Source organism: Magnolia sinica, chromosome 5 (assembly GCF_029962835.1).
Source record: "Magnolia sinica isolate HGM2019 chromosome 5, MsV1, whole genome shotgun sequence".
Classification (NCBI taxonomy): domain Eukaryota; kingdom Viridiplantae; phylum Streptophyta; class Magnoliopsida; order Magnoliales; family Magnoliaceae; genus Magnolia; species Magnolia sinica.
In genome coordinates this window covers 39,666,837-39,738,925 of record NC_080577.1, presented here as the reverse complement: position 1 = coordinate 39,738,925, position 72,089 = coordinate 39,666,837, and the positions used below count along the sequence as shown (strand labels likewise).

Sequence of the window (72,089 nt, the reverse complement as noted above, 5' to 3'; positions counted from 1 at the left end):
ATGTTGGAAAATTGAAAAATTAAAAATTAAAAATTAAAAATTATTTCTTTTTAGCACTAGGCTGAATCACGTATAAATACGTTGTCCTTAAAGCTTGATTCGCCCCCTTATCAATTGTTGATGTATTACAGGCGAATTGCTTTCAGGATAAGACAAGCCTTTTATGTAGATCCTGCATGCAGCAATCACGAAGGGTCTACTTAGGAACTCTTTTCAAAGCAGCTAATCGTATGGCAGACTAGATTAGTGGTCGTCTAGCAATATTCATAGAAGGAGAAGGTTTTTGGTGAGATCTGATGGATTCGGATGATATCTGATGGAATTAATTAGTTTTTTACCAGAATGGTCCAATTTATATAGGCACCAGATGAGTGGACCGTTGCTAGGTGGTCATCAATGGTTCAGAACATTTATAAAACATTTCTAACCATTGACATTAAAATTGGGGTGTTTCAGATCGTTGGATCAAACGATCTAATTGTTGGATCATCAAAGCCCATCCGTGTTCAGACCTTTGTGGCTTTTAAGGCTATTAGCACAAAGTGCAATGTGCGTCATCTAGTGCCATTACAGCCACATTGCCCATGCCTGACCCTGAGCGCACATGTGCGTGCATGTATACACACTAGAATATGCAACCCATGCATCTTAACCTCCAATACTCCAAGTAAGAATACTACACACAAATCCACATATAAACCATGAAATTTCTTTCATCCTTTCCAATGTGGGACTAAAGAAAAACCATAAGAAAAACCATACTTTTTCATTTGAAAATTTCAACATCGTTGTAATAGGAAAACGAAAATTTTAAATATTCTAATTTTTTAAAACTAAAATTTTAACAATCCCCCACTTGGTTTTTAAAAATAAACAGTAAAATTTTACTAGAGATAAAAGACAACTATTATGCATAGAGAAAGATATCTCACGATTTGAATCTTTCCTTAGTGTAAGTATTTTAAAGTTTTATCAAAATTCTTGGTTGCCACAGCTTTGAACCAATTATTCATGAATGACATAATTGAAGGTACTACACACATAATAGCTTCTGCATTATGTGAGTTCCTTTACATTACTCACTTAGCACTTGTAATGGCCATGTGCTCATCCTGTTTCATGAACGATCCCGAGAGAACTTTAACTCTCATGAGAAGCGACACTACTTCTACGTTTATATAGGTGAAATCCTTCCAGTGTTTTCGTTACTTAAAACTCTTGTCCTATTGACCGGATTTTATTAAAAGTTTCAAAACTCAACCCTCTAATTATAACAGCTGGCACTTTTTATCTTGGATGAAGTTATTTATAAATTTAGTATTGAAACTTTTCACATATCAGTGATTTATTTTTTACCCATTAAACCCAATCTTTAGAGATTTTCTAACTTTGAGTTGGGTTTCTATCACTGGTGGAACTTTGATTAAAGAGTTTCAACCACATCTCTTTAGATGTTGTCCTTATTGCCTATCTTGTTAGAAATTTAATAAAGGGATCAACCAAATTATTACTTGACCTCAAAAATGATATCACAATGATTCCATCTTGAATCAACTGCCTTATATAGTCATATCTGAAACATATGTGTCTGGACTTCCCATTATACATACCGTTGTAGGCTCTTGATAAAGTGGCTTCATTGTCACAATAAAGTGAAACAACTCGTATAGGCTTTACATAAAATGAGATTTCTAATAGAAGATCCCTCAACCACTCAACCTATTTGTCAGTTGCAGTCATTGTTATGAACTCATATTCCATTGTTGAGTGCATTATGCAAGTTTGCTTCTGAGATCCCCAAGATATTTTTGCACTTCCTAAGGTGAATATCTACCCTGTTGTGGACTTGTTGTCTCCCACACTCAATATCTAACTTGCATCAGTATATCCTTTCAACACGGCTGAAAATTCTGAGTAAAATAGCCTAGTTCTTTGGTTTCTTTTAGATATCCTAAAATTCTACTTATAGCTTTTTAATGTTCTACACTTGTATTACTAGTAAATCAACTTAGTTTACTCACAGTGTATGCTATATTCGGTCTTATGCATTACATAGCATAAATAAAACTGCATATATAACTAGCATACTCTAGTTGTGCAACTGTTCTTTCATTGTTTTTTTTTTAAATTGATTCTTTGATTAAATGGAGTTTTTGCTTTTTTGACTTTCAAGTGGTTAATATGTTCAATATCTTCTCAATATAATGAAATTGACACAATAGATAACCCCCACTATGCTTTTTAATTTTGATACCTAATATAGTATCCACGTTTCCAATGTCCTTCATTTTAAAACCAGATGAGAGAAACCTCTTTGGTTCAGTTACACCTTGAAATGGAGAGCTAGTGATGTCCTAGAGGGAGGGTGAATAGGATAATGCCAAATAATCAAAATAAATACAGAATATGTAAAATTACAAGAATCTCAATCGCTTGAGTATTGAAACCTTGATTCTAAATAATTCGTAGGACAGCCTTCACCTAAAATATTAGGCAGGACAACCTTATTTCATGAATATCTTTAAAATCAATCTTTCAAACTAGCAAGAGAATATAAAAATATTATAACATTCACCACAAGAATGAAATAATAAATAACATCAAATCACCAAAAAGAATAAAGCATTCACCACACGACACAAGGAGTTATAGTGGTTCAGTGCTTAAAACAACTACACCTACTCCACTTCCAAAATTACCACCCTTGTAATTTTGGCTTTCACTATAATAAGGTTCTCACATGTTCACCTTAACAACTTAATAGTACAATTCTTTGTGATTTTCACTGGCTATCACAATAAAAACCCCTTTTGTGATTTTCACGGGCTATTACAAATAGAAACCCCTCTGAGATTTCATAAGCTGTCTCAGACAAACCTCACTGAGATTTTCACAGGCTACCTCAGAAAATAAAAAAATATAAAATGAAATATAGTAAATGTACTTATCTTCAAATGGAGATTCGAAGATGTGGCAGAAGCTTGTATCTAAAGAACTTATTTCTTGAACGAAGATGGCGCAGTGTTCAATCAGACAGAAAGAGTTTAAGGTTTTATAGATTTTATAATTGAAAAATCTAAATGCTACTTGATTTAATTCTCCTAGATTTCAAAGAAGAGTATAGATTAATCTCTTAGAATAAGACTTAAACGATCTTGAGAAAAAGGGAATTGAATAAGTTATAAATTAAATTTTATAAATACTAATAGATGGCTTGCCGAGGACTTGAGCTTATCTCTCTCTTGCAGAAGGATTATAGTATTTTTTTTCGTTATTGTTTAAAATGAGAGAAAGATTCAATTTATAGGCAAAGAGGTTGGAACTTCGACTAGCCTAAGACTAACTTCAGCTGACTAGAGTCCACCGGATTTGTTCCAATGACTCTCGAATTGCGTGAGATAAGATTTATCCAAAATTCAGTTGGCCCGAGAACAAATTCAGCTTGCCGAATTTGCCACTCGGTTGGCTGAATTCTCACAAATTTCAAAGATTTGCATTGCTAGAATTTTACCTAAACTTTCTCGGGCTAGTCGATTTTCAAGCTTAGGCGAGTTAAACCAAAACTTAGGCTAGCCAAATTTTAAACAAAATTTATAATTTTGCTCGGGCTTAAAATTAGGCTAATAAAACTAGAAGATAGGTTGGCTGAATTCCAAGAAAAAAACACTTATAAAAATCTAATTTAACGAAATTTTAAAAGTACTTAAACCTAAGGTCTTTCTAGGGTTATACCACTTGTGTTTTAGCAAATATATAAGACACTGTCTCTTAAACTTTGGCTTAATCTTAAATTGAATACAGGCCTTGAATTCTTGAGAAGATGTGTCAATCTTGAAGATGTGTCAATCTTGAGCTGTTATAAGCTAATCTTGAGCTGATCTTCAGGCATGTAGAGTAGTTGTGATTCCATACTTGTGATATGACCTTGAAGCACTTTTGTCTTAAGAAATTTGACAATCTATGTGTATTTAACATAATAGCACTTACACACCTTCTATTTTATTGTTGATTATTAACATATCATCTACATATAAACATATGATTACAATATAATCATTACAAACTTTTGAATATATGCATTTATCAGCAATGTTATGTACAAAAATACAAGACAATACTTTAGAATCAAACTTATCATGTCATTATTTTGGTGCTTATTTTGATCTATACAAAGACATAACAAGTCTACACACTTTTCTTTCATTTTCTGGTAAAGTAAACCCATCCGGTTGCTCTATATATACCTCCTCATCGAGGTCACCATTCGGGAATGTTATTTTCACGTTCATTTGATGGATATGAAAATGATATATGAATGTTAAAATGAATAAAATCCTAATTGATGTTATTCTGGCCACTAGTGCATATGTGTCAAAATAATCATTTCATTCTTTCTGTCAGAAATCGTTAACAACTAATCTTACCTTAAAGGTTTATATTGTACTATCAATACGATATTTTTTCTTAAATACCTACTTACACCCTATAAGTTCAGAACCTGAAGGTAGATCTACTAGTTCCCATATTTGATTTGATATAATCGAATCCATTTCATCATTAATGGTCTCTTTCTAAAAAGTGAAGTCTCTTAAAAACATAGCTTCACTAAGGTTTTAGGTTCATCTTATATAGTTAAAATCATATGTATTTTCCTAATGACATTCTCTCTATCACCCTCTATAAGATAAAAAGAGAAATGTTGAAAATCTATTTGATCAGGATCAAGACTCTTCTTTACTCCTGTTCTTTGACTCCTACGAGGTTTACTAAGAGTTTCAACTTCTTGTTGAGTTCCTTCTATATTTTTATTAGGAGATTAAATCTCGGTATTCTTTTTCTCCATGAATAAAGAATCCTCAAAGAACTCTACATCCCTATATTATATGATTACATTGGAATCTAAGTCTGAAAGTCTATAAGCCTTATTATTTTATGAATATCGTACAAAGATACACTTGATAGTTCTTAGTCCTAACTTAGTTCTTTTGGGTTCAGGAGTTTTGCAATACACGAGACACCACTATACTCTAATATACCCTATGTTAGGTTTCCTCTCTTTCTATAGTTCGTATGGAAAGGCCTTAGTTTCTTATATGAGATTCTATACAGAACATGGGATGCAACTAACAGTGCTTTTCCCCAAAGGCTTAATGACAACTTTGCTTGTATTAGCATTGAGTTGACCATTTCAACTAAAGTCCTATCTTCCTCTTAACTACACCATTTTGTTGTGGTGTATAGGGTGTTGCGCACTGGTGTATTATGTCATGTACTTCATAATAGGTAGAAAATTTATTAGAAAAATATTTTCCTCCTCTATCACTATGAATGATTTTAATCTTTTTTTACCTAATTGATTTTCTACTTCGGATTTATAAACACTGAATGCATTAAATGTCTCATCTTTAGATTTTAGTAGATATATATACACATATCTTGAGCAATCATCTATGAACGTTATGAAGTACCTCTCACCTCCTTAGGTAAGAACGTCATTTAGTTCACATATATCAGTATGCACTGGGTCTAATATATAAGACGATCTTTCAACACCGAGCAATGGTTTCTTAATTATTTTAGACTGTATACATACTTCACATTTATCATTCTTACTATCATTGTATGATATTAAGTCATTCTTAGCCATGAGTTTTATAATACTATAACCAATATGTGCTAACCTACCATGCCACAATGTTACAAACTCAATCATATAAGAAGAAGAATTCTTTTTATTCAAAGAAATTTTAATCATCTCATTACAAGTAGAACCCTTTTCAATAAAGTTTTCATTCTTTGACAAGATCAACTTGCCAAATTCAAACACAACCCTTATTCCGTGTTTGCTCCAAAAATCCCCTCAGAATAAGTTTCTCCTCATGTCTGGGACTGTAATGTTTCGGAAAAATCCGTACAAGGACCCGAGTACCACCTCTGGCAGAAATCACTAAGGACTGCATTATATGAAAATTAGATAAAATTAATTAAGTACTAAACTAAATTAATCAGTGGATTAGATTAAACCACTATCTATACAAACTGCAGGACTCAAAACCATCAAAATCACTAACTCAACATTACTTAAAAACCTAAGAGAAATCCCAAAAGCCAGTCGCTCTTTGGAGCACATTGAAACTCCGTATCGGACCTCGACCACATGTCGAAAGTCTGATGACCACGAAACTATAAGGTTGTGACTGCCTTATTGGGCTTGACAACCATTGTGGAAATCGAGCCCAGATGGTGTCCTGAAACACACAACTTAAGCCCTGACCGAAATGTGTGAGAAACACGAATTCCTTAGAAAAAGTATTGAAACTTAAGTAAATTGGACCATTGGCTTATGGGTGAAATTGAAGACTTCGGACCATCAGATTATGACCAAACTTCACCCATGGATCAGAAAAATTTCCCTGCACATATCTATATACTTGTAGCCCTGATCGAGTGACAACGACCGTTGATCTGATATGGGTCTGTCACGGTTGATCGGCCTATCCAAACGCGTCGAAACCATATCCTAGTATAGATCCATCGTGAGGGAACTTACCCTACACCGCAGGTGAGCAACGGACCCCCGGATGAGCCCCATTCGTCAGAAACAGTCGCCATTTGGCTATAACCTAAGTATATCATAGCCCTGGGGCCATTTACACCAATTCTGGGCCCATATAATGCCCCTAAACCACCTCATTTTTGTTCCATACGAATTCCTCTAACCCTAGGAGAGAGAAGAGAGAAAAGAAGAGAAAATAGTGAGGAGAAGAGAGAGAGTTCGGGAGATCATTGCCGGGATTCACTCCCACTACTCCTCAAGCTAATTCGCCTTTCCACATCGTTACATGACTCGTTTCAACTACGATTTGGGTAAGAAATCATAACCCTAATCTTGATTTAGGAATCCAAATAGAGTAATCAACGAAATAGCTAACTTATTTCAATGTTTAGGTAACCGTTGTTCTGTATATGAGAGCGTAGGATTCGAACCGAGTTTGAAATGAGCAATTCGATGAAAGGTGCGGACTATAAATGTTTAGGTTATGGTTTTCAAGGCTTTCAATGTCAGCTAATGATTTATGTCTGACTTGACTGATGTCATATCGTCTTAGACATGTCGATTTCGATATATTACATATGTATGAACTATGTTGTATGAAAGTACATTCCATGTGTTTATTGAAATGTTTGAATGAATGTGAAATCTTGATTTGTGCTTGTCATGATTATTAATCTAAGATCCATGTGTGTTATATGCTTTATAACCGATGTTGTGAAATGAATTGCTATAGTGAATGTCGTAACTAATTTAGTCTATGTATTTAATAAGGTGTAGTTTAAGTTTGATAAAATGTCTGAATGAAAAAAAAAATGTTGATGGTTGGTATTTACTAAGTGTAATAAGATAGGATTCTTAATTTCCTTAATCATATGTATGCTTCTTTCATGAAATCATATCGCTACTACGCGACTTATGGATTTAATGCAAGTGTTTGGCAACATGTTCCATGTGTTTAATAAAATGCTTAAATAAGTGTTGTATTTGGATTATTCGTTAAATGCTTATATGATTATCACATGTATCCACATGCTATATCTGAGTAAGATTGAGACTACAACGTAGTCTAGGCAGTCGGTAACAATTCCCATTTGAGTAGACAAATTCGTTTCGCCACATTTGATACCTTCAGTGAATCCGGGTCGTACGATAATTGTCGACAGTGGTTAGGCCATGGGGAGTGCTTACGCGCTCCATGTTGATTAATTCGTCGTGCACTTGTACCAATCGAACTTGTCTAATAAATCGATGGGCCTATTGTGTGTTTACCATATATGGACATCACTGCTTGAATCTAAGGTACCACTTACCAATGTAAAGACCCGTTTCAACTATGGTACTATGATCCATTAAGACTCATGAGTCGGGCATGATGGTATGGGACACCATGGTCAAGTTGTCGGCCTACGTTGGGGTGACGAGCCTCCCCGTAGTGACCAGTGAGCAACTCAAACTCGTGAGTCGAATACGGTGGTATGGGACACTATATTCGAGCTGTCAGCCTACGTTGAGGTGACAAGCCTCCCTGTAATGACCTCGAGTATAAACTCTTGAATTTGCCTATCCACTGCTTTCATTAGGGGTGATGCCCTACAACTTGCCTATCGTATGTGATTAACTAGGATTGACGACCCTAAATGGATCCCCGTTTGGGTTAATGATGTAAAGAGAGGTACCTTAGCTTCCCGAATCTGCTGTATGGATAAGCCTAATTAAGTACTCGGCTAACACGACCATGCACCGCATTGCATGTGCTTTGGCGAAAAAGTGCATGTTTAGGGAGTTTGTTATGCGTGACTGGTTGATGAAGTCGTTAAGGGAGCTTTGTGCGAGGGCATGCATCATTACTGCACACCATCCTTGCATTAACAAGAGTAGCTAGGAAGTGATTGTTGTATTGCTTTATCATTACTGCTTAATTGAATAGATAACATGTTAACATTTGCCTTATAGTACCACTGAATTGATCAGTCACTCCTACTCTTGGACGGTGTTTTAAAACACCAACCAGACTTTGTTATAGATGCAGGTGATGAGGATGTATATGCAGCGGAGTTGAATTTCGTAGACGGGAAGGAATAGTTCTCTTATGTTCAGCTCTCTGGCAGGTCTATGTAGACCTCGTGCTACTTCGATGGGATTACAGGGATACGCGGATTAGCTGGATACTCCACATTTTGACATTTTGTTTAGTTTGAACCAATATATATATAAATTTCAGTCCAGTTATATGATCATACTCCAGAGGTTGTTTAATCCTTGCTTGTGCATATATATATATATATATATATATATATATATATTTCAGTCTTCCGCTTACTTGAGTAAATTATATCTGGAGTATGATATGTTGTTTTAGTATAATCCCCCTCATGTTTAATGCACTAATACGGATAACATTTAAACATCATTATCTATATTGCATAATTAATGCGTTGGATCTCGGGAGTCGAGCTTTGCTCGACCCTTAGAATTCGGGGCTTTACAGGGACATGTAGTACGTTGGTCAGGATTACCTTTTTTCTAGAGGTAAAGAGTAATTCCATGGTTCATTTGCCAACAACCGTAGATCAACCTTCATTTCTCATTTGAACCTCTTGATCATTGGTTACATCATCATAAGTTTTGAAGATAAATATGTCGTTACATACATGGACTGTGGCACATCTATCATACCACCAACCCAAGACTTTCTCTTGAATTATGTTCACTTCCATGACCATTGCTACGATATCATCGTTTGCTGCATAGGCTATTTCTTAGGCTTTTTTTGGTCCCTACAGATTTGGGCGAAATGCCTGATCTTTCCGTAGACATAACAAGGACCATTGGATTTGATGTTTTTCCTCTTTTGAGTTTTCTTGAATTTTCATTAATCTTTGTTGGGTTTTATGGAATTATTTTTCTCAAAGTTATTATTTTGGGATGCTTTTTCTACTGCATTCACCTTGGATTAAGATACACTATTTGCTTCGTCCTCCTTGCCTCGATTACGAGATTTTTCCTCAATACAAAGATGCTTTTGAATTTATTTCCTGGTAAACTATTCAAATTTATATAGTAACTTCTTCATGTAGTCTTTCCAGGTCAAAGGCAATTTAGTTATAATAGTCCCAACTTGAAAAGATTCAGGTAAGTCGATTTTCAAAGCCTTTATTTTGTTTACAATCAATTGTAATTCATGAATTTTGGCCAGTAGGGGCTTATTGTCTACCATCATGAAATTGAAGTACCTGGTGATTAGGAATTTCTATGTTTTTTCTTCTTCAGCCTTGTACTTGTATTCCAGTGCACTCCAGATTTCTTTTTCTAAGGTGGTTATTGTATATGGATTGTACAGCCGATCAGAAAACGCGTTGAGAATATGGCCACGACACGACAGTTTGTTTTCTTATTGCTTAATTCTGGCGGCAATCTGTTCTGGAGTGTTGTCGTCAATTACTTCTGGTAGAGGATGGAGATTCGGGTCTAAGATGTAGAATATCTTCAACGCAATGAGAAGAAATTTTAGTTTGTTTTGCCACCTGGTGAAAATTCGTATCATCGAATCGGTCTAATCAGATTAGATCTTGGTTCATCAGTTTGACTGATGCAACACTTTCACTATACATTATCAAGCTTTAAGATTGTTGAAAAATTGAAAAATTAAAAATTAAAAATTATATCTTTTTGGCACCAGGTTGAATCATGTATAAATACGTCGTCCTTAAAGTTTGATTTGCCCCATTATCAATTGTTGATGGGTTACAAGCGAATTGCTTTTAAGAAAAGACAAGCCTTCTATCTAGATCTTGTGTGCAATAATCATGAATGGTCTACTTAGGAACTCTTTTCAACATAGCCGATCGTCTAGCATTCTAGATTAGTGGTCATCTAGCAATATTCTTACAATGAGAAAGTTTTTGGTGAGATCTTATGGATTCGGATGAGATCTGTTGGAGTTGATTAGTTTTAGGTCGGAATGGTCCAGTTTATATAGGCACGAGAGGAGTGAATCGTTGCTAGGTGATCATCAATGGTTCAGAATGTTTGTAAAATGTTTCGGACCATTTATATTAAATTTGGGGTGTTTGAGATTGTTGAATCAAACGATCTGACCATTGGATCATCAAAGCCCATCTGTTTTCGGACTGTTGTGGCTTTCAAGGCTGTTAGCCATTCTCAAAATGGTTGACCATCATAGATCCAACTATTCTCTGTAGCCTATATAAAACTCAGGCTTATTTCACACCCCTCACATTGTGATTGCACCATGCGCGAAATGCATAGTGTGCCATCTAGCACCACTACAGCCGTATTGCCCAGGCCCGAGCGTACGTGTGTTCCAGTGCATATGCAACCCGAGCATCTCAACCTTAAAGACTTCAAGTAAGAATACTACACACACTTACATATAAGCTATCAAATTTCTTTCATCCTTTTTGATGTAGGAATAAAGAAAAACTATACATTTTCATTTGAAAATTTCAACATCATCTTAACTGAAATTTGAAAAGTTTAAATATTTTAATTTTTTAAAACTAAAATTTTAATATATGTTCTCCTACCATGGCTTACTTGAAGAGATTGTTTCGTGATGAGATCGTCTCCCTGGTATATATTTCCAAATGCACGTGATTCGTAATGACGTTGGAAGGATGATCTGGACCGCATAACAAAATGTTCTGTGTGATCCATGGTACTGTGTACTCCGTCCTTCATTTGTGGCAGCTAGTTTTAGGACCCGAGCCCAACAAAATTCAATGCTCCAGTGGGCCACACCACAAGGAATAGTGCAAATGTCCACACCAACCATTGAAATCCTATGCTTATCCTAATCCAAAACTTACGTGGCCCCTAAGAGGATGTCATTAGTGGGCATGCTGATCCCCACTTCTCCCTCTAGTTGTGGCCCACGTGAGTTTTGAAACATCTTATTTTTGGGTTGACGATCTTACATGTGCTGGTACAAATGATGTATGAGTGGAATTCAACCACGTCACTTGGGTCCCGCGAAAGCTCTGTACTGCACTGGCTCCTAGCATCCTCTTGTAGGAAATTCATGCCTACTTGAAACACTCCTTTTCAACGGTCCAAATTCAATTATCCTAATTGATGTTCAGAACATGCATATCGTGGCCCATCTAGAGAAACACCTATCTGGTCATCTCTATGCGTAGGTCTAATGGAACAGTACACGGCTGGTAATCTGTTTCATGCCTTGGGTAAAACAAAGTACTAGCTAAGCAATCCTGATCTTCTAATCTTGACCACCCCCACGTGATGATCACCAATTGGACGGTTATGATCTTTCAATCAGTCTATCCACAATGGGTGGTGCAGATTGGATGATCTGGATGGGTGTGACTATTTGGATGGTTTTTCAAGCACAATAGATGGATTGCAGCAGGGGAACAAAGTTCAGTTTGTATTAATTTCAACTCTTTTTCTTTCCGTTCGATCACCGAAACCATCTACCAAGCGCAGGCAAACAATCCGAACCATGTTAACTATAAGAAGCAAAATCAGATGGATTAGGTAATAGTAGCCTTACATCAACCAACCTTTTTTTTTTTTCTTTCTTTTCAATTTTATCATTCATGGAAAAAGCAAGATAGGTTCCCGTACACACCATGACAGATACATTCGGTATGGATTGCGCGCTGAGTAAACTATGTGGGGCCCACCATGACATATGTGTCTTAACCATGTTGTCCATCTGCTATTTCTAGCTCATTTTAGGGCATGAACTATGCATATCTAAATCTCAAATGGACCACGGCATGCGAAACAGTGGAGATAATATCATCTATTTTTGAAACCTTCTTAGGTCCCACAATAATGTTTATTTGTGGTCCATTCTGGTCATAAGATCACTAAGATATTTATGAAGAGAAAACACAAATATTAGCATGATCCAAAACTTCTTATTCTGTGGCTCCTAAGAAGCTTTCAAAAGTAGTGGTTCAATTCCAACTGGCTCATTAGCATTCAATTCTCACTTTTTTGTGTGGTGTGGTTCACTTGAGCTTTTGATATGTTTCAAATCTTGGCTCATGCCTTGAAATGAGCTTTAAAAAAATAAATAGACAGCATGGATAAGACACATACATTGTCTTGGGCCCCATGGAGTCTACAGGTGTGCTGCGTCGCTCAATGCTCAATCCCCATTCAGATCACGCAATGTTTACAACCTCCAAAAATAATATTGGATAAATACCTACACATTCATCATAGTCAAATTGCCCGGACTTGGCTAAAATAACCGTGGTACCATCTGCTATACAGTAGTTGAGATTCACCAATAATTTGCTAAGCGCTCATTGCTTAACAATGTCCAGGACCTGTATGGGAGCTTTGTTTGATGAATAATGAAAATTCTGTGGATCGAAAAGGATAAATCACCTTTCATTGATATCTAGTATTTATAGATGTGTATGCATGACTAAAATAACAAAAAATCAGAAACAAAATGAAAACCTGTCTTTTTTTTTTTTTTGGGTTAGCTTGTTAGTACACACCCATGTCAGTACACACACTCCATGTTAGCCACCCCTGATAGAGATCGATACCAAGACCTCATCAAGTGTTGAAACAAGGTATCTCCACTCAGTCTACCAGTTGAGCTATGGACCTGACGAAACACAGTCAATGTAATTACAACACATCATATCTCAGTAAATAAGAGATTGAATGTTGGTGCATAATCACCCTCAATTTCATTTTGAATGATGTTTGGCTAGGTCTCCGGATGTTGGCCTAGTAGAAGTCCCGTTGCTTCAATCATGTTGATGGAGCACATAGTGGTTTAGCCCTGAAATCCGCTACAATAATACCATTGTTTCATCTGATTACACCACCAACTCCATAGTATCCGTGGATTTAGAGATGGAGCCATCAAAGCTAAGCTTTGAAACACTTAGCTTTGGAGGACTCTCTACTGTGCTTGCCTTTGGTGTGGAATAAGACAGGACTTTTGGCTCCATTATTGCAAAATGCTGGTTTCGTGGACATTAAAAAAAAGACAACTTTCTGGTTTAGAGCTTCACAATGTCCTAAGACCAAGGAATTTTCTTTTCTTATTTGTAATCAATACAAATGATAGTGATGTTGATTTGTTTGGTGTATAAAAAATACATCTATTTCTCTAAGCCTAAACCCTCACGGTCATTTGGCACCATGGATTTGCAGGGGTTTATGGGAATTTCAAATTCCTCGGTGGCATGTTTAGCACTACAAAGGAACTATGGGTTTCAAATTCAGAGGGTTTCAAATCCTTTCAAAGAGAAGATTTGAAATCTAAAATGAAAGTTTGGATTACATCTAAAATCATTTCAATAGTTGCATGTGTAACATGTGTCACTAGGCTAATAATCTATTAGGCACATGACATACTGGTGATATCCCAAAACACTCTGTATTATCAATTGCATCACTATAATTAATTTAATATAGTGATATGTGCCATTTAAATATTGTCAGTAAATCAATGGCTAAAAATTGTTAGTTAGTCACTCGAATGTGATTTTATGATTGTGGCCTCTGTGAGACTAGGAATTTCATCATTGTTAGGCAAAGTATATATTTCAATGGGCTTATCATAACCGTTGTGTCAAACATTGCATGGGTACGCTAAGTAAAGATACTAAAATTGATTTAATGATTAAATTCAAACCCTTATAAATATACTATGCATAGTTGGATTATCGGTGATTTTGAATCCAGGGTGTCAAACACAACAAGAGGATTTCAATCCAGGATTCCAAATCCAGGCTCCCAAACAATCCCTAATGCACACTACATCACAGGAATGATTTGCCTATAACCAAGGGTTGTAAGGGCCTTTTAACTTCTTAATTGTCCCAAATCAAAGAAAAAATGTATTATCAACATTGCAGGTATGATAATCTTCAATTTTCATTATAAATTCTGAAATGACACATACACGACGCTTTTTTATTTTATTATATTAATAATTGCAAAGCACTTGTATCCATCCAGCCGTTGTAAACCGTTCTTGTCTTAAATTGTGCATAGGAAAATTGCTTTCCCACTGGGAGTGATGACCAGCGAGAAAATAGGCGCATGCGGTTTTATCTGCAGAATAGATGTATTAAAGGTCTGTCTTTAGTCAAAGCTCGGGTGTTTAAAACAATTCATGTGGAGAATTTGATTTTTGTGACGGAAGTGAGGTGCGGTGTTGCAATTCTCACTCTGTCAATCAAATGATCAAGGGTCAGTGACTTAGAACATCATTTCAGTGCAGTCTTTTTATTCGTGAACCATCTAAATCAAGGCCCACGAGTTGGACGGTTCTGATCCTGTTTCATGAACCCTAGGGTACGATTTTGGAGTACAAGCGTACGGAACCATTGTACTCCATCAGAGGATCGAAGTCTTTTCACGATCAGATCATCGGCCCAAAACCACCCTTCCGGATCTATGTGGCGACGAAGCATCCGGCGTGTGTCTCCGCTCTCTGGGACCCACATGCTGAGTGGTCCAGGGATCGGATCCATCCATGTTGTGTAATCTATACGATTTGGGCCACCACTAAAAAAAGGCTTTTGTAGATGTATTCAGAACATGAAAAGAACATTTTCAATGACTGGTATTCAACTCTAAATGTCAGAAGTTAGGATAATCACTGAAGGATGATCATGGGAGAATAGGTTAGTTACGATAGTAACGAAAACATAGACGGCTGAAATCATCGGACCATTTACAGCACGTGCATACGGATTCACGACAAATGCAAAACGAACTAGCCATTACTGTCTTACAGCGGAGTAAGAAGATCCGAAGGCGCAACGCGACAGAACTGGGCACGGCGAAAATTCTTAGAAAACCGGGGGGCACTTTTGAACTCGAGTGGGCGCATTTTAATCCCGACCACCCTGCCGTGTACTTTAGCCAAACCCTATTTCTTCCTCACACCTTGGCATTTGTCGTGAATTCCGACCCTCTTTTGTACTTTTGCAACCTCCTTCAGCATCGCCTTCGTTGCAGGAGCAGCAGCAGCAGCAGCAGCAGCCAGCGATTCCGGAGAGGAGCTTTCGTTCTCATATCTCTCTATCGATCTTCGAAGAAATCTGGGGCTTTTCTTCTCTCACACTATCTGCTGCTGCTGTTAGGGTTTCTCCGCTTTTTCTAGGGCAGATTCTCTGGGATTTTAGCTCCGAGGAGCTGCCTTGAGCTTCCGTTCCTGCTAAAATACGCCTGCCAAGATGTTCTGGCGCTTGCCTGCTCTCTCTGCTTCTTCGCCTGTAAGTTAAAGGCTTTCTCGAGTATTCCGTCCCTTGTTTCTAGCTTTTCTTGAATTAGGGTTTCCGCTCACGACTGAGAATTGCATGTATGTATGTACGTCTCTCTCTCTCTCTACATGTGTAATTTTGACTGGTATTGTTGTGGTTTGTTATTCACGCTTTTATAGTCGAGGCCAGCTATCGCCCAACCCTGTTGTGTTCATTGGTAGATGTGGTGTACAGTTGGTGATCCTGGACTGCTCATCTGCTGGGCCCGATCGTGGATGAGTCCCAGTAGAAAGGAAAAAAAGGAAAAACACCAGATATGCACTATCAGCTCTTAGCCTTTTGCCTTGAAAGGGATATGTCTATCAACAATCTCTTTTATAATTGTTCAATTGGAGTATTTTTGTACCACGGGCCATCCATGGTAGGGTCCACCAGCTCAATTGTGGATCATTGACCTTAGAACCACATTATGAATGCATGCTTGCCTGGGCATTACACAACTCACAAAAAAACTGTTTTCTCGGGTTATTTCTGCATTTTCATTTGTTACTGATTGTGGTTTTTCTTTTTTTTGAATGGGCTTTCTGGGTTTCAATTCAGATGTGTTTCCTCACCAGAGTCAACTGTTTTTCCTTCTTTGTTTGTGCATTCTTAGGAAAATGGTTTGTTTTCTGGGTTTATTGGTAATATTTATTCTACTTGATCTTGGTATTATGTTAAATTGTTGTAACTTTTGAGGTTTTGGAGCATTTTAGTTTGTTATTCGTATGCCTAAAATTGAATATCCTTTTAAGATGGATTTGTTTTGGGATTTCAACGTCTTCATGTATTTGTATTTGGTGTGGAATAATGATTTTGTTCGTCAACAAGAATAATTGTTTTGTTTGAGTTTTCTTTCTAGAATGCAGTGGTTTTTCTTCAGAATCTTTGTTTTTTCATCAACATCACTTTTGAGCGTTTGATTAACAACCTTTCAAAATTACAATGATTCATTATTGCATGCATGGTTTTGTGATAGTTTAACTTGGAAGACAACATATTACTGTAGCTAGTTATTGTTTCAAGTGATGCATTTGTTCTTATTCAATTCATCATATCTCCATTTAATTGTAAGCATAACTTTTTGTAGGTGGAATCAATTTTGGACAAGGAGAACTTCACTTTGGAAGAGCTGCTTGATGAGGAGGAAATAATCCAAGAATGCAAAGCTCTTAATAGTCGCCTTATTAACTTGTAATATAACTTTCTGGTTTACTTCTATATGTATTTTAAACTTAAGTTACATTGAAACACTCAATCTCAAGTTGTGGGCGTTTGATTTGTAAGCTTGACCCTATTGGGCCAATGGATGCAGCCATTGATTTTGTGAAGTCAGAGTTGGGTTTGTATCCCAACTAAACTATGCTGGCTCAAATCAGCTCCAACTTGGTTTCCTGGTTTTAGTTGAGTTACCATTTTATCATCCATACCCTCGTATGAGTGGGAGTTCTTATACATCTCTTCTCAACAATTTACTCCCTTTTAAAAAAAAAAACCTCCTTTCCAGATGCAATTGTATTACATTAGCAATTTTGTCATAGCAGTTAGTATATGCATTTTTAACCTGCTTGACCTGAAAGGCTCAAATATTATTATTATTTAAGGGCGTGTTTGGGCGGTGGGATTAGAAGGGATCAGGTGGGATGGGATTAAAAAAACATAATTATTACCCATGGCAGGGATTGTCCCCTGTTGCCATGGGATAAGATTAATTGCATGCTTTGTTTGTAATACGGTGGTACATTGAATGGATATACCCACCATCATTTGAAATTAATAAGAATAACACACATGTGTTATATCTAAACTGTTCATTTGTTTTGTAACCTCATTTTGTGGCATGGGCTTAAAAATGAGGTAGATCCAAAACTTATGTGGCCCCAAAGAAGTTTTCAATGGTAAGTATTCAATCCCCGTTGCTTTTTATGGTGGGGTCCACTTGAGCTTTAGATTTACCTGATTTTTTGGCCCATGCTCTAAAATAATCTCAAAAAAATGGGTGGACGGTGTGGATATAGCCCACACATCATGGTGGGACCTACACAACTTGCTAAAATTAAGTGAAATTGGCACGAGACCCAATGCAATTCCATCTAATCTAATCCCAAACATGGAGTGGAATTGGCACAGGACCAGATGAATCCCATCCCACCTAATCCCTTCTAATCCCACTGCCCAAACACGCCCTAAGGATTTCAATATGTTTCTTTGAGTGATATGGGTTGACTGATGATGCTTCTTGGTGAATAAGCTGAATTTCTGGCCAGATTTATTCAAACTATAATCTTTGAAAGAAAAACATGGGTAGAAGGTTAATAGAAACATCAAAGGAATATCTGAGAGGTACTTGAACTTTAGTGGGTTCCAATTTGCCTGGGCTGTGGAGAAAATGGATTATGGAGTGTGTGGGATCAACAAAGTTCTTAGTTTTAATTATTAGGGCTTTTTTATGATCACAAGAGGCTTGAGGTAAGGGGATCTGAAGTTGCACGTGGTGAGCGCACGGGCTATGCATGTGGAAGCTTGGTGGGGCTATAGAATGAATGCTATGTTTGTCCTAAAGGGTGGTAGTTAGGACCAAATAAAATTTTAGCTAATTAAATCCACAATTGCTTAATTAAACTAATTTTCAATTAAACTAAGGCAATTAATTCTAAAGGTTCCAAGCCAATAGATGGTCCAATCACATAGACTACAAATCATATTCCTATGAAGCAATTTGTCTATAAACATGATAGTGTACATGTCTGTATGGGATGTGCTAACTATCAAATCCTAACATTCATCTAATCATGTGTACATATAATTCATTGATTAATCACAGAAGCATAATTAAATAAGTGCTCAAATAACAATCCTAAACACAAGCATGTATAGTGGTTTGATTTTCCTACTCCACTCCCGGCGGATGCACTCAACCCATGAGTGTACCGGATTTCACTATCGGATGTTTTAAATCAGGTTAACCTCTAACCTTTACAACCCTACAGAAGGATCGCGGTGCTACACAAGGACCTATCTAGCGTACACTCCCGCTGGAGGCTCTTGTAAGAGACTTGAGTTGGTTTTTCATTGGCTAATCAACAACCTCTGTCCCAGTCTAAGGACCTATGTTTACTCTCATTGGATGTTCTCATAGAGACTAACATGTACACATTCATGTCCGGTGAATTCAACCTTACACAAGAGCCTAGGTCCTATGCCAGAACCTAGTGAGTTTGGTCCATAAACTCTTATCCCCAATCTTACACAAGGAAAGAGAGTATGGACTCATACATGACACTTGTTGAATTGAGCCCCTTTGAAGTGTCGATCTTAAGTCGCTTCTTTAAAGCTTTCTTGTGCTTAATTCCGCTCCTCAAATGCTTCCTTGATCGTTTCTGCTAATGTGTTGCCAATGCTTCAGCTCCAAGATCATACACGTTGCATGCTATGCTCTATTGCGATGACCAAATCAAAGATGCTCGGTGTGAACATGATGGAAGAAGAGACTACAAACCTTGCCAACAAATTTTGCTGTTTTACGGGATCATTCCCAACTACTTTCGTGGGTCTACCGTTATGTATTGGTAAGCCACCAGTGCACGTGTGGCACAAGGTTATCACCAAATTCGAATCCTATTTTGCTAGATGGAAATGTGGATATCTATCCTTAGGAGGGAGAATCACACTCATAAAGGCAACCCTCTCGAACCTCCCTTTATACTTCATGTCTCTATTTATTTGCCCGACTTTGATCTTGGTCAAGCTGGAAAAGCTAAGGAGAGACTTTTTATGGCACAGTATGTAGGGGCATTTTCACACCGGGCTCGAGTGGGGTCACCTATGGGATGTAGGGGCACACTCGAGGTGGGCGGGGCCCACGGGGGAGGTCTCGTGTTCGAGACTTCTCATCGGGGGTGAATAATGCGCATTTTACACCAGGTTCGAGTGGGGTAGCCTGTGGGATGCGGGGACACACTCGGTGTGGACAGCCCGTGTGAGGCGGTACGCATGTGATTTGGGGCCCACGAAGGAGGTTCGGCCGAGGTCCTAACCCATGAGATGTGGGGCTTGGGCTATGAGAAAAAGGGATTAATTCGCCATACTCTAACAGTTCGAGCTTTTAGAGCAAGTGTTTAATTGGCCTGCATCAAATTGGTATTAGAGCGGGAGGTCTCGTGTTTGAGACTCCTCACCGGGGGTGATTAATGTAGTGACATTTTTACACTGGGCTCGAGTGGGGTCGCCTGTGGGATGCAGAGGCACACTCGGGGTGGGCGGGGACCACGGGAGATGTCTCGTGTTTGAGACTCCTCACCGGGGGTGATTAATGCCCATTTCACACTGGGCTCGAGTGGGGTAGCCTGTAGGATGCGGGGATACTCGGGGTGGGCGGTTCGTGTGAGGCGGTACCCATGTGATTTGGGGCCCACGAGGGGGGTTCGGCCGAGGTCCTAATCCATGAGATATGGGGCCTGGGCTATGAGATAAAATGATTAATTTGCTATGCTCTAACAGTTCGAGCTTTTAGAGCAAGTGGTTAATTGTCCTACATCACACGGTGAGGAAGATAAGAAGAAATTTCATCTTATGGAGTGGAAGGAGGTTTGCAGACATGTTCAAAATGGTGGGGCAGGAATTAAAGATCTTAAAAGGATGAATCGGGTGCTGTTAGCCAAGTGGATATGGAGATTAAGAACGGAGGATGACAATCTTTGGAACTTGCTGATTAAGAGGTAGTATGGGCGTTCAAAAGGGGGTTGGTGGACCAAAGATTCATCCATCTACAAAGCATCGTCAATTTGGAGGGGAATTTTATCCACAAAAGGGAAGGTAATCAAAGGGGTTGGAATTGAAATAGGGAAAGGCGATGGAACCAGATTCTGGTTTGACAAATGGGCCGGAAATGGAGCTTTGAAAACAAAATTTCCGCGCATGTTTTGCATTGCCTCTGATCAGAATATTACAGTTGCTGACAGCTATTCGATGCGTGGGGGAACGATGGTTTGGAATGTTCAGTGTAGAAGGAATCTGTTGGATCACGAGGTTGAAGAATTTCTTGCCTTGCTGAACCGCATTCAAGATGTCAAGTTAGATCAGAAAAATTGGGGACAAATTAGTGCGGAACTACCATAAATCAAAGGAATTCTCGGTTAAAACATTCTACAAGTGTACAGACATTGTATCTGAAAAGGGAAGAGAGATCTTCACCAACAAGGTTTAGAAGTACCAAGCCCATCCTAAGATTGTGGGGTTCGGTTGGCTGGTGGGCAAGAGAAGAGTTCTCATGGTAGATAATTTGAGAAAAAGAGGGATGGTCATCACTAATGTCTGCTTGTGTTGTGTGTCCAGCGAGGAATCGGTGGATCACTTATTCATCCATTGCCCATTCACCTACCACATCTGGTCTCATATTCTATGTCGTTTTGGTATGGCTTGGTCCACCCCTAACTTGACGGGAAACTTCCTAAAGGCTTGGCATGGTATAACATTAGGGAAGAAAAGGACTAAACTATGGAGAATGAGTCTTCTTGTTGTTTGTTGGGTCGTGTAGGAGGAAAGAAATGGCAGATGCTTCAAGGGGACTTCAAATTTGTCAGATTCCGTTGCTTCTAGAACTAGGTTTTTAGTAGTTGAGTGGGCGATCAATGTTGACAAATTAAAGAATTGTAATTTGCTGTTTCTTAGTGTTTAATAGGCTAAGTCGCTGTCTCGGCGGTTCAGCCTCCTATCTTCTGTTCTATTTCTCTCTTTTCCTTTTAATATAATCAGTAACTTTTCCAAAAAAAAAAAGAAGTGGTGGGAGGTTGGATGAATCTCCTACAACTAATGGAAAGTTGAAATCCTAAGGGATTCACCTAGAATGGTCTTTTAGAGAGTTTAGACATGAATTTGACTATAGGCACAATGTCTACTATTTAGAAAGGTGAGATTTCATCAACATCTTTGAATAGGAGTATAGAATGCTCATTATAGTGAATGATCATAAGAAGATTGGCATGAAACTCTTTGGATAGAGGTTTATGATGTGTGGTATGAGTGAGAAAACATTGCACCAAAACCCCTCTAATTTGCCCAAAGATCCGAATCAATATTTATAACAAAAGGCTCTGATGGCTAGGCTCGAGCAATCAAGCCTAGCCCTTGATTGATCGAGTTAGGCCAAAAATGGCCCAGTGAACTTGCTGGACTTTTTTTTTTTTTTTTTGGCCATGTTCGATCGATCGATCTCGATCGCTCGAGAGGAATTGAATATCCCTCGATCAATTGAGCTTGTGCCTCGAGTGCTCGAATTAAGTCGATTTAGGTCAGATGCTTGATGGATGTTTTTGGCCATGTTCGGTCGATCGACTCGATCGATCAAGCTTTGCTTGAGCACACCTCTGGGTCTATTGGTTTGGGCAATATGTTTTCCAACAGTTTGGGACCTCATATAGCCTATCTTATCATGTTTCAACATGGCTCCTAAGGCTAAGGGATGATCAACAAGGTATGCCTATTAAGGTTAGGATCTTCTAGAGATTTTTGGGATGTTTTGGGTCAAGGGTTAGGGTTACCAAGGCACCTCATTTATCTGTTGTTCTGTTCATTGATGCTCCGGTCTTCATGTTTCTTCGGTCTTTAGCTTCCAAGGGTTCAACTGATGACATGACACACAGACTCATGTGATTGACAAACAAGGTGCGTAAATCAGTGCATTAATAGGATCCTCTTTCCCCTTATGTTTTCGTTGTAGAGGCTGAGGCTCTGAGCAAGATGTCGGAGAAATGTTCTTCCATGGGCTTACATGGTGGTTTCAAAGTAGATAATATTGACTTCCAAATCTCTCATTTCCAATTTGCCAACACCATCTTGTTTTCTGATGCGAAAGTGGAAAAGGTAGATAACCTTAGAAAGATTATCAGGTGCTATGAGGTGATTTTTGGTCTCTAGGTTAAATTTTTAGAGAGTGTGATGTTAGGGACTTGCATAACCAAGGCTGAGATTCGTGGGCTTGTGTGGGTGTTTGGTTGTCAGGTGGGGGCACTCCCTCCTATCTTGGGCGTCCTCTGTGTTGGTAAGCCAACTACGCATTTATTTGATGGAGTGATTGAGAAAATGTAGAGGAAGTTGTCAAGTTGGAAAAGTAGGCATATTTTTTTGGAGGGTAGATTGACGCTTATCAAAGCCGTTATGATTCATCTTCTCCTATACTGTCTCTCTTTTGGTTTCCTAGAGCAGTCTTGGACAAGCTTGAGAATGTGAGAAGGGATTTCCTATGGCAGGGTACAAATAGGAATAAATTCCACTTGTTAAGGTGGGATGAGGTGTGTTGTCCGTTTAGGGAAGGTGGGGCAGGTATAAGAAAATTGGAAGACATGAATTCCGCTCTATTTGGCAAGTTGTGGTGGTGATTCAACATAGAGGAAGATAGCCTTTAGAGGGTAGTGATTGGAAGAAAGTATGGTGTAAGCAATGGAGACTGGTGGATGAAAGAATCTTCCTTATATAGGGCATTGGCTGTTTAGAAGGTAATGGCAAAGTGGGGCCGTCTACCTTCATGGAGGTGATTGGTTTTTCAGTGGCGGATGGAGAGAGGATAAGATTTAGGTAGGATGTTTGGATTGGTGAGAGGTTGCTCAAAGAAGATTTCCCGAGTTTAGCTAGGCTTTTCCCTGAAGCGAATATTCCCATATTGCGGTGCTTTTCGTGGTCTCGAATCGGTTTAGACCCTGCCATGTCACAAGAATATGACAAATGAGGAAGTAGGTGATTTCTTGTGGTTGTTGGAGCGCCTCCAAGACGTCATCCTTTGTTGGTAAGAAGGATTACATGTTATGGAAGATGGAGAGCTCGGGTTGCTTTTCCATTTGGTCGTTCTTCAACATGTTACACGGTACGCTTCATGGGAGGTGTGGGGAATTTTCATCGTTTGTTTGGAGATGTGGGGTTCCTCTGAAGGTGGCGGGCCTGGCGGCTTTCCCTTGGTCAGTGGGGAGAAACACAATGCTAACTATAAATATCCTTTAGAAGATGTATGTGGTGCTTCCCAATATCTACATGATGTGCATGAGGAATGCAGTGATGGTTGATTATCTATTCATCCTCCGCTCCTTTGCTGAAGAGCTACGGGATAGGTTCTTTGTTATTTTCAGTCTCATGGGTGTTGCCGGGCTCAATTGATGAGTTCTTTCTAGCGTGGAACGGCCGGGGGAAAAAAGGCAAGGTGCTTTGGGATATTTCTTTGTTGGCAGGTTTTGGTCCATTTGGGGGGGAAAGAAATGATAGATATTTCTTGAACCATAGTGAAGTTTCAGAAGTGGTTAGGTGGGCCGAAGTAGATGTTATGTGTTGCACTTCATGTATTGAATCCTATGATAGCTGTAACCTTTCCTCTATCTATTGGGCGTCTTTATTCTAAATCGTACTTCTCTTCTTCTTATTCTTCTTTTTTAAATATTAACCTTTCAATAAACCATAACTGCCATAATAACTTTGAAAACCTCCAACAACGCCAACATTTTTAAAATCAAAACCATAAAAAGTGAACACTTATTATTAATGATATGGAAATCCAATCCAAATGAAAAAAAACTTCCAAGTTCCTAAAAAAATTGACTTTGTTAAAATTGTCATATAGCCTATAAATTGCAGATATCATTCATATACTACAAGGCATTTATTATCCTTTCAAATGTTTGCAGTCTTCGAGATAGAGCTCAGGTAGAGCAGTTGCTGCGGTATATTGTAGAAGAACCTCCTGAGGATGCTGAAAGCAAACAGGCCTTCAAGTATGGCAATCTGATTCAATTGAAAAGTTTTACTAGGATAGGATCACTTTCTTGGTTCTGTCATTTTGATCGTTGCATTTCTTTGCTCAAAAATCAAGGTTTGGGTTTTCATGGGTTCATTTATTTTCACGATTCAGGTTTCCCTTCATCGCCTGTGAGATATTTACTTGTGAAATTGATGTCATCTTTAAGACCTTAGTAGAAGATGATGAGGTATGTGATTTCTTCATGCTCAATGTGAAGCATCATCTGCAGAAGTATAAATTATTATTATTTTCACAATAACTTAATGCTCTAAGTTCCTAAGCAATCTATTGCAAGTGCAGCTGATGAACATGCTTTTCTCCTTTCTGGAACCGAATCGTCCTCATAGTGCCTTGCTAGCTGGATATTTCAGTAAGGTATTGGGAATTGTGTATCTCAGTGTCTTCCCTTGTGCAGTGATGTTTTTACAGTGTCGCAATTAGTTGTCTTGGTGAGTAAATTGAGTTTGTTAATGTGTTGTTTTCTGCTTTAGGTTGTTGTGTGCCTTATGTTACGGAAGACAGTGCCACTAATGAATTATGTCCAGGTAAGTAGATGACTTCACTCTATTTTTAACATTTTCTGTTATTTGTTTTGTTCCTCGTATAACAATGCTGGAAATGTTTTCGGTTCTGCATATTGGAAAATATTATTTGAACTTTGAACAGTGAGTATTTAGCAAGATACTCTTTCAGGATCTGTGCTATTCTATCCATTGACTTGTTATACCGAGAATCTTGTTTGTGCTGGAACTTTCCATATTGGGGCTATGTTCTCACTTCTCACTCAGGGGAGTCATAGTTCCTCATTATGTATTCCCACTCTCTTTAAGCCGTCATGTTTCGGACCATTCCTCTTCTTTGCAAGGCTGGTCCATGTGATGATTTCTTAACCTCTAAGTCAAAGGTTCGAGGAGTAGGTGCCAACATCTTCAAAAAAGTCATGTTTCGGTTTCATCATTTCCATAGGAAAGTGGAGAGAATGATAAAATTTGATGGCCGTAGCCTATGGTTATGATAAAATAGAGTTCTGCTTATGGTTTTTGGGTTAGTGTATAATTCTATTTGATGGCTGTAGCCTATGGTTGTGATAAAATAGAGTTCTGCTTATGGTTTTTGGGTTGTGTAAAAGGAATTATATCTTCAAGTTATAGTCAAAGTGACATCTTTTTTCTTTGGATAATTAGCATTTTAGAAAGAACTAAAAATTGTTAGATGGATACCAAATTGCAAGAAAGCCTAAGGTACATGGTCCAAAATACAAAGGGACGACATGTCCTCAAGATAAGACTCCACAATATTAATGGACACAATAACCTTAAGATACCACCCTTAGTAAAGATAGGCTAGTCTCTTCTCTTAAAACATTGCAAAAGGAAGTATCAAAGCTCTTTACCAAATTTGAACCATACCCTATCTCTGAGGACCCACTGATTTTTTGTGCATCGGGAAGTGGATTGGCTGGTGTACCACACACCACCAATATAGCTGGTGTGGGTACGTGTCATGCCAAGACGAGCGCTGACACTCCACGAGCTCTGAGTTGTATGAACGGTTGAAAGGAGATCTAGTCACATTGAGTGGTTTTCAAAAGAAAAACCAAATCAAGCTTTCATACAAAGCTCATTTTCCTGCTCCATAGGAATCTTTTATGCCTATCACCTGAGGAAGCCACTCTAATGTCCCATTTTCCATCCCTATTTTAAGGCTAAAGAGCCCTTAGATATAGCTCAAATCTCTTTCTATGGGCCTGCCATAATTGGAGAGAGAGTTAGCAATGATAGAGGCACAGTTTGGATAAATTTTCTGTGCTCGATTGGGATTGGAGATTCTAATTTTGCTGAGGCTGCGGCTCTTCTTCAAGCGATTAAGATTATCTTCAACTTAAATTTATTCCGGCTACAGTGTAGGAGATTTAAGTAATGCATCTCCTGGGCCAACTTAGGTTTAAGTCTGTGGAGGGTGGCTGATCTCATCAATGAAGCGCTGGAGGTGTGTAGAGAAGCAAAACTCTTTTTCCCACGTGCACTGAGAAGCAAATGTGAACGCGGATGACCAGGTTAAAGTAGGGGTGAGTAGAGATTCCTTAGTGATGACAGCAGAGTTATGTCACATCTATGACATTATGGTGGCTCTCCTTCCTCTGTTCCCGAGTATTTTCTATTTTCTGGCCGCAGGCCCCTTGTATTTGTTATGGTTTTGGTCGTGTTTACTGACTATTGAGCCACTCCTTGTAGTTTCTCTTCTGCTTCTTATAATATTTTAGGTTATACTTCAAAAAATATCATCTATATGAATGTAAAGTACGCGTCTTTGGGGAAGCTAATCAATTTTTGATATAGTAGCTGAAGAGGGTACATTTGATCTTCATTGTAGAAGGAAATATCAAAGTGGTTTGACAAATTCTGAACCATAATCTTCAAAGACTTACCATTTCAGTTGAAGTAGATCTACTAAAATCGAGTGAATCAACACATAAATAGGACCATTCAAGTTTGAAAGGAAAAAATCGTCAAGCTCTTCCAAAGAGCTCATGCTCCCACTTTGTTGGGATCTTTTATGCCCATCAGACGTGGAAAGCCTCTCTTTTATCCCATCTGCTATCCTTACATTTAAAGTCCCTAGCTTCAGCTCCTCCAGATATGAATATAATGTACAAGTCTAAAAAGTGTAGCTAATAAGTTCTTGATATAGTAGCTGAGGAGGGTTTGTTTTGATCTTAGTGATATGTAGGACTTTTGGGTCCTCTCACTTGATATAAATTTGCCTTTGTTTTGATTTTCATAAAGGCATGGTGATTCATTAATAATCAAAAGTGGGGTAAAAAAGAATTGTGAAAACAGTTTCTGCTAGATCACTATTGAAGCTTCTCTTTGATGGTGGGTGATGCCGGAGTCCATTGAGGGTTTCTTCATGGCTTGGCACAGAGGTGGGAGTAGGGAAAAAAGGAAGGGTGATTTGGAGGTTATCCATGTTGGTAGGTGGTGCAACCGGCTGATGGGAAGGATAAGCCCAAACGTAGGCACCTGCAAGCTGAGCATAAGAATCACATACAAAGTAGAGACAATAACTAGAACTTTTATTATTTTCAAAGATGCCTTGAGACTACTCATGTAAGGGGCCCTTATATGGGCTTCTTGATGTACAAAGAAGGTAGGTTCATAATGTCATTAACAACTAATGACTTATTACAGAAATGAAAAGTAATAAAAAGATGCTGAAGAATTTAAGATGATTTGGTTGATTGATAGTTGCATGGCTAGCTACCTAAATAGGAGGCTTGGGTCTCTATTGATGGGCTAGCTGTGGGGCTTGGGCTTAGGCTTAATGGGCCTGGGCTTGGCCCATGGATTTTGGGTCCAATTAAGCTTATGTCAGTCCTCCCCATGCGTAAAAAAACTCGGCTTGAGCGAGGTAATGGCTTGATATTGCTCATAGAGGTCAGGATTCAGGTGCTGAAAATCTGTGGCTGTGATCCATGTAGCATGAGAGAGGCCGTCCTTGCCAACGGACGAGAACCTTTTGGTAACCACCTTGGTGTGTGGAAACGATTTGGTTGTTGCGAAGATCAATGATTGTATCTGTAGGTGTCAAAATGATCGGACGTGTGATAGCTTGTTCTTCAATACCATCATCAGTATGGTGCCCATGATAAAGTATGATTGATGGGCAAATCTGGTTGAAGACCTAAAGTATAAGCATTGGTACTAATCTTCCTTATGATTTTGAATGGCCCCGCATTGTGAGGATGGAGCTTCTTTGAGGTATCGGAGGTAACCATTCAGGAAAAATTTGAGCCATAACCATGTCGCCTTCCGTGAATTCAACAAAACTACGTCTTGCTAGTAACTTTTGTCATTTATGGCTATATTACATCGAACTTCATCATAGACTTGTTGCATATGGCGGATGAAGTCATCAACTTCTGCTCTTGGTCTTGACTCTATGGATGGAGAAACTAAATCGACTAGAAGATGCGAACATATTGCAGTTACTGCTTTAGAAGCTGACGTCCTTGTGGGCCCGTTAACTCAGTTATTATAGGCAAATTCAGCCATGGTATTACTAGGTCCCACCTAGCTATATGGTCACGCATAAGGCACTGTTACAACTTGTCCAAGCTGCGATTCACTTCTGTCTGACCATTGGTCTTGGGTGGTAGGCACTAGAGTAATCAAGCTTGGTCTTCGCTGCCGTCCAAAGAGTCATCCAAAATAGCTCATGAACTTGGTATCTTGATCTGATACAATCGTCTTCGGAAGTCCATAAAGACGAACATCATCTCAAAAAAAAAAAAGAGCAATCTTGAGAGCGTTTGTTATATTCGAACATGGTATGAAATGAGCCATCTTTGAAAACTCGATTAACCACCACAAAAACCAAATTAACTTTTCGTGCGATCTTTGGAAACCCAGGATGAAGTCCATGCTAAGATCTTTCTGTAGAGCATGTGGATCGACAAAGGTCGATGCAATCCATTGTTTTTCTTTTGACCCTTAGTGAGCTAGCAAACCTGCATTACTAGTAGATCTTTGAGCTGGCAAACCTTGCATAACTGGTAGATTTTTGCAACATCTGATTTTAAACGAGGCCAAACGTATCTATCTCCAACAAGGGCTAGGGTCTTATCATGACCAAGTGACCACTACGCCCACTGGCGTGTAACTCCAACATACTCGTGGATGGATGCACTGGTGCAACCGGTTGATGGGAAGAATTTGCCCAAGTGTAGGCACTTCCAAGCTAAGCATAAGTATCACACAGAGTAGAAACATTAACTAGAATTTTTATTCATTTCCAAGAAACCTTGAGACCACTCATATGAGGCCCTTATAGGCTCCTTGATGTACAAAGGTAGGTTCATAATGTACTTATTACAAAAATCAAATAGTAATAAAAAGATGCTTAAGAATTTAAGAAGATTTGGCTGATTGATTATTGCATAGCTAGCTGATTGATTTTGCACAGCTTGTTACATAAATAGGAGGTTTAGGCCTCTTTATTGATGGGCCACCTGTGAAGCTTAGGCTTGGACTTAATATGCCTAGCCCTGGCCCATGGATCTTGGGTCTAATTCGGCTTGCATGAGTAGGTATATGGGCTCATGGGGAGAAGGGAATAATTGGTGCTTCCATAATCATAACGGGTTGCCCTTTGAAGTTATTAGAAGGGAAAAATTGGATGTAATTGGGTGGGCCTCAAATATAAAGGCTCTTGCTGATATCCTTGTTCATCTTTTTCATGTCTTGCCTTGTAATTTTCTTGTTTTCGCTTTTCTTTGGTAATGAAATCATTCCCCACCACCCAAAAAAATAAAATAAAAAATCTTCTCTTTCAGCCCAAGGGCCAGGGCCTTCTGCATCACTTCTATGTCTGTGGAGGTGTGGCATATGTTACTAACTTCCATAATCAAATAGCGAATTTGATTTTGATAGGAAACATTTTCATAAAGGAGTATCTAAAGGTCAAGGGATTGATTGTCAGGACATTTAAATGAGTAAGCTTTTCATAAAGGAGAAAGGGGCCCATATAGGTATGCCTCATTCTCTATGGTCTTATAGTTATACGTCACTACCTTAGCAGGGTTGGTTTGAGAGGGTACCGTACCTATTGGAAATATTGTTGTATTCTTGGATTGAAATATGACTTTGGTGATGCAAATAATGACATCTTACATCTATTATCCTTAGAGACCTTCCGGTTTACAGTCTTATAGGAAGTTATGATAACCAGTCGTGATAGCTATTCGTTGACTTGATTTTTAATAGGCTGCATCAGTACTATGGCATTTTGTTATGACAAAACGGCTCGAGCTCCTGTGATTCTCATTTTCAGTGTCTGAAAATGTTGGTTTGCATTTCTGTTTCCTCGAAATTTTAAGTTCGAAATATGGCTGTCTTCCTACTATTCTTGAATTACATGCATTCCTTCTCTTGTTTCCCCGTTCGCATTTCATGTTTAGTGTGTCTTGCAGTCTTGTATATCATTTTATGCCACATTTTTCTTGTGCATAGTTTATTTTCATGTATGTGTGAATTCCGTTTTATGCCACAGATTTTTCTCATGCATAGTTATTTTTCATGTATGTGCATGCTATGCTTCTTCTAATCTGAATTCTTGATCTCCTATTGTGTGGACTTCACTGATTGACCATGCTTGATTTATGTCAGGCGCATCAGGACATTTTCCGCCAGCTGGTTGACTTGATTGGTATCACATCAATCATGGAGGTACGTTGCCAATGTTCTAACATGTCTTCCTGATGAGTTATACAATAGCTACTTGATCAAGTAGCCATCAGAAAATTTATCCTGAGACACCTATCCAAAAAAAAAAAATAAAAAAATCCTGAGAGGTGCTGTGAAGTTTGTGTAAGCCTGGGCTACTATCAGGTGGGTCCATTGTGTTCATGCTTTGGCTAAAAAATAAGGTAGCATGGCCATCAGGTGGGCCACATAGGTATGAGAAAATGGGTGGTTAGAGAGGGACCTATGGTCCAACATCTAACGTACAGGTTGCCTCTTGTCATGACTGAAATGGCCTTATTTTTCAGCCATGTGCATTCCAGGTGGGACCCACCTGTGGAAAATCCTCGATCTTACACATTGACATGTGTGGTTAAGAGTAGCCATTTGAATGGCCACTCATGTTGGCATGCCACTGCACTGCTTGTTGTTGAGTAAATATTAGAGCTGACTTGCATGTGTTTAATCATGTTCTAACCAGGGAGCTATACGTTTGCTCTCATTGCAGTGCATGGATTTGCTGCTTTTTTCCCCTTTCTTTTTTGCTTTCTATTTTGTTTGTTGAATTAAGTGGAATATTACTAGCTCATGTTATTTGGACCCCTAGAAAAAGAGTGCAGACTCATGGCTGAAACATTTGGGTGCCAAACTGCCAATGCTTTGAAGCCACCAGTCTTCTCGACAAGCCCACATCTACTCGAAATCCATTACCACCATCATCAGCATCATCAGCATAGCCGTTGATTAAAAAAAAATCATAGCCTTGGCCCAACCAAGTTATGAATCCTGTTGCAAACTTCTTCCTTTCTAAGGCCCTATGCATGCAAGCATTCCCTCAAAGAATTTTTACTCGAGGTGGTGATAAGGGACATGGAATCTTTGTACCATTTATACATCAATTTTTTATAGCATTAAATAACATCAATGTACTAGCAAGGTATCCCAAATCGGTTACGTATCGGCCGTAACGGCCGATACGTAACGGTAACGGTGGGACCCGTTAAGCGATACGGGGTCGAAACGGCCGTTATGGAATTCTGTGACCGTAACGGCCGTTACGGGCCATAACGGCCGTTACAGACCCGTAACGGCTGTTACGGGCCCGAAAAAAAAAAAAAAAAAAAAAAAAAAAAAAACCGTACCTTTTTTTCCTTTCTTCTTCTTCTTCTTCTTTTTCTCTTTCTTCTTCTTCTTCTTCTTCTTCTCGAGCAGCTGCGGCTGCTTCCTGTTCTTCTTCTTCTTCTTCTTTCTCTCTCTCTCTCTCTCTCTCTCTCTCTCTCGCTCAATCTCTTCTTTCCCGCTTTCCCTCTTTTTTTCTTTTCTTTCTTTCCCTCTTTTTTTCTTTTCGTTTCCCTCTCTCTCCGTTTTTTTTTTTTTTAAAATTTGCAGCAGTTGACTGCTGTAGGGACGTGTCACGCAAAGACGAGCGCTGACACTCCTCGAGCTTCGAGTTGTACGAACGGTTCAAAGGAGATCAAAGTTATATGGGCACCACAGTGATGTGTTTATTACATCTACACCGTTCACCTATTTTCAGAGATCATTTTAGAGCACCAGCCAAAAAATGAATTATATCCAGAGATCATCTGGACCACACCAAAAATAGCAGCAGGGATAATGATTTTCACGGTTAAATAATTTTTAGGGCGCACAGTAACGTTTATTTTCCATCCAATCAGATCAGACCCGAGTGGGCCTTACCATAATATATATATTTTAGCCATATCGTCCATCCATTTTGCAACGTCATTTTAAGTCAGGATTCAAAAAATTAGTAATATCCAAATCTCAGGTGGACCACACCATAGGAAATAGTGGTTATAGAATGCTCACCATTAAAAATTTCCTAAAGTCCACTGTAATGTTTATTTTCACATTGACGTGGATGAATGGAAAACACACATGTCAGCTTGATCTAAAACTTTTCTAGCCCCCAATAAATTTTTAACGATGAACGTTTAATTATTATTGTTTCTTACGGTGCAATCCACCCGAGCTTTGGATGTGCCTCATTTTTGGGCTCATGCCCTAAAATTATTTGGCAAAATGGATGGATGGTGTAGATATAACACATTCATCACGGGTGAGGCCCAAAAAACTTTGACACGTGTGCTGCACTTTACATCTGAGTCCCTCCTAATTCAAGCCTTAAAAAATTGTACACGAGACATATATTAACTTGAAATTTGACAATTAAATTATGGACTGCAATTGCTAACTCACAATGCCAAAATCAAATTATTTGAATAGTTTTAATTGTTAATTTGTGAACTTTTATTTTTTAAAATAAGGCCTTTTGATTTTTTTTTATTTTTTATTTTTTTTTATTTTTTATGATTCACTATCCAATAAATGTCCACCAATTTATAAGTGGGATAATGACAATAAATGGCATGAATTTGAGGCTGATTTGGAGAATAAATTGGTCCTCCAAGTCAGCCCCAAATTGGCAACGCCATCTACCTGAATTTAATTTCATTTTTTTAAAGAACTATTGGGAGAAATGATATCAAGATGTTATGTATATAAATTACATATTTAAAAAATTAAATATATGAATTTTGTAGTCAAATTTAAGTTATCTGGTTAAAAAATTAATTAGACAGTCCGATACAACTTCTCACCAAAGAGTGGACCGTTACAGCATCATAAACATGTTCCAATTTATAAATGAATGCATATTTGGAATGCTTAGAATATTCTGGATTTAATCCATATTTTTTTCATATTTTTTTGGCAAAAAAAATAATTTGCGCCGTTACGGGCTGTTACGCCCCCGTACCGCCGTTACGCCCCCGTATCCGTATCAGTTTCGGAGGGCATCGTTACACCAACCGATACCAATACGGGACACCTTGTGTACTAGTCACCTTTGGAAACCTCTTTTAATCCCATCCCCTTCACCCAACATACATGCTGGCACATGGTTTTGAGTTCAGAGCCACTTGTCATTCAAGCCCATCATGGATCTGACCTGGTCCAAAAATTGGGTTGGCCAGACAATAGTAACTGCTGGATTTTTGAGGAAAAAAAAAACTTGACCAACAGTCAGATTTGAAGATCAAATAAAGCAATTGGGATTGTCCAATTGAGCTGATATTGGACAATTCACCTCGACAATGAGACCTGCATGATGAGCAGTTGCTATTTGTGCCAGCCACTAGGTGCCCTGTTCAAGTGTGTGCTGTAGGGATGCGGTGTGTAGGATAAGCAAACCTCTTTATAAATTATAGGTTACCTTAGGTAATGAAAGTAACTTTCTTACCTATCCAAAAGAAAGAAAGAAAATAACTCTATCCATGTACCATGGTTTTGAGACTTGGCGACTCGGACCGACTTCTTTGGTTCCGAGTCAAGTATTGATTTGGCCAACAGTCTTGAGTCGCCCTCTGGTTTCAATTCTGACCCATGGTAAACTGAATCGGGTCTGAGTACAGGTCGACTCGGCTGTTTGTCAGAGGACTCATCCGAGTCTTAAGACCCTGCCATGTACTCCTCCTTTTAAGTGGTTGGCATATTGAAATTGAAGTGCCCTATGCATGTCACAGCCAATGTTTTAAATATCGTTATCGCGTAATGTATCGCACCCTTGGGATATAGATACATATCGGTTATCGTATGGGATATATCGGTTGTATCGCGTAATGTATCACCGTTGCTGGGAAACATGGGAACATTGGGAAATTGGTCAAAATTTTCAATGAAACTTTAGGGATTGTTGAAAAAGACATCAATACACACTTAGAAATCAAAACATTACAAAAAAAAATGCACATAATAAGGGTTTCCTTTGTATGGGGTCCTAATATATGTGCTTTCCAACTGAACTGATGCAAGTATATTCAAAGTCTATTCATATAATTTATAAACGTTAGAAGACATGTATGGAAACACAAGCAATACATTCACAAGCAAAAGAAGAATCACTAAATCAGGTTATATACATGTTTAATTTTGTGATTGGATACAAAGATTATAACTGATTTGCGAGAAATTGAGAAATTTTGATTTTTCTCAATTTTCCACAACTTGACCCATCTCCCCTAAATCTCAAAATTGAAGTTCCAAATGCGTGATTTTTAATGGAAAATATGAAGAATCATATATTTGTAACAATTTGACACTGGTTTAACGTGATTTACAACAACAACATGGATCGAAAATAAAAAATGCTCATTGGATCGAATAGGTGGGATATATTGCCACTACCCATGCGTTTCGTATCGCACAAGTGGGATACAAGATATATCGGCTGATATCGTCGATATTTAAAACACTGGTCACAGCTAACACCTATTTCCTATGTAACACAGTTAAGCACCACCTACACTGTGGCAGTAACTTATGGTATTTTTCCATTGGACAATCAATGCTTTTATCTCAAACACTTGCACTAAAATTTTGTCTTCTTAAATTCTGCAGTTTCTATACAGATTTAACACTATGTTGGACCAATTGGAATGTTTTGCATCATGCACATGGCTATCTTGTGTGGATTGTGAATTTTCTATTTTGTTTATTATTTGAAGATTGGCTTTTCCACTGGTGATTTTTTTTTTTTACTTGACAGGTTTTGGTTCGACTTGTTGGTGCTGATGATCATATGTATCCCAATTTTATGGATGTGATGAAGTGGTTAGCTGATAGCAATTTGCTAGAAATGATTGTTGATAAGTTGAACCCATCTGTAAGTGTGAAAATGACATGCTTGGTTCGAACATGGTTTTTTATGAATGCTAGTTATTGGTTATCATATGCGTGTATGTACCAAAGATTTAGTATATCATATCATTCACCACTAATATGGGGTCTATTGCCTTGGGCCAACATGGATGATACAACTGTATCATTATGGACGAAACTGGCATGTATTGGGCGATATGTACTAGTTTCGATACATAACGGTTTTGGATGATACTGTAACCATTGATGTTATGTCATATGGATACATCAGTTGGAGAGAGAGTGGGTGAAATCATGGCTGTTGACAGCCATCGTGTGGCTAAATCTTGTCTGGGGAGAGAGGGAGGGAAAGAATAGGGTTGCAGGGGTTTTGTATTGAGAGAGTGGGTAAAATTGTGGCTGTTAACAGTATTCGTGCAGCTAAAATCTTGGCTGTTGACGGCGGGAGTTACTCCAAATGACCTAAATGCCCCTGTGTGTGGTGTGCACATGGAAAAAGCATTGCCCCCACAACTCATGTTATATAAAGTATAGATATATCACCAGATTCACCCATGCATATTCCATGGATACTGACTCTACTCAAATATATCACTTATTGTTAGGTGCACCCTTTTGGCTGCTACTCCTCCATATTCTCCTGTGACTAAAATATGCACCCGTGTTTGTTTGGAGCTTGATAGACATTTTGGTAGATCCTTCAACTGAAATTTCCTGCTTTTTGGGTTCCTTCCAGTGTCTAGATGGAAAGGCATTTCCCATCCATGAGCTTTGGTTTTTTCTTCGTATACCTACTTACACCCATATCTCTGTAAAATAATTTGTTGTGAAATTGTCAATGATATGCTGCTTAGTTTTTGTCAAATGCTTGTTATGTAGAAAATTCAGCAGAATGTTCATGTAGTTTTTGAGTTCGTCAGTTTCGGATAATATAGTGAATGCATTGATAAAAGATTTGTCTTAATCAATCAGAGTCCTCCGGAAGTTCATGCTAATGCAGCTGAAACACTGTGTGTTATCACTCGAAATTCTCCATCAGCACTAGCTGCTAAAATCTCTAGCCCAAGGTTTGCAGTTTTATTTTTAATTTTTATTTATTTATTTTGTTTGGTTCATGTTCTTAGACTTGTGTTTGTTAACAGCAGTCTTACATTCACTTTCCATTCACATGCAGCTTTGTTGAGAGGATACTTAGTCATGCTCTGGAAATTTCACCATCAAAATCTACCCTTGTCCATTCATTATCCGTGTGTATCTCTTTGTTGGATCCCAAAAGATCGGCTTCAATTCCATTTATTCATTCTATCCGAAGTCAGCATTTATATGAACCACCTATCCCTCTTAATCCCGAGACTGTTAGTGCCATGTTGCCAAAACTTGGTAAGTCAAACAATGTTTGTTGCTGTTGGTTAGTAGCCATGGCCTGGAAACTTGTGCTGCCGTTTATTAATATATTTTCAGTGGCTTGTCATCATTCATTTGCCAAATTTTAATGAATAAAAGCATTAGTGCTCTCTTTGTTGCTTGAGGTGATTGGGACTGGGTTGTAATTTTTGAAGTGCAACACTGCCTTCCATTTACTATTTTTAGTATGGTGTACTTGCCAATTTGCCTCCTATTCCAGCTTTCAATACCAGATTATGTGTTAACATAATTCATTATTTAGGTACTTATGCTTGCTACTTTTTTCATCTCATGCATTTGTACTGGATCCCTATAACTTTCTGTCGAAAGTTGACTGCTGAAACTTGAGTTATATATTTGCTTTGTTTCTGTAATTTCCTGATGAAATGGGAGAAACAGGAATTCTTTGCTTCTTGAAAGCTCTTGGAGTTTGTTGCCCAGCCCTTTGGTCCCTATTTGCATGGACTGTACATGGATATGGGCTACAATTTGCAACAATATAATGGTGTATTGCTTGAAGTCATGCTATTTTATGGTCTGACATTGACCTGTGACCACAGAACTTGTGCTACTTCTATATCTTCTTCTAAGCAAAGGGTGCAGCTCATGGTATGCCAAAACGGTTACATAACGGCCATAACAGGTGTTACGTAATGGTAATGATGGTTACCATTATGCGTTACAAGGTAAAATGACTGTTACAGCCCCATAATGGGGCTGAAACAGTTTTTTTTTTTTTTTTTAAAGAAAAAGAAAAAGAAAAAGGGAGGCCGTTATGGCTCATATTGTAACGGTAATGGTGGTGGCCGTCATGGTCACTGTTACCGTTATGGAATGCCTTAGTGCAGCTAATTCGAAATTCTCTCTTTCGTATTGTCATTTATCTTTCAAAACAAGAAGCATTGTCATTTATCTTTCAAAACAACTTGAATACGCAGAACCAGGCACTGAGACCCTGCTCTATTGTTTTGTTTTAAATATTCACATATCTTTCTGTTCTTACTCAGTAAAGCATTGTCCATTTAGGGGGTCCTAGGTTCTTTTCGGTTGCCTTTGTTTTGGGTTATTTCGGTCCATTTTGTGTGGTCAGATGAGTGTTATTAATGTTTTTGGTGCCACTTTTGAGTTAAAAGCAATTATTTTAGTAAAAACAAAAAGGGCCATCTTAGTGTTGGAGAAACAATAGGGAGTTTTTTTCTTTTTTTGGTACTTAGGAAAAAAGGATTTTCTCTCATTAAAGATCTCTCTCTCTCTCATGGGTAATTGGGGAAAAGGTAAAAAGAGAATGATGGCAGGTCATCCAATAATTACAAAGATGAATAATCCCTCCGACTGGGGTTTAAGTTATCGATGAAGAGTCGAAAATATCAACGATCATATTGGTGTCGCCAGCGTTTTTTTCAAAAGATAACGATTTCTTTATTAGATGGCAAAAGGATAACAAGAACAGGGAGAATTAGCCCATTGAGATAGCGGGAAGACTACTCACCTAAAAAAGACTTACATCCGGAAAACAACATTTGAAGCCCATTCTACTATCAAGTGTTTCACCCTATTAACTAGAGACTCTGCCAAGTTTGAGGTATCCCTGAAGCATTTCCCATTCCTTTCTTCCCACACGGACCACCAGACAACCAGGAGGGCTATTCTCCAAATCTCCTTTCTATGTTTGCCTAATTTAGCTCCTTGCCAGGCATTGATCAATTGACCTGTGGATTCTGTGAAGGACCAATACATTCCAAAAAGGGACAGAATTGCTAGCCAAATTTGATTGACGATCGGTGTCGCCAGCGTTGCGACATTGAAAACCTCTTTTTTCGTTTCTCTGCCAGTTATTAGCAATTTTTTTTAAATTTTTATTTATTTTTTATTTTTTTATTTTAAAAGAGTTTTCACAATAATCAGAGTTGTCGGGAGACAACTTCGTTGTAGCTCCTAACCGGGTCATGAGCTACGCTGTAGCCAACAACTCGTTTCGCCGATAAAAAGGTAGCACGAGAATTTTGGGGACCATCATAAATACCCAAAAAAAAAAAAAAAACAAAAAAAAGAGAAAAAACTTGTAAGAATGTGATTTCGGTACTTGTAGAAGAGGTACGCCTGTCGGAAGAAGAATTCGGTGGGTCAATCAATCGATCGACAACAGTTGTGCGCCAGTCTTTTGCAAGTACGAAAAAACCACCTATTTCCCTTTTTTTCTTTAAATAGATGAAAATTTTCAGAATCAACCGGAATTCTGGTGAATAATCTGCGATATCCCTTGGGAATTTTGGTTCGATTTGGGCATTTAGGTTCGAAAAGGAAAACCCTTCAATTTGGGGATTTGGGTTCGAAATGGAAACCCTATTCCTCTTTCTTGAAATGGTGTCGATTTTTTGTTTTTATTTTAAAGGGACACGAACAACCCTAGTGGAGTATGTGAGTCGCAACTCATGGCTACTTTCAGTACTTTGTGGGCCCCACTATGATGTAATGCATTTTATTTGCACCGTCCATCTATTTTGGACGGTCGTTTTATGGAATGGGCTGAAAAATGAGTCAGATCCACATTTTAGGTGGAGCCCACCACAAGAAACAATGGTGATTGAATGCTTACCATTAAAAAATTCTTAGGGCCCACTGTACTATTTATTTGCCATCCAACCACTTCATTAGGTCCACACAGACTTGGATGAAGGGAAAACACAAATATCAGGCTAATCAATACTTTTGGGCCCCAAGAAGTTTTTAATGGTGGCCATTCAATGACCATTGTTTTCTATGGTGTGGTCTACCTCAAAATTGGATTTGACTCATTTTGTGGCCCATTCCCTAAAATAATCTGCCAAAATGAATGGATGGTGTCGGTATACATCTCATATGACTGACGTAGCCCCACGGTCAGGGTCCCACCCAACAACGGATTGTGAGGAAATCCCATCGCGTACTGAGTTACTCGTACGCTTTTATCGTACTAGGTAAACTGTGTTGGGCCCATCGTGAATGTATGTGGTTTATCCACGCCGTCATCCGTTGTTCGAGCTCATTTTAGGGGTTGAGCCCTAAATTAAAACATATCCGAAGCTCAATTGGGCTACACCACAGAAAACAATGGGAATAATGATTTCCACTGTTGAAACCTTTCTAGGGCCCATAGTGATGTTTATTTGTCATCCAACTTGTTCATAAGATCACAAAGACATGGATGAAGGGAAAATACAAATATCAGCTTCATCTAAAACTTCTGTGGCCTTCAAGAATGTTTCAACGGTAAACATTCAATTCACACTGTTTCCTATGGTGTGGTCCACTCGAGCTTTGGATATGCTTTATTTTTTGCATAAAGCCCTAAAATTGTCTGGTAAAATGGATGGACGAAGTGGATAAAATACATAAATCATGGTGTACCCCATGGAGTTTACTCAGTACGTTGAGAGTTACTCAGTCCACAATCTGCTTTCGATTTTGAGGGACGCCTGTGAAAGCATTCCAAGAAGGGCCTGCCATGGATGGTAGGTGGGCCCCTCCATGATATTTGTGAGAAATCCACCCTGCCCATCTGTTTTTCTAGATCATGTTGGGACATGGGCCCAAAAATGAGGTAGATCCAAAACTCAAGTGGGCCACATGACATGAAACAACGCAAATTGAACCTCCACCGTTGAAGCATTTGTGGGGCCATAGAAGTTTTGGATTAGGTTTTTTTTTTTTTTTTTTTTGCTTTCAATTTATCCCATTATAAATGACCTTATGAACGGTATGGATGGCATATAAACATTATAATGGACCTTAGGGAGGTTTCAATTGTAAGCATTTCCCTTCCCACTGTTTCCTATTGTACAACCCACTTGATTATTGGATCTGCGTCAATTTTGGGCTCATATCCTAAAATGATCTGGAAAAATTCCAAAGGGCTCATCGTACGGTTTTCGTAATGTTTATTTGTCATCCAACCTGTTGATAATGTTAAAAAGACCTGGATGAAGGGAAAATAAAAAGATTAGCTTGATCCAAAACGTTTGTGGCCCACAAAGTTTTTAATGGTCATTTTTCACAGTTTCTAGTGGTGTGGTCCACCTGAGATTTACATATTTTTAATGTTTAGGATTGCGTCCTAAAATGAGATGAAAAAAGATGGTAGCCGCATGTGGGGATGAAATATGGCCGGAAAGGTGTATGTTTTGAATTTACTTTTACATGTCTTAATTATTGTATGGGAGCTGCATTTGTTTTATATCAACTCATTTTGGTTACTATTGGAGTGATTTCTTATGGGAACGCATGCTTTCTGGGTCCCATTAAATGAAAACTTATTATTTAATGCATTCTTTTTGTGATTTTTAATTCCTGAATATGCAAATATGTGTATTTAGGCATTTCCTAAAGTTTCACTTAAAAATTCCACCGTTTTCTTCATGTTCCCCCTTTTTTCCCTGCATTTCTGGTTATCGGTGATATTATTGGTGATAACGATATTATGTCTTTATCTCTAGCCAGCGAAACTTGTAGCGATACCAACAACTCGAACATTGCTCCCAACCAATGTTTGAAATATCGGTATCACTACAAGTTTTGTTGGCCAGGGATACGGAAACAATATCGATATCACCGATAATATCACTGATAACTGGAAATGCGGGGAAACACGGGAAAAACGGTGGAATTTTTAGTGAAACATTAGGAGATGTTAAAATGTACATATTTGCATATTTAGACATAAAAAAATTGTAAAAAGAATGCATAACAAGTTTTCATTTAATGGGGCCTTAAAAGCATGTGCTGTTGTAAGAAATTAGTCCAACCATCCGATTTGGCCCATTTAACCATCCAACCTTCGCTAGCTCAGCGGGAGGTTCCTCCTTTTATGTAATCCGTTTCTATCAATATAATTTCTGTTACTTAAAAAAAAAAAACCATCCAACCTTCCATCCAAACATCCATCGATATTGCAAAATATCAACAACACGATATTTCATCAAGAAATCATCAACAATTGGAAAGGAAACAAAAGATTGTGGTCTCAATTTCGCGCATGTTACGATATTGATAATATCGAGATATTATCAATGACAAATTGAACACTACATAAAACCATGTGCCCATAAAAAAAATTGAAATAATTTTTTTTCTAATAAAGAAAATTTTGATGATATCAGTACGTTGGCGATATTATTGAAATATAGTTGATACACTTATGATACAGGCATTACCTAGAATTTACATTGTCGAAAATATTGGCAATACATTAGCGATATTGATACATTGGCAATACAAGTGACACTTATACTTTTACGTAGTTGAAAATATTGGCGATTAAATTAGCGATATCGATACGTTGGCAATACTTAGCGATACATTGCTAATTCTTGGAATTTTTGATACCAGCAGCGTTATCGGTATCGCTACTAGTGTTATCGGTATCGCTGAGCTAGAAATAAAGATAATATTGGAGATATTTCGATAATATTGGAGATAATTCAAACACTGCCCCCAACTACCTCCACCAGGCTCCAAAAAAACGTCATTAGTGACCCTTGCCCATTCCAAGACTAACCACTTAGCCTTGTGGAAGATCGGATCAGAATTAGAGGCGTTATTGCTAAAAGTCCAGGTGCTATGCTCAAGCCAAATGGACCACATGATAGCAAGAAGGAACAGGTGCCACGGGGTCCTTTCTTCGTTCCCAATCAAGCAAAATGCCACTTGATAAATAGATCCCTAATCTTTTGAGGCATAACCCAACTGATTTCCAACATCTCTAAGAAGCTCTTCCAAATTTTCTGGGAAAAGGAACAACGTTAAAATAAATGATTTGCATATTTCATATCTTGCAAGCATAGGATGCACCCATCGGGCAAGATTATTTGCCTTTCCTTCCGGTTATCTAATGTGAGGATTTTGTTCTTGCCCACCAGCCAGTTAAGGCCACCACTCAAGGAGGAAAGCAGATACCTCCACGTGATGAATGGGGTCCTTGGAATAGGGAAAAGAGGAGCCTCACACAATCAAGTAGAAAGGTTTAACTGTAAAAGCCGCAGAGTTGCTTGGGTTCATAACTCATCTTTCCTTTTTTGAAGAGATGCTACCTTTTGGGCCAAACAATCATACTCACTGGTCCCCTCATTGAGAAGATTCCTCTTGAATAATGGATTCGACACCAGTTGCTCACACACTTTTGATCCACATTACGATATGGGAGTAGCAATTCCATCAAACAGATGTACTCACTGATCTGCTCGTCAAGGGAAGAATTCCTTGTGAATAAAAAATCTACATCTCTCTCTCTCTCTCTCTCTCTCTCTCTCTCTCTCTCAATGATCTCTCCCTCTCACGATCTCTATGTGGAGGGGGAACTCTCTCTCTCTCTCTCTCTAGTTCTTTCCTCTGTTGACATCCTCTCTCTCTGGATGCCGGGATGATGGTGATAATGATGATGGTGCTCGGATGATGATTGATTGATATTGCTGGAATGCTAATGCTGATGATGCCTGGATGGCATTGGTGATGATGGTTGATGGATTGATGATGCCTGGATGGCAGTGATGATGGTGGTGCATGAATGATGATGATGCTCGGATGAGATGGTAATGATGATGATGCCTGAAAAATGATGCCCGGATGATGATGGCGACGATGGCAACGACAATGATGCCTTGATGGTGATGATGACGATGGTTCTTGGATGTTTATTATGATGGTGATGTTGCTGCTGCTGATGCTCAAATGCTGATGATGATGGTGATGCCAAAGATCATCCTCATCCTACCGCTTCATTTTCATAAAATGATTTTGTTTTTCTTCCTAAACAACATCCAAATGGTCCTGCTACTTGGACTATTTTTTCCATCAAATTTTGATAGTGTTCTGAGAATTTGTGATTTTCTTTTTGAATGAATGAAAAGATGAAACTTTATTAAAAACAGGTTACTCTTAGCAAAATACCAGCCACCGTCCATTTATCTTTCTTGAAGGGACGTGTTTTCAGTGATCTACAGATGTTTCCATGGCTGTCATTCTGCCCATCTATGAGCTGGTCCGTCTGTGCATCTGGAAAATCTTCTGAATATGATTGAAGCGAGGTGTTCCATTTCTTGGAGCCATAGTGTAATGTGTCTCAGAATGGAGCAGTGTTTTAAATAGCTACGCTATGTAGCATGTAGCTTATCCTACGTAGCATAGCTTAGCCTTAGCCTTAGCTCTATGTATCTCATGAAAATAGCTTAAGTCGCGTGTGGCCTACGCTACATGCTACATAGCTCACATTACAAGTTATTTTTCACTACAACATTAAAATCATTTAATTTTTTCAATGATTTGTTACCCTTTTTTTTTTTTCAATAAAAATTAGTTAATCTTTCAATGCTTTTAGTAAAATAATACAAGTAACAATATTAAATAAGTTTCGTTGCTTTTTCTTTACCTTTATACTTTAATTATTTCTTTTGCCATTACTATAGGTTGCATTTGATTGCACCAAATATCATGAAATTTTGTAAATAAAATTATTAATCAGCCTAATTTAATGTAAAATATCATGAAATTGGTACAACCAATCACAATCTTCATTAAAAATATAGAAGTAGCATGTAGCATACGCTACACGCTATGTAGCTTACGCCTCACGCTTCAGAGGGGTGAATGCTACGCTACATGCTATTCGCTATTTAAAACACTGGAATGGAGTTAGGGCATTCATGTAATCATATTTGTGAGTCGTTTCCCATCCATAGAGCTGCAGGTGGCACCATTCATGTAATCATATCTCATCTCCCATCCATGGAGCTGCAGGTAGCACCTTTGCAGGAAGTTTAATTCCTTGCCTTGTCAATTTCCTGCCTGTGTAGTAGAGGTTGATTCTTCTAATGCTGTTACATGGGCAGGTTCAAAAAGGTTTCCATGGAGGCTGGCCCACTTTATAGAGGAAGCTATTGACCTGTGTAGGAGGAGAACTAGTTTCCTCTACACAGGTAAATAGAAAGGTGAATGAGCTGGCAGACAGCCTTGCAAAAGCTGGATCCTCCAGACCTGCTATGCTGGTATCTTTCTTCCATTAGCCCCAGCGCTGGGTCCGAGCTTCTGAAGTGTTCATTGTCTGTGTTTGTTGTTCCCTCATCCCGATGTTTTATCTTCAGTGGCCATTTTCAATAAAATCTGATTACCAAGCTTCAAATATATATATATATATATATATCTGATTACCCTTGAAAAAAAATAATCCTTGCCTTATGGCAAGGACATGCACTCATTTGTGTTCTGTCAATGTTTTGATGTCTGTTTATCCACCTGATTTCTCTCCAAGTTAATTCTTCAATATGATTTGAAGGTTGATGTTGTGAAGCACTCTTGTCCTTGTTGCTTCTACTCAAAACACCAACTTAAATAATCTCAGACAGTTGTGCATAGAGAGGATAATGAAATCATACTTGGTTATAGTACTAAGTATTTATGCAATGAATTGCTTGTTTATTAAGTAATTCCATTGGTAGCATGTGAAATGATCTTGGACTTTCTATATTAATAATGAGTTTCATGTCAGAAATGGCCTTGCCCTTCTTGTGGGTAGTTGATTTGGCACCTGTTTATGTTCTGACTTCATTGTAATCTGTCATGGCATATGAGGGATCTCTGTATGAACTATGCTTATTTGCATTCATGAGGCATTAATTCTAGATTGAGTGTTTTGCACCACTAGTTATCATGCCTTTGGTTACCCTATGGTGCAGGTGACTTGCTTATGCTTTTGAGTGTGTCATCTGATGATAATATTTTGCCTACTACTTATGGTGAATTGCGGCCACCTCTTGGGAAGCATCGCCTGAAGGTTTGCTCTCTCTAGAGTATAATACTGCTATGTTTGTATGTATGTTGTGCATTATTCTTGTTCTTAAATTTGTCACTGGAGAAAGAACTCTGGGTCAGTTAACTAAACCCAGAAGTTGCAGTTACCAATACCATCCTACTTACTGCTAAAAAATCTTGCAAAAACTCGAGATCTGACTCAGGGGAATTGGATTGTTCTCCTCTACATATTCACAAAAATGAAATGAAAGGAAAATTTGTTTCCGAAGAAAAGGAAAAGAAAATAGTGGAAAGGAAAAGCGTTTCTGATGTTTTTTTTTTTTTTTTTTTTTTTTTTTTTTTTTTTTTTTTTTTAAATTGTTTTTTGAATGGCAACGGATGCTTCTTTTTTTAATAAAGTTTTTTCTATCAAAATTAGGGCCCATTTTCAGATCTAATGTTAGCCAAAAACTGACATGGGTTGCTGGCATGTGGGGCACTTGAGATGGATGGTGCTTATGTGGCACATGGACCATTGACATGTGGCACATGCGGGGTGCTTGAAGATGGACGGTGATATTTGTGGCACATGTGGAGTGCCTACTACTAGACAGCGGCACTTGGGGCACATGTTGCACATTTGCAATTTTGCATGCTCTGGGAGCTTGAAGTTGGACAATGGCACATTTGCGCACATATGGGTTGTTTAAATATGGATAGTGGTACATCCGTACATGTGAGACATTGGCACATGGCACATGTGGAGGTCTTGAAGGCTGACAATGGCATGTGGCATATTGCTACATATGGGACATTGGCACACGTGGCACATGTCGGGTGCTTGGAGGTGGACGGTGGCACATATCACTCATGTATTGGCACACTGGAAAATTAGCACTTGTGGCACATTGGAAGTCCTCTTTCGTACAAGCATGGGAAACATTGTTTTTTTAGGGTGTAAGGTGAGAAAATAAATTGTCCATTTTCAAGGAAAATCTCTACCATGGGAAAATGCCTTTCCTGTAACAAATCTTTCACAAACACGGCAAGTAGTTACGTTGGAAAGAACCTTTCCTTTCCAAGAACCCAAACTGGCTGTAAGAGTTGACTGGGGATAATCTTTGATTTATTTTGGAGTTTCTTTTAGGAATCTCTCCAGCTAATCCTTCCCAAAACTTGGCTGAGAGTTCCCTATAAAAATAAACGAGTCTTAGTATATCTCTTTTTCTTTCTCTTTTTAACAAAAGAGCAGCTAGACACTTTTTGTATACTTGCAGTCGAGATATGGTTAGAAATAAAATTTGTTTATGATATTTGACTGTTTGTCGGGGTTGATGTTAGAATATACTTTTATGTCAGGAAGCGAGCCTGCACTGAAAGCAATTAATGACTAATGGACTTTTACAGATTTCCAGGTTCATTTCCTAATTTTTTTTTTCTTTTTTTCTTGAAATTGGATGTTCAGATTGTTGAGTTCATTGCAGTATTGTTGAGGACTGGTAATGAAGATGCAGAGAAGGAATTGGTTAGCTCAGGCGCTATCCAGAGAATCCTAGATCTCTTTTTTGAGTAAGCTGCTTTCAAGCTTTGGCATTTTACGAAAGCAAACACAAGTGCCTTCTAGTTTTATTTGTGTTGCCATAATTGTTGCAGGTACCCGTTCAATAACTCATTGCATCACCATGTGGAGAGTATCATAGTATCATGCTTGGAGAGCAAGAACGGTACTATAATTGATCATCTCTTCCGTGATTGTAATTTAATTGGAAAAATACTCAAAGCCGATAGACATTCCATTCTTTCTGGTGATTCAAATCTGGTAATTAACATTCTTTGCTAAATTGAAAATTTCTTACATGACTTGTTTGTAAATATCATGACATTGTCCTTGTAAAATGTTATTCTGTTTATCTGCTTTCAGTTGGCATCCTGTTGAATCAGAATGCTTGAGAAACTAATTTTTGTTTTCTTTGACTTTTCAGCCAACAGTTCCTGCTGCTGGAAGACAGTCACCTCGGACTGGAAACCTCGGACACAATACAAGAATTGCTAATAAGCTTGTACAACTTGGGGATGGCAATGACCACATTCATGCATATTTACAGGTTAACATGATAAGTCAAATGAATGTATTTTGTTGCGAGATATCTTTTGTTTGTTAAATTCAGCATTCTTAATGCATTAAATCATACCAGGTTCAAGTCCATCGTTCACTTGCAGACAGTCTGCATTTAAACATTGAGGTCTCTGGTTTGAAACCAGCCATATATCTGTCTGCATGGTTGTGCAAGCATGGGCATGTCTGGGTTTGTGTGCACCTTTTTTTCTTTGGTAAAGGGGGGTCTTGGTTCTATTGAGGACCATATCCTCAGTTAAACCATAGGTCATCAAATATTTATTTACTTCCACTCTTGGTCCTTCCCTTTCTTTTTATGGATAAGTTAGGCTCAAATGTGTGACCTCAGTTTTGAACATGCCCTGTCTACTGTTGGGTTATCAGCTCATACCCAATTTTGGCCTTCCCCTTGCCCTTTTATAAACTTCAACTTGAATAAACTCATTTCTAACTGGTGCAATTCTTGGTCTCTGATACAAATGGCCAAACCATCTTGGTCTACTCTCCTCATCTTATCACCTATTGGGGCTAGTCCTAAGTTCCCAATTTATTTCTAACTCTATCCTTTCCCTGTCTTACCATTCATCCATCTCACCATTCTCATTTCAGCCACACATTCTATGAACATGTTGTTCCTTGACTGCCTGACATGGTCCCCTAGAAGCCTTATTTGGCAACTTCAGGAATATTAATGAAAAAAGAAATTTATGCACGGTTGATCATGATGATCCTGTAATCCTGACAGTGGTGGTCGTTAAGCTGATTTTGTTGAGAATGCATTTTCGCTGTAATGGGACGATGTACATTATTTGGCAACATGAATCTAAGCCTGAATGTACAAGATGCTCTTCTTTTCTGTTATTTTGAGTATCTGCTCTACTTGTTGACTGGCCTTGCAAAATTTGGAAGGTGTTTACATATCCTATATAATGAGTATCTTTGTTGACTTCAGTTGTTCTCATCAGTTTCATCTTGCCTTTGTAGCTATGCTGCTAAGTTTGGATTTTGTGAACCCATACCAGTTTCTGATAGTCAGTTTTGTGGTTGGCATGGAAACCCTGTTGGGCCGAATTATTGGTTTTTGGTTGAGCTAGAACTTGGGCCGATATGAACCTTCACCTAGTTTTGAAATAACAGTTCATGCAAACCAGATCAATGACTGAAAAATCTATGTTGCGTGGGCTTACTTAAGAGTGAAAATAATAATATACAACGTGCCTGCATTGTACCCTTTTATGTATCTTCATCACTTATTCACTCTTGTGAACCTGATTTGTCAGTCATAAAAATAACTATGAAGTTCCTGTTTTGCAATCTAGCTCTGCTAACCATGGTTTATTTTAATAAATTTTAAACTGGTTGAATATTTTACCGGACTTTATATTTTTCAACTAAAGCATTTCAAGTTCCGAAGGATAATTGCTGTGGCAGAGTTAGTTAAACAATGTAATAGAATTAGCTAGTACAATGCATTTTTTATGATCATTTATCATGTTAAGAAATTTTTTTAGTTGATTTTTGTTTTTTAATACTTTCGTAGGAAAATGGTGAATGGATTGATTGGCAAACTAGCGTTCTTCAAGAACGGAATACCGTGGAGAATGTCTACCGATGGGCTTGTGGGTATGTATTATAATTCTATCAACCTATGATCGACAACTTATTACGTGGAGAATGTCTTGTGTATGGTAGCATTTAGGGGGTGTTTGGATGTACAGAATCAGCAACTTTGTGAATTAGTAAGTTCATTAACTTGTAGCTTAATGAAATTGGAACTTTTATTTAGAGATTTCCCTGTGAAATTCAGGATTTGTTAACTTCACCATTTAGGGGGCCTGATCAAGTTTACATTTGATGGAGAGGTCGATGTAATTCTGTCCTTTAAGGACCACTTTGATTGGATGATCCAAACAATCCAATCAATGGCAACTTGCTATCCAAATCAACTATAATGTAGTAAAGGTCCAATTTTGATCTCTACCATCAATCATGTGGATTTAATTTTTATTGCACATACCTCTTGGTTATTACTTTGATTCAATGATCATAACTATCATATCATTCATTATCATCTAAGCCTTTATTTACATCCAATTTTGATGGGCATGGTAATTCCATAGACATTCACATGACATTCATTGTCATTGCCACATACATACAGATATAGAGAAGGGCGCATATAGTTGAAAGGCTTTTATTAAATCTTTTAATATTTGGGTTCTTATTACTTTACAGGCTATAATATGACACAAGTCCTTAATTACATTTCATAGAATAACCATTGATTTTAAGGTAAGAACAAAGAAACTATGATCCGTATAATAATAATAGAAAGAACATAATGAATGCAATGCAAAGGATGCATGTAATATTGAGTATAGCTTCTCATACCTAGAGAGTATATTGGACAAACCATGCCTTGGATCTTTGCAACCCTTGCTGCATGTCTGTCAATTTTTGGTAGACTCGAACATGTACACGCACATGGTCGTACCTTGCACACATGTGCTCGGCCCCACATGTGTGTGCGCACACCCCTATATGTGTGAGAGTGACCCCCGTACACATGTAACCGAGCCTTTGTAGCCACACGTCCCGCGCACGCAGAAAATCCAGGTGAGAGAGCGCGCGAGTTTCACGTACACTAGGAGTAACTAGGGAGATGATTAGACCTAGCCCAAGCCCAAGCCCAAGCCCAAGCCCATGAATCCAAGGCCTACTCCATACCCATTCCGCTCTCTCTCTCTCTCTCTCTCTCTCTCTCTCTCTCTTAGCCACCTCACTCCTTAGACTAGCCACTTTATCTCCCCAGCAAAGCCACTTCACCCCTTTTAAAGGGGTCCTTAACCTAGCTAATGATGTCATTTTTTGAGAAAATTCCAGCAAGAGAGTGAGGGAGAGAAAAAGAGAGGAAGAAAAAGAGAAGGGAAAGAAAGAAAGAGAGAGAAAAGAAACAAAGCAAAGAGGGGGAAAGGAAGGAAGAAAGTGAGAAGGAAGAGGGACAAAAAAGAGAAAGGGAGAACAAAGAAAAGAGAGAAAAGAGAGAGAAAAAGAGAGAAGCAAAAAGAGAGAAGAAAGACGAGAAAGAAGAAGAGAGAGGACGCGGGCCCACTTCCTACCCCACGTGCCAGCAGGTCCCACGTCATAGTGGGCTTGTTGAAATAGGTGGATGGCATGAATTTAGAACATATATATCACCGTGGCGTTGACAGTCCACAACCGTGTAACCTAATATGATGTTGTGATATGTGATGTACCATGATCCACAATATGAGTGAGTATGCTACTGTAATGCCTCGGATCTTCGCAACCATTCCTGCGCGTGAGTATGTATTTCTCGTCGATTTCCGGTATCCTCGAACGTGTATATGCACATGGCCGTACCTTGCACATATATGCCCAACCTCACACATTTGCGTGCTCATCCCTATATGTGTGAGAGCGATCCCCATAAGCATGTGACTCAGCTTTTGCACCCACACGTCCCATGCACGCAAAAAACCCCCATGAGAGAGCATGTGAGTTCCACGTATACTAGGAGTAACTAGGGAGAGGCTTGGACCCAAACTTAGGTGGACTTAGACCTAGCCTAAGCCCATGAGCCCAAGGCCCACTCCATACCCATTCCGCACACTATCTCAGCCACCGCACCCTCTTAAACTTGTCACTTCACTCCCTTAGTCTAGCCACCTCATCCTCTTAGACTAGCCACCTCACCCCCTTGGACTAACCTTTTCACCCCTCTTAGCTAAGCCACTTCATCCGTCCTTCGGGGGGGCTTTACCCTCTCTATTGATGCCTTTTTTTGAGAAAATTCTAGTAATGGAGTGAGGGAGAGAAAAAGAGAGGAAGAGAAAGGAAAGAAAGAGAGAGAAAAGAAGAGAGAAGAAAGAAGAGAAAGAAGGGAGAGGACCCAAGCCCATGTGCTACCCCGCATACCGGCGGGTCCCACGTCCCAATGGACTTGTTGAAACAGGTGGATGGGGATTTAGAACATATAGACCACAATGGCGTAGATAGTCCATAACTGTGGATTGTCCATGCTGTTTTTGAAGGTGGGGCCCACCCAAGTTTCGAATCGAGCTGATGTTTGTTTCCCCCCTTCATTGGGGTCTGTGTGACCTAATCAACAAGTTGGCTAGTTAGAAAACACTACGGTGGGCTGTTGCTAGAGCGCGCGGACCTGATGTGGGTACACATTGTGTGGACAGTGTGTTGTACATGATGTCTAGTGTGGTCCCACTTGTTGGTGGGTACCACATCATCAAAAACATGGGAAAAGAGGAAGGAAAGGACAAGGAAGTTGCCGTGGTAAATGGGTTACATGCAAAGGGGTTAGGTCTTATCCTACTTCTCTTTTTCTTCCCTCCTTTCTTTTCTCCCCCTTTTTCTCTTTCCTCTCTTTTTTCTCTTCCCCTTGTTGGAATTTTATTAAAAAATGGCATCATTAGCTAGGTCAAGTTCCCCCTCTTAATGAGGGGTGAAGTGGCTTAGCTAGAGAGGTGATAAGGTTAGCCTAAGGGGTGAGGTGTCTAGTTTAAGGGAGTGCGTTGGCTATTTTAAGGGTGTGAGATGACTAGTTTAAGAGAGTCGGTGGGTAGTCTAAAAGGGTGAGGTGGCTAAGAGAGTGGAATTGGTATGAAGTGGGCCTTGGGCTTGGGCTAGGTCCAAGCCCACCTAAGTTTGGTTCCAAGCCTCTCTCTAGTTACTCACATGCACACGCATGGGGCTGGGCACATGTGTGCAGGGTACAGCCATATGCGTGTATACGTTCAAGACTATCAGAAATTGATGGAAAATACGTACTCGCACGTAGGAAGGATTGTGGATATCTGGGGCATTACACGCAGAACACTTGTGATTAATTGATTCGAGCTTTGTGCCCTTCACACGGTGAGATGATAGGTATGGGAACATTGTCTTAATAATGATCCTCCAATTTAGAATCCATAATGTCTTCAATGTAAGATGGACAAATGTGACGATGTGGCAGTATGTGGGTTCTGCGTACATTTCTCTGAAATAGGGACCGTTGAGCTATGCCTATGAAGGAAAATGCATCACGACATAGTGGAAGGTGATAGCCTGCCTTTTGATTGCCTTTTGCAACACATGTGATGTTGTATTCCGACAACAAGGACCACTTGGTCAAGATACCTGAGACCATTAGTTTAGTCATCAAATACTTGATTGGGCCTGCCTTAGATTTAAGAATGACGCCATGCACTAAACAATAATACCGTAATTTCTGAATAGCAGAAATCAATGTGAAGCAAATCTTTTCAATTGGGGAATAATTGAATTCGGCCCCCCACGAGTGTCCTGTTGAGGTAATAAAGAGCATTCTCCTTTTCGACTTCATTTTTCTGGGCAAGGAGTGTGCTAAGGGTGCTCTCACAAGTAGCTATGTATAATATTAGTGGTCTATCCTTGATCAAAGCCGCAAGAACTGGTGGCCGCCTCAACATCTATTTTATTGAACCAAATGCTCTCTGGCAGGCTTCATCCCATTCAAAAGCAATCACTTTCACAAGAAGTGATAGAAGTAGACAACGACCTCCTATGTTTGAGAAAAACCTTCGGATATAGGCAATTTTGCCTTGGAGGCTCTGCAAGTCATGATATGCCTTCCACCTTTCAAAAGTAAATAAATAAATTCATGCAATGTCTTTAGTGGCAGCATGTCTTGGAGGGCTTTTATCTTGGATGGATCAATTTCAATCCTACGGTAATAGATAATGAGGCCCAAGAATTTTCGTGGTGATACATTGAACGTGCATTGTAATGGATTCATGCGTAGCTTCTTTGTATGTAATTTGTTAAGGCGGTACGAAGATGCATGCAATGTTCTTTGTGATTGTGAGATCCCACCATGAGTTCATCAATGTAGCATTCCATATGCTTGTACATCATATCATGAAATATTGACTGCATTACACGTTGGTATGTTGGGCTAACACTCTTCAATCCGAAAGGTATTACCTGATAACAAAAGATTCCAATGGGGTTGTGCCACCTTGTCTAATTGTATTCGGCATAACGGTCCATAAATGATATTGTCAAATTATCGCTTGGCATTGTCTATAAGCAGCTCTGTTATCGGCAATGGAAAGTCATCTTTCGAACATGCTTCATTGAGGTTGCAGATAAATCAAACTTCAATACCTCTTTGATTTGCGCGGCCAAATCAGGGAAAAATTGCCTTTGGGCCTCCTCCTTGACCGGTTTCTTTTCCTAAGAGATGTTTAGCTTATACATAGCGATAGTTGGGTGAAGACCGAGCATCTCGACATAGGGCCAGTCAAAACCTTCTTTGAATTCCTTCAAGAGGTTGACATAGTTGTCAACTTCTGTTAGAGAGATACTGGCACTAACATAAGTGATGCGAGAGTCTTCTTGAGAACCTAAATTCACTTCTCGCAACTCATCAACAATGGGTTGTCTATTTCCACATTTACTCTTGGTTCACCCTTGGGCGAGGGAATTCTAGGTACCTGACCAACAATGGTGATTCCTGACCCAATCCGTGAGCCAATACTGGTGGGAGTTACATTTGGGCCCTTTTTGGGATCTATGGTAGGCCCAAGAGCACTTTGATGCATCTCATTCATCGGATCAGACAACGTTGAAGTGGCTCTGACTAAAACTAGTTTAGACCACTGTGGGTTGGAATGAAAAGCTCGAATACATTCCAGGGTCGGCAATCTCACGAATTCGTGATTGGAAAAGCTTGGGACTGCCGATGATGAAACAAACGATTCACTATTGGGTGAGCATTCACTTGTTGGTATTGCGTTTGACAAACATACCGGCCTAGTCGCCTTGGGAATGGCTAATGCAGGCTTTTGAGTATTTTGATGTGTGCTGCTCATTGAATCAGGAGTGGCTGAGGTAACCTCAACGTCAACTGACTGGAATGGTGGTACCCTAAGGGGACCAGGCTTGACAAGTGCAACAATTTTAGGTTTTGTGGCTCTACGCAAGGTGGGTATTGCAGTTGCCCCCACTCCGCAATCGATGAGGGCCCTAACTGCCGATGTCGTCTCGTATGGTGTTGAAACAAGTGGTTCGTTGGCGGGGGCGTTCTTATTCATTGAGACTGTTGGTAGGCAGGCAAACAAGCCACTGTAAAGCCCTCTTGTAGAAGAAAGAAACAAAAAGCCGTTGAGGAAGCCATTCTATTGCTGCAAACAATTGATCTTGTAATTAAACAAGTGTTTCTTGAAAGTAGCAACCACAATAGGGCATAAAGAATGAATTCGGGGCACTAACGTGCTCGCATTTGCAAACTACTTTCCTTTATTATGCCTTGAAGGGAGGAATGTTTTCGTCAAAAGTCACCTCTTTGGTGCCACATAAGGTGTCGAAGAGCCTTTCAAAATTGGAGACTCTGGGTTCGATCCCCAGAGGGTCAAAGTATGTCTATATAGGCGAGATTATCCTAATGATCCAGCAATTACTCAACATCAAGGTATTCCGTATCCGTTACGATACGCTCGTAAAGGCTGATACGTATAGGTAATGACCATGACCGTTACGCGATACGAGGGTGAAAAGGGGCATTTAGTTTTTTGAGACCGTATCAGCTGTTACGGGGCATAACGACCGTTACTCCCGTAACGGTCGAAAAACGATCACTTTTTTTTTTTCCTATTTAAATTCAATTTCTCCTCTTTTTCACTTTTTTTCATTCCAAAAACTGTCCTATATCATTTTACTACAGATTTCGACCACTCTTACTCGGTGTTTTAAATAGCGGTAGCGTGTTGCGTAGCGTTCAACCCTCTGTAGCGTGTAGCGTAAGCGACACAATACTTCTATTTTTTATTTTTATTTATATATATATATATATGATAAATATTAAATAGCACAATAAAAAATAATGCACACAAACACACACCACAATGGGCCTACCAAAGAAAACAATGCAAATCCACCCTTTCATGCACCTCAGTGTGCCACACCATAGAAAACAATGCACATCCACACATATGCACTCCACAGTGGGCCCCACGTGGGCTACAACATAGAAAACAATGCAAATCCACCCGTTCACGCACCTAAATGGGCCCCACGTGGGCCATACCATAGAAAACAATGCAAATCCATCCGTTCACGCACCTCAGTGGGCCCCATGTGGGCCATACCACAAAAAAAAAATCTATATCCACAGAGATATTGAAAAAGAAATGAAAAAAAATTATAAAGATAAAAAAACGCATAATAACCGGCATTTTAAAAGGGAAAAAATAAGAAAAACTCAAAATACTAAGTTATTTTCATTGTACATCGAAAGAAATTCAAAAAAAAGGAGCGTGCATACTTATTTTTGTCTCAAGATGAGATTGAATTAATGAAATATGCAAAAGTTCAAGCTCCACAGCCGATCGCAATTGGAATAGGGGAAATCCGATTTCTCTGTCATTTCTTCTCCATTGTTGATGAAACTGCACCAAATGGAGCTCCTTGTAGTCTCCAACAATCGGCTAAAGAAGCCCCTTTGAAGGACCTTTCGATTGCAAGATTGAAGAGGGGGAGAGGAAGCAGCGTCAGGCATCGGGTTAGGGCCGGCTGTCGAATACTGTTCGAATAGAGGGTTTATATATATATATATATATATATATATAACTTAAAGTTATTGCTGTGGTATGAGTTCACCACCATTTATGGCAGTGTAAAAAAAATAAAATAAAATCAAAACAGGTAACGCACGCTACCTGCGATACACGCTACCCTTCCGTAGCATATGCTACAACCCCTGTAGCATGCGCTACATGGGATATACGCTACTGTACACGCTACGTAGCATTTTTGGAGCTCTATGCTACCTACGCTACCGAAAACACTACTCTTACTATAGCTTTTAAGATTAAAACTGTGGATTGAAGTGATTTGAGCGAATGGAATCTCCGAGGGCCTTTTTTTTTTCCAAAAAATTGAAAAAGCAGTATTTATGCCTTTTTCTGATTTCTAGTTCTAATGCTTGATTGTGATGTGTAAACATTAGAGACATAATCATATTAAACAATTCACTAGATAACTCGATACAACATTCTCACCAAAGAGTGGACCGTTACACTACCATAAACATGTTCAAAACAAAAAATGAATATATATTTGAAATATTTATATTATTCTTGATTTTCTAGATATTTTTTTTTCAGAATTTTTCGGGCAAAAGAAAATTTTCAACCGTTACGGGGGTCGTTATGGTCGTTATGCTCCCGTATCGGCCGTTATGGCCTATAACTGTATCGGTAATGGTGGTGACCGTTATGGCCACCATCACCGATACTGAATACCTTGCTCAACATGTCAAAACCAAAGAATTTGAGTTCAATCCCCAGCAAAGTTGCCTCTTTGTTTACATCAATTTTGATGGGTATGAAAATTCCATAGACATTGCCATTGCCACTGCCACTGCCACATACAAATATAAATGGAGAAGTGTGCATATAGTTGAAAGGTTTTTATTAAATCTTTTATTGATTTGAGTTCTTATTACATTCTAGGCTGTAATCTGGCACTAGCCCTTAATTACATAGAATAACTTTCGATTTTAAGGCCCTCCAAAAAAAAAAAAAAAAACCCTGATTTTAAGGCAATAACAAGGAAATTATGATACATGTAATAATAATAGAAAGAAAATAATGAATGCAATGCAAAGGATGCATGTAGTATTGAGTATAGTTCCTGATACTTAGAGCGTAACTCGGATAGTCCATAGGATGTCTGCCTCACATGGTGAGATGAAAGGTATAAGATCACTGTCTTAATAATAATCTCTCTAATATAGAATCCTTCATGTCATTAATTTAAGATGGATGGATGCGGAGATGTGGCAATATGTGTGTTCTGCCTATGTACATCCGAGACAGGGAGCATTGAGCCATCTCTATGAAGGAGAATGCATCACGGCATAGTGGAAGGCAAGCAACCTCTCAACTGTCATCTCTCAAGAGGGTGCAGGCAACAAACAGAAGAGCCTTTGCGACTTGTTGCTATGAGGGCTCAAGCAGGTGATTGAACAATGCATGTTTATGATCTTTCATGAAACTCATCCTGCCGTCTTATGAAGGAATTGCACTGGTCGCACCCTGTTGATTATTCCACTAGGCGCAGGAATGCATGTGGCTTGGGAATTTTAGTTTTCCCTATGCACGGGAAGGAGGCACCGTATAGGCTTTTTACCTGAAAAGAGGGACATGCCTTTGGGGGGTTTTTGAAGGGATTTCTCAAAGAGAACTTCAGGAGCTGAAATCTCTTAAGTGCTTTAAATGAACCGCTACGAGGATATGTATGGGCAGTGTCCAGAAGGTTCATATGCTTCTTAGACATGTGTTGTGCTCTAACTGCCTGAAGGAACCAGCAAGTGATAGCTGTCTCACACTAACATGCTAGCTCAACACATGGCTGAAGGAACCAACAGGTGATGGATGTCTCGCACTAATAAGCTAGCTTGACGCATGGTGTGCTCACATTGGATGTAGAAACCTTGTATGGCCAGCTGGCAAGTACATGTGGCGCCCTAGGTCCACTGCTTCGAAACAACCAATGCCCCTTCCTATGGGATGTCACGAGCTGGGATGCAACCCACTCCACACCAGTTGGCTTGCCCATTTCGCTCAAGAATAAATTTGGTAAGATAATCCTAGCTCGTTGATTGCTGACCCATTACATGGAAAGTCCAAATTGACTATAAATGTCTCCACTGATTAATTTGGCCATCCACAGTGGACCCCACCATAGATTGTCTGCGTTTCTCAAGAATTACTTTAATTAGACTATTCTAGTCACTTGTTCCACAGTCAATAAAATGAAGGATCCATATCTATTGTAAAAAATGTCTAATCAAAGCATAGGACCTAGCTTTGATTGCTGATGTCTTACAGGAATTTCTTTGAGTGGATGGACTGGCCATCATGTCTCATAAGAATCAGTTTGAGTGGACCGTCCATCATTTGCTTGTGAACCATTTTATTGCTTATCGAGCTCAAGATCGCCTTCCCAACAGAATTGGTCTAATCAGGATTTGAAGAATTTCCTTTTTTTGTCCCTAATCTTTTGCTTCACGAATTTTGGCCATTTTGCTAATTGCCTAATTCATGAATCAAGAAAATGGTGCTACTCCAAACAGCTCAAGGTCCTCAACAACACACTTTGTGAATTATTCAATTAAAAGATTGCCAAATTCATGAATTAGTTGTTGAACTAAATCATATCTTAGTGAATCGGTTATGCTGGAAAAAGTTGGAGACTGAATTTTACTTGGACATGTGTTGAGTAAAAAGGTGTAAATCTGTTTCTCTAAAATCCAAAATTTGGCAAGGTAGTTGTAATCATCATAGCCCACCCCAGGTAATTGAGGTAAGGATTAGATGACGGCGACTTGTAAATTAAATAAATAAAAATGGTGGTGCTCCAAACAGCTCAAGGTCCTCAACAGCACACTGAATTATGTAATTAAAAGATTGCCAAATTCATGAATTCGGACAACCTTCAAAAAAGGAGGATGATTCTCCTGAATGTTTGCTTAATGTGCTATCAGGGCGAGGAAACGGTGGATCATCTTTTCATTCATTGCTTGTTTGCAAAATGTTTGTGGGATTGCTTTTTTGGCTTGTTCAAGGAAGCATGGCTGTCGCCAAGCTCTATTGATCGGTTTATGTCGGCATGGCATGGTGGAGGTAAAAGGGAAAAGATTGGAAAAAGAAAGTGTGGCATTTAAGTTCAGTAGCAGGTTTATGGTTCCTATGGTTATAAAGGAATGATCGATGCTTTAGGAATTGGAAAGGGGATGCATTGGAGGTTTCTAGAAGGGCAAAACCACATGCACTGGATTGGACGATTGTGTCGAAAGTTATTTCCCAATTCCTGATCAGTTGGCTTGAGTTGTAATTTTTCCATTTCTTTGGTTTTCGTTTCTTGTATTTTGGCTTTGGCCATTCATTAATTAATTTAAAGAAAATCATGAATTGATCGTTGAACCAAATAGTCCCTTAGTGAATAGGTTATGCTAGAAAAAATCGGCGACTCAATTTCACTTGGACGTGTTGAGTTAAAAGGTGTAATCTGTTTCTCTAAAATTCAAAAATTGGCAAGGTAGTTGAAATCATCATAACCCACCCCAGGTAATTGGGATAAGGATTAGATGACGACGACATGTAAATTAAAAAATAAAATAAAATCAGAACAGAACTTTAGCATTCAAACTCGAAAGAATCATTTGAATACTTGACTGCATTTCAAGTCGAGTTGGACTTTTGCCTATTCATAGTGTCTAGAGTTGAAGTTTCTACAGCTTGTCACATGGTGCATACTAGTAAAATGCTCATGCATGAAGTATACATACAGTAATTTACTTGAGTTTTGAGGTTTAAATAGTTTGATTTTGACAGATTGTTAAAGTCATCCTATTATTTGATCAATGATGATCGTTGAGATTAAGGTTTGCCAGCCACGGAATGTACGAAGATGGAGTCTGTGGCTTGGAGGGCTTCTTAAACTGAGCTTAGATGGTAGTTCTTTAGGTTCTCACAACAAGTTTGGTGATGGGCTGCTTAATCGGGGTTGCTGGAAGTATGCTAAAAGTTGCTTTTGATTCTTCAATCAGTGTTAAATTCTGACAAATGTCAATTTGGCATTATTTAAGTGTATGTGTGTTCTTGTTTCTTCTATTATGGTCCTCTAGTGGGAGATTCTTCAGCTTAATCAGATGGGTTAGTTGTGTTGTCAAGTCTCCTCAGAGAATAGAGAAATACTTGAAAAGCTTCATAGTCTGTGCTTTGCGAGAGATTTCTTTTTAATCATGTTAATGCCATGCGCTTAGTTTTGTTAGAATGTTCGGAAACATTAGAATATGTTCTCAGAGAGTCTGCTATAGTTGCGGATGAACTAAGCTAAGGTGTGAGTGGAGCATTTTATGAATCGAGCATGGCATTGCATCGGGGCTGTCAATGGGCTGGGCCAGGGGTTGGCTTCGGCCCATATTTTGAACCAGTTGTGCTGGTCCTTCTCAACATTTTCAGTTTGCTTAGCCTGGCCCCAGCCCATCAACAGCGCTAAATGCATCTTGCATCTTGCTCCTATTAATAGAAGCATTATTAAAAAATGAAGAAGTGAAAAAGAAGTAAAAAGAAAGATAAGTTTGCAGACAAGTTTTTTTTTTTTTCTTTGCAAAATTGTTTAATGGATAAACAAAGCTGCAGAAGGACGCACGAGGGGAAACTAAATCAGGTTACCTGTCATGGCACTGTTTAATAAGGATTCCCCACTGTATTTGACATGCAACAGGTTGAGAAATTGGAATAGTGTACATCTTTCTTTTTATCAATGAATTTCTTGTTGTTTGTTTAGAAAAGATGAATGCTATGTTTGTCAAATGCTGCATGGTTGCTGTTGCAAATGATCAAAGAAAGTATCCAGTGCCTAAGTTATCAAGCACTCAATCTTGGTACGGTTGGCAAGCATGTACGGAATCCAGACTGTTCATCTATTGTAGCTTGCTGTGGATAGGCAAACCACAAATGACATCAGTCGGATGATCCTAGGCATCAGTTGGTGGATTTTTGCCCATTGAACTCTACGAGTGTTGGTTGGACTCTTTCCTAACTGCCATTTGTGATCCGCTAGAGTCTTACAATCAGTGATTAGGATCACCTGACTGGTTCATCTCATCCATAGGAGGGTACTCAATCTCCTTACATGTGGCAAAAATGTAAGGATCCAGACTGGTCAGCTACTGTACCTTGTCATGGATAGGCTGTATGAAATGGTACTGGTCACCTATCTTGGGCATCAATTGGAGGATTTTTGCCCATTGAACTCTGAGCATCAATTTGTGCATCCTTTCATGCACTGGAAACTAGACATGGATTATGCTTTCAATGTTTACATGTTATTTTGTCATCACCACAATATATTTTTATGATGACATATGATGGTATAAGAATTGAAAATTGGATATTTCATCTATTCTTGGGACACTTTCGTATTAAGCACTCAGCTGAATGAAAATACTCCTGTTCTTTGCAGCCGCCCTACTGCATTGCAGGAAAGGACAAGGGACAGTGATGAGGATGAACTCCAAGACAGAGATTATGATGTAGCGGCACTAGCAAATAATCTAAGCCAGGCTTTTAGGTACAACATGTATGAAAATGAAGAGACAGAAGAGGTATTGACTAACACATCTCCATATCTGCTTAAACAGTGAACCAGCTGGTTTTTATCAATGAATGCACATTTAACTTCCAGTTTTGTGTTTGTTACGTGGGTTATGTTATTGTGCTGATTGTAGGTACATGGATCTCTCGAGCGTGATGACGAGGTAATGTTGCCACCAATTATTTAGTGGTTATGAAGGATATTACATCACATGTATGCATGAATATATGTTTGTGCATTCCAGTAAGCAGCTGAGCACATGCAATGCACCTCAAGAACTATTAAAACAAACCAAAAACATGGAAAACCATTAAAACAAATAGCGAATGCATTTCCAATTTTTTTGGTCTCTCTCTCTCTCTCTCTCTCTCTCTCTATATATATATATATATATATATGTTTATATGAAGATGGTTTCTTTTGTTATTAGTAATAATTATCTTTTGAAATTGGTCGTTTGTGGCACTTCTGTAGGTCTGCATACATTAAAACAAATAGCGAATGCATTTCCAATTTTTTTGGTCTCTCTCTCTCTCTCTCTCTCTCTATATATATATATATATATATATATATCTCTCTCTCTCTCTCTCTATATATATATATATATATATATGTATATATGAAGATGGTTTCTTTTGTTATTAGTAATAATTATCTTTTGAAATTGGTCGTTTGTGGCACTTCTGTAGGTCTGCATATGTTACATGAGGTAATATTTTGAAAAGATAGATACAAATTATGTCAAGCAACAAACGATCCAAAACCTATAACAAGATTTCTCCTTCCCGCTATAGGATCCAGCACCTTTCTAGAGTCGAATTCTTTTGGATTTTAAAAAATGAAGGTGGGGGTTCTCCCGCTGCACAAACTGGCCTGTTCATAGTAAATGAAATTATGCAGTTTAGGAATGTTATCAATAGGGTTTATTCAAACGGGATGGTATGTCGTTAGAGTTCAAGTATTTAAAAGAAATTTAACTATATCATTTTATGTGTCTCAACAAGGATAGGGTGGAAACAGAGTTACAAGGGGATTCTTTGAACTATCACATTCCATTAGTGGTAATAATCATACGGTATTTTTCATGTGAAAACACAGGATGTATACTTTGATGATGAATCTGCGGAAGTTGTAATATCGTCGCTGAGGGTTGGGGATGACCAGGAGAGGTAATGTCGAAGCCATTGTCTTTGATCTCCTTGTTTGCTTCCCCACTGCGTAAAAGAACTGTTGCCTCAGTTATGTTGCTGTTGCTCATGACTGCAAATTTTCACAACTTGCTGCCTGATTTGGAAATCGATTGAGTCAACTCGGCTATGCTGTTGCTGGGCTTGAAGAATTGCTAGTCTCTAAGGGCCTGTTTGGCCAGACGGATCCCATGGGATTAGGAGGGATGGGATGGATTTTAAGGTAATGATGGCGGTGTCAGTGGATTGGTTTAAGATTCATGGGATTGCTATTTCCTGGGACAAGTTCACCGAGTCTGTTTGGCATGCCCGGCATATCCCGGGATTTTACATTCCAATCCCTTCCAATCCATCCAACCAAACATGCCCCAAGCACAATTGAACGGGATTAGGAGGGATTGCTATTTCCCGGGACAAGTTCACCGAGTCTGTTTGGCATGCCCGGCATATCCCGGGATTTTACATTCCAATCCCTTCCAATCCATCCAACCAAACATGCCCCAAGCACAATTGAACGGGATTAGGAGGGATGGGATCAATTTTAAGGTAATGATGGTGATGTCAGTGGATTGGTTTTAGATCCATGGGTTTGCTATATCCCGGGACAAGTTCATCTGGTCTGTTTGGCTCGTTTGGCATGTCCTGGGATTTTACCATCCCATCTCTCCTAATCCCTCTTAATCCGCCCGGCCAAACAGGCCCTAAGAGGTCGTCCAAGTTGACCGATGGGTTTTTTTTGAAAATTTTTTTCCACAAACAGATGATTCAGATTTGGAGATTGAAAAGACCAGTTTCCAACTTTATGTTGATTTTTGGAATATCAGTTCGTACTGCCCTGTAAATAGACAAAACAAACTGGTTTTTTTTTTTTTTTTTTCATTACTGATGTTTTTATTTCATGATGCAGCAGTTTGTTTACGAATTCGAACTGGTTTGCTTTCCAAGATGACAGAACTGCGAATGAATCTCTGAGCACTTCTCTCTCGGAGAGGATGGATGAGATTAGTCTTGGTGGCACAATGACAGTGGCTAATGGTGGCAGCGGTAGTGATGATGAGGTGGTGGTTGGAGTGGATGAGGAGCTAGTTGAGAGTGCGACTTCTGGGGCATCTGGATCTACTGAAAATGGTCACAAGAATGGGAGTGGTTTGAATCCTGACAATGAGCATTCTTTGGGATTATTAGAAAAGGCAAGCATTTCCAATGATCTGGGTTTCTTCAGGTTTGAGACAGCTGACAATGACGATCTGTTTGGTGACCGGCCACTGCCTGAGTGGGTCGGATGGAGAGAGTCGTCAGATTTTCAGGTTGGTGGTTCCGTCGGGAATCCATTCACTGACAATGTTGGGCCTGATTCTGATCCTTCTAGACTACAACAGGCATCGGGCCCCATAGCCGAGAATACTCCTTGCAATGGCAAGGTTGATGTTCCAAATGGTCTAGCAAGTGTGTCGGATTCCAGTGACGGACCGGTGGAGACCGACATGAGCCGCCGGATCGTGCCTTCGTTGTTTGAAGAGGATGTGGAATTCGTCGGCGTCGAGTTGGAGGGGACGGAGAAGGCAATGGACCAAGCCTTGAAAGAAGGCATTGTGGGGGAGGCTGGGCCACTGAAGAGGAGCCAATTCGTCAAGTCGCCAGAAAAGGGGAAATCCAGTGGGGATGATGCCGAGGTCGTGGAATTCAACGACAAGAATTACTGGCGTGTCGAGCAGGAAGTGGGCATTGTTCAGGAGTGAGTTTTCTTGTAACAGGATGGGCCGGCGCCCCTGAAGAGAATGGATCAAACAAATGAGTTGACACTGGGGTGGTGGCATTACTGGCCACCAGGGAAGCTTATGTACAGTATATTTTTCCCAGGAGGGATTGGAGAGTAAGGCCATGTTATTAAGATTGTTATGTTTGCTATTTTTGGTAGGGGCATTTCTCATTGTCGTTTCTGTTACTTTATTATTATTATTGTTCGAGCTTGTGTTGTGGCTGCCCTTAATGTAGCATTTTGTGATTGCTGACTCCTCTGTTTGCTTTGCTAGTGCTGATTGTTCCATGGTGCTTTCGTTTGTTTGAGATCCAGCTTGGTTCATTGGACTATCATTTTAGGCAGTGCTCTGGTTCCTGATGGAAAGCATGGACGCCTATTACAGGTGATCCGGCGGAGGTTGAGGTTCCTGATGGAAGCATGGACGCCGATTACAGGTGAATCTTGGATGGGTTTTATCCAGCGGAGGGTCAACTGCTCCCAATCTGACCTCAAGGGGAACTGATCCGCAGCTTGAAACTTACTCGAATACCTCTATAATACTCGATCCTTGACCAACCTAACCGATCCAAGGACCCTGACAAATCAAACTCCGGTTGGTTCAATTAGGCCCATGGCAGTGCACCGAGTGGATCATCATCATCCAAATGTTTGGTCCATCTATCGACCAAAACGGGTCTTGGGGGAATCCTGATGTTCCAGATTGTGACTCATCTCACCTCTCAGGGCTCTCCATACAGTGTTGGGGCCCAATCAACAGGGCCTATTGTTAGAGAACCCTGAACCACAGGTTGTGCAGGAAATGTGGTGAATCCAGAATGTCCAGATTGTGTGGCCTATTTGTGGCTGGGTTGTGGCCTGGGATGATTTTGCCACATTCAATTTAAAGACCGCTGGTCATCATCTCTTAAGCCTCACAATTTCTAGGCCAGCGTGCCGATTGGGCAGTGCTGTACGTGCAAGGACATTTCAGTATCAGAAATGATCCGTTGCTCTTAAGAGAGCTCTGAATTGTAGTATTAATTGGATATGGATGCTTGGATACTGCAATCGGCCAATCTGGGTTCCCCATTGGGTCTACCTTGCTTTTTATGGGCAACAATTTAAAATCTTACCCAATTGAACAGTTTTAAACCATTTGATCAATTGCCTGTAAAGTGGACGGTCAACAGCATTTATGGAAAAATTGAGAGCCATCTAATTGTTCGTGAATGGTGGTTATTGTTACAAAAGAATTCACAATCTCAGAGAATGGTAACAATCTGAACCATGGGATGGAAAATGAATGGGTTGGATCATCTGATCAGTGTGATTTTCAGGTTGTAACACTTGGGTGTATGATGAACCTAATCAACTGTCCGGGTCATCATCCAATTGGACAATCTAAGCATCCAGATGCAACTATGAGTGCGCTGGATTGTTTTCAATTTTAGTTGCTCAGAAGAGGGCGGACTCCTGTATCAGCTGTTGCAAAATCTAGAAAATGGCAGTCACTCATTCTCACGTGGCACTGATGTACAACCATCCAAATTAAGTGGGTCCCATTATGGATTAATCATATCTCTAGAATCATAATGATCAAGCTTTTGTGAAATTTCTGAACTTGGCTGATCATGGTTTGTAAATGCTATCGTAGCTAAAGCCAAACCAAGTCTCAGTGAGAGTTAAGGGCCTATTTGTTTACTCTGAAAAATATTAACTAACGCGGAATTGAGAAAATACTCCATGTTAAGTGTTGTTTATTAAAGCTGAATTCGATAAGTGCTATGTGATCCACGAATTCTCTTCCGAATAGTTTGCATAATACAAAACCCAACTTTTAACGTGTAGAACTTCTTTAGGCCCTGCCATGATTTGTGTTTGATCCACACCGTCCATCAACTTTTTCAGACCATTCTAGAACATGAGCCCAAAAATGAGACACATGTAAAACTCAAGTGGACCACACCATAGAAACTAACGAAAATTGAATAATTATTGTTGAAACTTTCCTAGGATCCAATGTGACGTTTATTTCCCATATAACCTCAGTCATACTCGGTGTCTGCATACTTCGGTGCTTTGGGTTATTGTTGTTCGGTCTGAATTGGAACCGCAATCTCAATTTAGGCACACCCGTGCTTGAGAAAAGGATCGCGAAAACCGCGACGAATAATTTTCTAGCACGCCCGATGGGACCCTTACTTTAGGCTACTAGTTTCTGTTGTCATAATGCAGAGAAGAAGTGGTAGGATTGCTGGAAACAAACCCACAACGCCAACGCACCTCCCCCAGGGGATGATGTGCAGGTTCGGGTACTTCCAAGCGAAATCAATTTGAATATTAACCTGACCGGAAACCAAGCATGACCGTCGACGACTCGCCCAATCCTTCTAGACAAGGTATCGATGATACTAAGGGATGTCCATATAAGCATTTGTTCACAACCCCAAGTGTAGGGTCGCGATGTAGTAATAATCTCGGTAAGACCGAGGTCGAATCCATAGGGACTGAACTTGTACATTTCTGAAATTAAGTAGAACTAGAACTAGAAGAAAATGTGAATCTAATTTTGAAGTAATTTAGAGAGTAATTGTGATTAAAGTAATTAAAGCTTGTAAATTTAAAGTTGGGAACTAGGGTTTAAGGATCCACTTGTAGCAATTATGGTGATACTATGCTTGATTCAAGGACACAACTGGAATCAAAGTCCTATCTTATCCAGTTGGAAGAAGAGATGGTCAGATTTCCAAACTTCTCATGAATCTAGTCATCAAAGAAGTAGAATTGGAAAGATTGGAAGGGATTCCGTACCTAACTATGCCCATGGGACGATGGCAAACAACAGGATTTACCAATCCATCAATCTCGAAATAGGAAAGGACAATATTCAAAGCCATCATAGATCTATTGTAATTTGTCACAACAAACCATTAAAAACTGAAAATATTCCTTATAATCAAACTGGAATCAAAGAGAGTTCAATATAAACATGAATCAAAGTAGTAGAAACATCCCATCATGCTACAAGCTTCACATCTTAGCCCTATTTAGAGGTTTAGCCAATCATAGACATGACTGAACCAAAGTCTCTTAAATAAAACATGAAAATAACCAAGGAAGAAGAGGAAAAATACTTGGCGATGACTGCTCCACCCTTTTGCTCCACTCCTCAAACTCTAGAAGATGCCTAGGAACATCCTAGGGACTCATATTTATAGTTGGGAAACTCCTTCTTGCGAACCGACCTTTAAAATTCGCAAACCGACCTTGGAACCGTCTCAAATTTACGCAATCCGAGTGCTGTCTGCGTAACCTTCGACTAGTCGAGGACAGCCTTCGACTGGTCGATGATCACCTTCGACTGGTCAAGGATGACGGGAATTTAGAGAATTTTGATTGCTGGAGTTTGAGTCGAAGTTCCTTCGACTAGTCGAGGAAGAGCTTAGACTGGTCGAAGGAGGGCCTAGACTAGTCAAAGTAGGCAGATTTTTAGGGGTTTTTTTTTCTTCACTTCAAATATTCGATTCTCTTCATTCCTCACTTGGTTTTCTTGGATCTTTGACATGTAAATTCTTCATTCTTAGTCTCATAAGATCTATCCTTGGCTTTGGTAATTTTTGAGCGTTAAATCCATGCTTTTAGCATCTTTTTCGATCCAAGCTCTTAAATTCACCTTACAACACAATCATGATTAAACTAGAACATTAAGCATTATCATATTCATAAAACTAAGTAATAAATGAGGGATAATATGCAATATTTGACCCTCAACAACATCCATATGGTACATGAGCACAAGAGAGTTCAAGCAGAGCAATTCCGTCAGCATGCTGAAAGTACTAATTGTTACATGGCCAGTCAGACTGAAGCTATGCAGCGACTGTTAGTCATTGTGACAGAACGAACACAACCAACGCAGCAACATAACAGTAGTTTGGTTGGTAATGCCTCCCCATTCCCACCGGTACTACCGTTGCAACGTAACTAACCACCTATTCCTCCCCCAGAGGTCAGAAATGTGCCACCTCTTGCCAAAGTCAGGAGGCTAAGAATTATGAGAATAGAAATGAAGGACCACTAGTGGGGTTCTACCTGTCGTAAGGTCTTAGGTTTTAAGATAATTTTAATCGATTTGGTCCATATCATCCGCCAGACATGGAACCTCCATGGATTGATCATGACCAAATATTGCAACTCTTGCAAAAAGTTATTGACTGGGTGTTGGGTCACAATGTTATTCTTACGTATCATAAATCATACCCTAAATGGGTGTATTGATAACACCCATTATTGAGAAATTATTGATCGGATTATGCCTTATTTTCAGGAGAACACGGTCAGTCAACTATTGAATATGTCGGTTGGTTTATCATGCAATGTGGTGAGCTAGCTAATAATGATTATTATAAATTGCAGTTATTTGGCCACTCGTTGACTGTTGCGGCCTTCACGTGATATTATAATCTGTCACTAGACTTAGTACGTAGCTGGCAAGAATTTGAGGAAAAATTTAATGCACAAAGTTTCTCCAAAAATAGGGATATAACCATGGCCAATCTCACATCGTTTCGACAATTATTAGGGGAATCTTGTGAGAGTTATATTATGCGGTTTAAGTGGGCAAAAAGCCACAGTAAGGTGGTCATGACCTGTAAGTGCTATAATGTTTAAAGCACACTTTAGTTATCAAATTTCGTTTAGTCAAAACATCTTGTCAAATGATCTTCAAGTATGGTTCAAGATCAAGGTTCAAGCTTGGTTCAAGTTCTAGTAGAAGATCAAGTTTCAAAGAAAAGTTGAAGTCTCTAATCTACTTCAAGATAAAGAAGTTTAGTCATTTCAGGTATTATAAACCCTAGAGAGACTTTAGGTTTAGGTGCTTTTAAAAACTATTTAATTTGGGTTTTTATACTTGTGATTGCTTGTAATTTGACCAACCTAAGGTTTGGTTCGACTAGCCTAAGTTTTTCTTGGCCGGTCCTAGTACAAACCAAAGTAAAACTGTTTTTCTGTTGCATCTTTGACCAGTCAAAGGAGGTTCTTCAACCAGCCCTAGGTTTCTGGGCTCGAAGTCCAACAACTAAATCAGTTCAGATTTTCGGCATCTTTGGCCAGCCGAAGACCACCTTCAATCAATTGAATAGGGCCTTCGACCAGTCAAAGATCAGATAAATCTTATCCCGCTCAAATCTAGAAATCCGTTGGAACAGAATCCGGTGCTAGGGCTAGTCGAAGACTGTCTTAGGTCAGTTGAAGATTCAACTTTTTTGCCTATAAATTGAGATTCTCTCTCAATTCGAAAATCCATTCAAGACTATCTAAATCCTGTTGCAAGTGAGAGAGAAGCTCCATTTATTTTCAAGCTATTGAACAGTATTTATAAATTATTTTATAGCTTTTGTTTAATTCCCTTAATCTTAGATTCTGTCATTTTGATTCTAAAGAGAGTGAATTCTACTCTTCTTTCTTTGAGATTTAAGAGAATTAACATAAGTAGCTATTGGTTTAAACTTAATTAAAATCAATAGAATCTTGAACCTTTTCTATATGACTGAGCATTGTACATTGGACATTCAAGAAAAGCGGTTCTTTGGCTACAACTTCCTCTACGGTGAAGATAAGTATATATTCATTTCTTGTTTTAGGTTTTCTAAGATAGTCAGAAAATCTCAGTGTTGGTTTTTCTGAGATAGCTAGAAAATCTCAGTAAGGGTTTTTGTTTGTGATAGCCCAGTAAAATCACAACTGTATTAGGTTTTAAGGTGACCCTGAGAAAACCTCTTCAAGTTCTTAAAACAAATAATAATGCCATCAACTATAAACATGAAAGAAATAATAAATCACCCTTAGCTGAAAAAATTGTGGACTTACTTAAAAAGCTTCTAAAATCCAACTCAGATGAAATTGGAGTTAATAGAAAAAGGAGAAATTCTAACTCTCAAATGCAGCAAAAATTAAGAGATACTCCTAAACCTAGAACTGTAATGAAATGGGTTCCAAAGGTTACATGTCTTGTTGCCCGCCCAGCTTTCAAAGCTATTAGCCACTCAAGATGGTACCTGGATAGTGGATGTTCAAGACACATGACAGGTGATAAGGTGATATTCACCAATATAAAAGAAGTAAATGGCGGCTCAGTCACTTTCTGAGATGGAAGCAACTGTAAAATAATAGGCCAAGATAATGTAACTTCCTAACCTACCTCTTTTTGAAAATGTGTTTTATGTTGAAGGATTAAAACATAATCTGTTAAACATATCTCAGATCTATGATAATAAACACAGTGTGAAATTTTTAGATCACGGATGTGAGATTATGAATGAGAAGGGTAGTGTAATATTAAATGGTCGCAGGACATTTGAGAATTGCTATATAATTGATAACTCTTTCTCATCAAACCATTTATGTTACATGGTCCAAACTGATGAGATTGAACTTTGACATAAACGTCTTGGACATGTGAACTATAGAGATCTTTAAAAATTGAGAAAAAGAGATCACTTACATGACTTGCCCACCTGAAAAAGATAGAAAAAGTCTGTGGCGCATGTCAAATTGGCAAACAGATCAGGAGTAGTCACAAGAAAGTGAACTCCTTAGCCATAGCCAAACCTCTAGAACTACTCCATATGAACTTAGTAGGACCAACTATGTAATGCCCCGAAAATCGGGGGTCGAGCAGAAGCTCAACTCCAGAGTTCCAACGCATCACTTATGCAACATAAATAATGATGATTAAATTTTGTCTGTATCAGTGCATTAAATATGAATGAGATTATACTAAATTAGCATATCATACTACAAAGATGATTAAATTAAGCAAGTGTAAGACTGTGATAGATATATAAAGTATATAAGTGGCTATAAACTCCCAAATTATGATCATGTCACCAGGATAAATATATACATGTTTGTTCCAAAATATACAAAATAACAAAGTGTAATGTCCAACTAGTTTGTATCCCTGAAATCCCGTCGATCAGTACATGGTCTATATAGACCCACTTGATAGTTGCAAATAGGAGAACTCCTCATCATCGAAGAAGTCAAGCTTCGCTTCATAAGCCTCGCCATAATCTACAGCTAAAATAGAGTCTGGTTGGTGTTTTAAAACACCGTCCCAGAGTGGGAGTGAGTGATCAACTCAGTGGAGCTATAAGGCAAAGGTTAACATGTTGTCAATTCA

General features: G+C 39.0%; 1 protein-coding gene across 3 annotated transcripts; it reads left to right on the top strand.

Moving 5' to 3' along the window:
- Positions 1-15,445: 15,445 nt before the first annotated feature.
- On the top strand, positions 15,446-65,152 carry LOC131245949 (uncharacterized). 3 transcript variants are annotated; one of them, XM_058245770.1, is made up of 19 exons: positions 15,446-15,801; positions 16,919-17,022; positions 24,495-24,581; positions 24,719-24,794; positions 24,908-24,982; positions 25,099-25,152; positions 30,775-30,834; positions 35,420-35,536; positions 36,505-36,599; positions 36,707-36,912; positions 45,639-45,736; positions 47,159-47,262; positions 47,347-47,512; positions 47,676-47,798; positions 49,350-49,432; positions 61,844-61,985; positions 62,109-62,138; positions 63,074-63,144; positions 64,073-65,152. In XM_058245770.1, the coding sequence occupies exons 1-19, from the start codon at positions 15,763-15,765 to the stop codon at positions 64,899-64,901; spliced, it is 2,559 nt and encodes an 852-aa protein (XP_058101753.1). In that variant the 5' UTR covers positions 15,446-15,762; the 3' UTR covers positions 64,902-65,152. The 3 variants fall into 3 exon arrangements, with proteins under 3 accessions (XP_058101753.1, XP_058101752.1, XP_058101754.1); XM_058245769.1 differs by having other exon boundaries at positions 64,070-65,152; XM_058245771.1 differs by lacking the exon at positions 16,919-17,022 and having other exon boundaries at positions 15,447-15,801; positions 64,070-65,152.
- The last annotated feature ends 6,937 nt before the right edge of the window (positions 65,153-72,089 follow it).

What these genes read in the sequence shown, in the direction of transcription:
- LOC131245949 (XM_058245769.1), top strand. Translation starts at nt 15,763, where the DNA reads ATGTTCTGGCGCTTGCCTGCTCTCTCTGCTTCTTCGCCT. An exon ending in GCTAAAATCTCTAGCCCAAG is followed by an intron (nt 36,600 to 36,706) that starts GTTTGCAGTTTT and finishes ATTCACATGCAG; the next exon opens with CTTTGTTGAGAGGATACTTA. An exon ending in GTCTACCGATGGGCTTGTGG is followed by an intron (nt 49,433 to 61,843) that starts GTATGTATTATA and finishes TGTTCTTTGCAG; the next exon opens with CCGCCCTACTGCATTGCAGG.